Here is a 70,493-nt window from a genome sequence, read left to right as displayed (position 1 = left end):
AACATTTTCGTATTAAAACACAGTATATATTGTAAAAAATGAATAAATTGTTATGTGAGCTGATTAAAGTCCCCCTCCGATCATCTTTTGATCTATTTTCCAAGTGTTCCCGGTGGTCTTTTAACACTAGAAGTCCCAGGCTTTTCAGTGCCTATTTTTGATTAGTGGAAGCTAGGTGGCAAACTCTGGTGGCTAAAGTAGCATTACTTCACATGTAAACATGGTTGTTAACTGAGGAATGTGCTCGGGATGTAAAGATGTGCTACGGGGTTGTTGCTGTGGTTTGTTTGTTTTTGTGTGTGTGAGGAAGGGATAGCTGCTAACTCACTGTTGAGAAGATTTTTGGCAGACTTTTGGCAGTCTTCATCCTCTTGCCCAGTTTTAGTTATGTATATATTCAGACATGTATGAATTTCCTTGTCTGCATAAATGTAGATTGCTCAGCATAAATGGGTACACCCATTTAAAAATACACATTTTGTTTGTAGCTCAATGATATAAACAGTTCATCACGATTGTGTGTCACTACTGCTCTGGATTATGTCACGCATAGACGGTGTGGTGCTCCAGAAAAAGCTTAACCCGCTGCTCGGCGCGAGTGAACCGTGTCTGTGAGCAGAGCAGCCGGAGTTATAGCTTTGTGTTTGCGGACAGGCGGGTGGTGCTTTGTTATGTGTTTATTACGGGTTCTTTGTTAGGCTTCCGACCCGCCGCTCTTAGAAACCGTTCAAACGATCACATGGATTTGTGTTTCCAGACGTGTCCCGACTAAATAAAGGCCGATGTTATTCCCACATATTTACGTGCAGCCAAGATGCAGATTGTGACATTTCCCGCATGGATTTTGTGTTCATCAAACAAGGCTAATGTTGTTAGAGCGTGTTAGCTTCCTCCTAACTCTTCTTCCAGCACTGTTCTTCCACAAAAAAAATCACTGACCACACAGATTAAAAATAAAATGATGAGCGAACAGACGCTTCATAATATTAATAACAGTAATAAAAGCACATTTAGAAGATCGTCTCCTATATTACCGAGCTGCTGCATAAATGTATGTGGCATCTCGGTTTGTTTACAGAGGGACTCATTTCCTCTTCTGGTATTTTAAACACAACTGCGCATGCCACAATGATTTATTCTGACCAAAAGTGTAAACGTTTGTTATTATCGGAAAAGGTTTTTCTGGGCCCATGCACACGGTTGAATTCTAATCTGACCATTGATCCGATCAAGATATTTTGCCCATGTAACTGCGGCTATTGGTGCTGCAAGAAAAATGGTGAGCAACATGAGAGCTATCCAGTCGTACAGTTTAGAGCCAAGACCATGTTGAAAACACCAAAAAACACAATTTTCATGCGTGAGTCTATAATAAGCTCAAACTAAAAGGCTCAAATATTTTTACAGATAAAATTGTCATGTTTAGTTTCCTATATTTACATTTAGATGGAAGCTCATATGAAGATGATTCATTGACAGTTTTATTTGTCTGACTTGTTATTCCTGCTGCAGGAAATTATTATTAAATCCCAATTTTTCCCAAGTCTGGGAGTGAGCAGACAGTCTCACAAAGGCGACTCAGAGTGAAGCAGTCTTTGACGTTGAAGTGTCGCCGTTTGGAGTGAAGATGGTGAAACCTGGTGCTTTTTAGGCGCCAGCCTTGACTGACCTTTTTCACCTTTTTTCTAAGGAGGAGGGGGTGGCTTTAGGGAACAGAAAATCCTTTAATTGCAAACTTAAAAAGGAGCAGGTAAACACTTGGGGTTGGGATTTTGAATCCTAATAAATTGCGTTTTGGGGAATTTTTTTAAGCACATTGGAAGAGATTTTGTTCAGAAATAAACACAATATTGGAATATCACAGACTATAGAGTTCACTTACAATATCATGCTTCAATTTTGTACGAGTTCTTGCAAACTAAACTACTTTTATTAGTAAAGTGAAGCCTAAATCACAACTTTAAATAAAGCTTAATGCTCTGGTCTGGCAATCTTTATTCATATTTTCAACATAAAAGCCTGCTCCAACAACAAAGAATTTTAAGAAGGCAAAAAAATAACATATACATCTTTCCTACATGTTCAAAATAAAAAAATAATCTAAACTAAAACCCTTGAATTGCAGTTTATACCCGTTTATGTCAACACTCTGGCTTTGATGTGGCTTTTCAGCGTGCGTCATGCAGACAGGACTCAAAGCCGCCGTGCGCCACACGTTCCAAAGCTTTTCTAAAGGATCTGCTTTTTCCTCTGCGCAGCATTAAACCCGATCCCCTTGATGCGTGGGGAGCGCAAAGTAAATTAGAGATAGAGGAAGGAGGAGGTTGATCCGCTCCCCGTCACCTCCATCCTGCTCCGCTTCGAGCACAAAGTCGGGGCGCAAAGAAAAAAAAAAAAGAACAGAAATGGAGGCAGAGAAAAAAGATATTTGAAAAGCTGCCACGAGTTCCCTGTCACGCCGCCTCCTGTGTGGACTGAGCCACGCTCTTTGTTATCCACGGGCATGAATACTGAGTGGATGTAAGGAGAAAAAAGGCCCAGAAGAAAGGAGGAAGAGAAAACCTTGCGTCTGCATCTGCAACAAGCCAAACAGATTGACTCCTAATATGATGCTTAAGATCTCTTTTTGTCCACTTGGATGCAAATATTAAAAAAAAAAATGTGTCATTTAATAGGATCTTCGAGACATTAAATCAAAACAAAAGCTTATTTGTAACGTTTGCTTCAAAACTGCTTAATATTATAGTGACTCCACAAAATAAAATAAAAATTCATTTTATCCTTTTAGCATTTCTCCTTCTAAAATCCATGTTATCATTGTTTCAGTAAAGACATAAGTCACTTGAGACCATTTTTCACAAGAGGGACAGGTGTCTCCTCCAATCTGCGCCAAGGACACGTGACGCAGACAAAGAGGAGGCAAAAAAGAGACTTATCTTATATATCAATATATTATAACAATATTGAATATATACTTAATGATATGTAGTTGAAGAAAATGCATAAAAATGTGTCTAATTTTGATTCCATGACCGAAATGTGTGACCTGCATGGATGTGCCCCAGCCCTGGACAGTAATTAAAACATTTTCCTATCATTTGAGATAAATGGAGCAAAATACAAAAACCAGATGATTACTTTTTGAGGGTTGGGTTCGGTGTGTGTGTGTGGGGGGGGGGGGGGGGTCAGGGAGCTTTAACTCGGTGACAAAGGCTCATTTGCAGGTCAATGCGATGGCACACTCGGCTCTCCTCTCCATCCATTTCGTCTTTGTTCCCCGTCGCCTGCGCCGATGCCAGATGGTCATGGAAAATGCTAATTTTCACAAGCACCCCCCCCCCCCCCCCCCAGAGGCTGATTTTCCTGTTTTCTAAATTTAATTGCAGACTTCTTGTAGGCTGTCTCATTAATTGTGTGTTCAAAGTGGAGATTGTGTCGTCCTCAGTCATATTTTTGGTTGCTACTTTGGACAAACTTTCAAGCTTTTGCGTCTCAACATGTGCCTTATTTAAAGAGGAAGATATATATATATAACTATATGTATATATAGTTATATATATATATGTGTATATATATAACTATACAACTATATATATACATACATATATATTGTTTGTGTGTGTAGAGAGAGAGAGAATTTGAGACTTTGTCAAACGTTATAGTGTTATTCTAAAAAAAGAAAACATGTTTGCAGATCTTATTAAAACACAAAGTCCATTTTTCCTGACATACTTCTGAAAATATTAATAAACATTTTTGACCTTTTTATTTACCCTTTAATTTCTAGATGTTTTTGTCATAAAAGGAAAAGAAAACTACGCTTTTTGTTTCTGTAACCCTAAGAAATGATACAAAGAATGAAAAAAAAAACATGGAATTCTACAGGAAATCTTAGATCTTCTTGCTAATAGGAACTAATTTTTTGATGACTGAAACAAATGAAACTCTGGCTGTAAGAGTTAAAGGTCAGACGGGTTGTGAAGGGCCCATGAGACTGATTCTCTCTGTCAGCAGCTGCCCTGTTGAGTAATATTCTGTAAGGAGGCATATTAATGAGGTCTATATGCTCCCTGTCATCCTCCCTTTATGGCCGTCATATATCAAGGCTAAATGAAGTTATAATTGTCATCCAGGGTGTTGTATGATGCTGCATTAACGTGTTTGCTGTCTTGGAAGTGCTTTAAATGTCTGACATAAATTGAAATCATCTTCTATAGATCATAAAATTACGTTTTTGTTATTTCTCTTTTGAAGAAAAGTGGAATTTAGTTCCTTCACCTGAATGACCTCTTTTAAAGTGCCTCGAATTCAGGCCCTTTTTAGGAAAACAAATCCGAATTTAGGTTCTTTTAAGGGGGACACATTTTACATAGTTACACAGCTGCGGAGACAAATAGGGGAAGATGACCCTTTTAGCACTGTGGGGTACTGGAACCCCCTCCAATGTGTCCAGTGTCCAACATAGAGGAGACTTCATTAAAGTAACACATAAACAGCTGTTGTCTTTAACATGTGAACCATTGAGAGTTTAAAACGATGCTGGGCTCCCCCCTGTGCATATGGGCGTTAATTAGCTGGATATAGCCATAGATTAATTATAATATTTTTTTCACCCATTCCTATCAATGGAGCAGCGAGACAAAGTGCCCTTTGTTCTCTGATGCAGGACATTCTGTGGCTGACTGAATAGGTCTTGGCTATGTCTACATGGATTTGCCATATGGCAACAAAAAGGAAAGAATAGAGCCGGAGAGCGCTTTGTGTTAGAAATCCGAACAAGCTCCGTCACAGCTTATAGCCGCATAGAACCGACAAAGTCACTCTGGCAATCAAAAGTCTGCCTTCTTTTAATCTGAACACTCATGTGAGACAGTCAAGGCCACTCACAGGCCCGCAGAAACTTATGGAAAATGATCTGTCGGGTGTTTTTGTGTGCGCCCTGGTTGGCTGGCTGGCAGGCGGCACAGGCCCTGCGCGCATTCATGAGGCGCTGCGTTTGGCTTCTTTCAATTAAGGGTAAACTTGCAAGTATGACCTGTTGAATGGTTTGTTTCAATGGACGAGGACAATTACAAAGACTAGTAGTTCTCTTTTTCCAGCTCTGGCAGGTGGCCTCCACGCCCGGTGTATCCACGGAGGGGTAAACAGTGGATGTGAGTGGGTCTTTAGAGGGCTTGTTTGAGTGCGGGTGGATGTGGGGGAGTCTTACAAAGCCCGGATCCGAATGCAGCTGCCGCTTCTTTTAGAAGAGCCTTTAAATCCCGAGACTGGATCCTGCAGCTGCCATCAAGGTCGCGCAGAAGATGGAGCTGCGTCCACTTGAGCCCACGGACTCGGGCCTTCAAAACGCAACAGCTCAAGGCGTGTCCGGTTTCATAATGTGGCTCATCGGTCAATTTAGGAGAGAGAGAAAAAATGACGCATGGGATGTGGCAACGTAAAGGCGTCACTCAGCAGTTTGCGCAAAATTTCACTCAAAAAAAAAGAGAAGTGAGGAAAAACCCTCATAAAAGACTACAACTACAAACAAACAAGTAAAGTGAAAGACATTTTTTATTCTCATCTTTTACAGGACTCAATCAGTATGAAAGCACAAAAAACGGCTCAGACACACACAAAGAAACTAGTTTTCAAGTCAACTAAAGTTACATGATTGCAAAAAAAAATGTAAATAATAAAATATGCCGAAATCAACAAGGCTTTTAACAAATACAGAGAAACATAAATAACTTATAAGTTAGAATAAACTTAAAAAATATACATTTTACAGTAAAAACCCGGAACAGAAATAAAATACGCTTTTGTTTCTATAAAGCTGTACACTTTTGGCCAGTGTATTCTTTTAAAGAAATTTTTAGGATTGCACAGATGTTAAAACATTTAACACTGTCGAGTGGCTGCATGCAAAAGCAACAATGTCTGCTACATTTGTACTGGATATAAGTCATCTGGCGCAGTTTCCTCTTTTTTTTTTCCTCCTCCTCAAACTCCTACGTCTCCTCCGGTCCTGAGAGTGAAGCCGCGCTCCGCCGCAGGTCGCTCCAGGCGCGCCGGCTTCTCTTCGCGGCCCGTCCTTTCCTCCACCGCCGCGGCGTTAAGGATCCTTTGTTTTTTTATAATCATGCATTGTAAAATAAAACGGAGGAAATAGTGCAAAAATCCACCTGTAGAGAGGAAAAGAAAACCGACATGAGTCACTGGAGAGCCAGGATAGACGGCCGCTGAAGCTTCTCTGCTGAAACAAGAGACAGCAGGCGTCACCCTCTTGCCTTTTCCCGCCACATCGTGACGCAAATCCCCCTCCCCCAACCACTGGTGTTACTACAGCTACTACTATCACTACTGCATTTTCACCACCACCCCATCCCCCACACAAATAACACGCTGCACCCGTTTAAATCCCCGATTTGATGCGTAAAAACGCAAAGCTTCTATCCAATCCAGCAAGGAGCAAGATTTTGTCCTACTAGAAACAACACTGCTGAGAAAATGATTTACTGTAACCAGAGTCGATAATTGTGACAGCTCTTCATTACCTTCAGCGGATCCTTTTTCGGGGAGTCTGCTCCACCAGGATGGCTGACTTGGAGAGATGGCAAGCGCTGGTTTCATTCGTTTTTTTGTCAGCAGACCTCCTTCGTTTCACGAAAAATTCTGTACGAAAATGAAAAAAAGAAAGTTAGAAGAAGACATAAGACGAGTGGGTTTAAAACGTAACCGTGGGTAAGACGGATGGAGCCACGCAGGAGCTTTAAACGTACCTGTGATGCGTGCGTTGCCGTCCGCGGACGCCGACCTTTTGCGCCCCGTAAACGGGAGCTGTCTGCTCGTCCTCCCTGAGTAGACTTTCTGTGCGCGGTTCTCCTGGTTCACCTCCGCCGCGCACGGAGCGCCGCTGCCTTCGGGAACCGCTAAACGCTCCAGTACAATCGGGTTCTCCGGGAGAGCGCAGTCCGAGGAGGCTCTTTGCTTCACGGGCGTCGCAGGGGTCCGGCCGCTCTGCACGCAGTCCCGATAAAACGCCGGGCTCTTCTCCTCGGGAACCTCCTCCCACTTGTAATCTCCATCCAGAGGGGTGTCGGCCTCGAAATTAAAGTTCCATCTCTGTCGGTCGCGCTCGGAAATCTCCCGGAGCTTGGCTTTCACGTCCCGGCTCAGCTCTTCGTGGTCCACTGGTCCGAAGAGGCTGCGGCAGACGCCGGTGCGTCTGTGGAGAGGAAAGGTCCTGCGGGCCACCAGCCTCTCCAGCGCGCTGCTCGATAACTCGACGTTGGACATATCCGAAATCTTGGACACTCGGGGATGACAGAAGGAGGCGCGTTGTGGAGTCCAGACGAGGGGAACACCAAGTGTTTTTGTTGTTGTGTTGTGGGATCAGTGCGTGTCTTCTCTCCAGACAGACAACACCCTTCCTCTTCCACAGATCTGTTTAAATGTACCTTGACTCGGCAGTGCCCTGACTATATAAGCTCCCGACGCGTCAACACTCCAAACAGGCACCTCGGACGGCTTTCTGATTGGTGGCTTGCATAAGTCCAACCCTCACCAAACATACCCCCCCTCTCCCATGTGCCCACTTGGCTATGTGCCGACTGCAGAGAGTTTCTGTCCCGCTGATGTTACAAAATTTGTGCTTGATGTCCTGGAATCACAGAGAGGTCCCCGTTCATGGCTTTTTGGGAGTTTTCCGACCTGCTTCCATATCTTCTTCACTGTTTTTCTGCTACTTTTATAATGCGTCCGATTTACTGATGAGCATAGAGTTTTAAATTAAATGAATTTGCTCATTTTGAACTTAATTAATGCCAGCAAAGGGTTCAAGTCACCTAATTATTAAGTTCAGAAGAGTAGAAATCAGCGCAGGCATCATTAACTTTGACTTCTGTCCTCTGAGCTCCGAGGAGAGACCCCAGATTCCTGTCAGGGGAAAAAACAGCAAGACAGAAAAGGAGGACAACGCCTAAAGGAGCCAAGAGATGAGCGCACAGTGACCCCTAGCGGGCTATGAATGAAATTGCAGTTCATTAATGTGGGAACTCGGGGACAATTTCATGTCTATATATTACAGTTTTTCTCCATTGGTTTGGCTCATTTCTTGAAACAGAAATACATTCTCAAAACAACATGGACAAAATTCCAAACCACTCTGCATTTGTTCACAACAGAATGGCATTTCTCATTAGTTTCATCAAAATGCAAATGTCTTAGTACATGTCTCAATGTTTCAGTACGTCTTTCAAATGATTAAGTACAGGTAGCCTTCATTTAGCACAGATTCCAAGTGAATAGATCTTGTTGATCTAAACTGATTGTTGATTCTCACTCCAATGGTTGTTCGCTCCAAAATGAGTCAGCATTATTTCATTGTGTAAATCATCACATGCACAATAGTCTGTTCAATTGTCAAAATCAGTCAAGAACATAATAGCATGAATACGATATATGATCCCTTGGAACATTTGACAAATTTATTACAGCAATTGACAGTCAGGTGAAACTAGAACTTGACTAACGAAGGAGGATGTCCCAGGCCAGCGAGGGGGCAACATAACTATGTGTGCTGCCATATCTGAGAATGGTGTGGCTACTCACATCCCCAGTCTTGTCCCATACAATACACAGATGATCCTCATCTTCTTTGACCGCCTTCATTTTGATTTCATGACTGAAACTGAGAGAGATGTCGTAGGGCCTCACCTACCACTATTTGTTATTGTATGGGACAATGTGAATTTCCACCATGGCTCGCTCATCAGGGCCTGGTTCACTACTCATCCAAGGATGTTCATAGTGTTCCTACCACCTTACACTCCTTTTCTCAATCCGATTGAGGAGTTTTTCTCCGCTTGGAGGGGGAGAGTGTATGAGCATCAAGGTCAAGATCAGAGGTCCCTGCTCTATGCAATGGATGCTGCTTGTGAGGATGTTACAGGATATCAGTGTAGGGGATGGTTGCCACATGCACGCCGTTTTTTCCCTCGTTGTATCACAAGGGAGAAAATACGCTGTGATGTGGACAAGAATCTGTGGCCAGACAGACAGCAGAGTGTGGACGGCCAGCAGGGTGAGGACGATGGCCAGGAGAGGGAGGGTGAGGACAGCGACCAGTGAAAAACTGTAGGCTGCATATCATTGTCATTGTTTTTTGTTTGTGTTTAAATTATAAAGTATATTATGCTGTAAACATTTTCTTTTTATTCTGATGTATGAAAGTTACTTTATGTGTGTGAATGATAATGGTTAGAATTTCCTTGGCAGTATGAGTGCAACGTGTGCTGTTACTGTAAACCTAAGAGGCTACTCTTACCCTAAAATCCAATTTCTTTTTTTCAGTTTTGTACAAAATTTTATTCTGTTAGCTATACAAAAACAGTACAGTTACCATTGTCAATAAAGTACTGACCTACAACTGAAAGGTGGACATGAGGGTTATTTCAATGGTCCTCTGCTATAGTGACAAAACATCTAATCATTTTGTCTTGCAGTGCCTACACAATGCCAAAGGGACAAAGTATTTTGGAGGCACTGACTGTTTAAATGAGAAGGAAATTTAGTTTTGACACATGAGTGAATTGCTTTGGGAGAGATATGGCTTTTGCAGGTGAACCATGGTGTTGTGCCGACCCATCCACATTATTTTGAGAAAAGTACTAAGAGTGTTGAGAACGTCCAGTCTGATCAAGAAATGAGCCAAAGCAATTGAGAAGGATCTTTGCCTTTTTGGTGGCACTGACTCTTTACATGGGAAAAGAATTTAGTTTTGAAGCATGAGTGAACAGTTTTGGGAGATATATTATGTTTTGCAAGTGAGTTTTTGTGTTGTGCTAAACTGTAATACTGTTTTGCCAAATGATCTTAGAGTTTTGAGAATGTAATTTCTGTTTCAAGAAATGAGCCAAACCAATGGAGAAAAACTGTATTAAAAACATGGAAGTTCTTAGTGCAACGACATTCTTGCTTTGCCATCCAACCCACTAGATAAAAAAATACACAAACATACAGGTAATAAATGCAGTTAATAAAAAGAACACCATTTAAAAGCAGAAAACGCACTAAAATGTGACATTTGTCAAAATTAAAACGTGCTTCGCACTGAAAAAAGCCTGTTATTACTTATTATTATTGTTTTCAAGTGTGGATCCGTCACAGCCAATGGGGGTGCAGATGGTCGTGATGCAAAGGAGGAAGTTGTAGAGGATCAAAGTTTTTTCAAATTTGGCCTTTTTGACCAGCTGTGTAGTGTTGAAAGTCTAAGTGAAGGTTCCTGCTGATGTGAACTCCCATGTTTTGGGGCGAACAGAGGTTGTAGTAAAAGAAAAAAAGGGAAAAGAAAACTAATTTTACTAAGAAATTTGGGCTCTTGCATCACGGTGAGGAGGCGCTGGTTCCAATCCCAGCTGGGATCTCTGTGGAGTTTGTATATGTACATGTGTGGGTCAGATTTCCTCCCACAGTCCAAATAATAGGGTAGTCCATAGGGTAATTGGTGACTCTAAATTGTCTCTAGGTGTGAGGCTGCTGCAACAGACTGGCGACCTGTTTACTATTGCCCAACAGCAGCTGGGTTTTCTTCCAGCAACCTTGTGACCCCGTGAAGGATTCAGTGGGTTCTGGAAATACATGGATGAACGGATGTATTACTACATGCAGTCATCATCACAGAAGTAAACGAGATGAGTGAACAGGCAGAAGCACTCAGGTGTTCAGTGAACTTCTGCATTCTTTGTTTAGAAGACAGTGCCTTGGGCCTCTCGGGTGGCACTGAAAAGCATCATAAATAAGTCAGTAAGAGCATCTCACCTAACATGAAAGTGAGGATTGTCACATGTGCAGAAATGAAGGGAGGGATGGGACTGTATGCAGCTTCCTACTTGAACCACCCACATAGATGCCCCCCCATGTCCTTCCCTGTTGTCACTAAAGTTCTCACATGCGTTCCTTCAAACAACAATAGTTCACCAGCTATTTCTGCTCTTTTAAGTCATTCTATTTGAACTGTAAAAAGATAAAAATGTGTAGATTTCAAAGTTTGCTATGTTTGTTAGGGAGACAAGTAAAGATGTTTCTTTCTGTTGAAGTATGTTGTTAAAGAAAATGATTTACACAGGGAATTGTATCCACAAAGTCAACACAGGGGCATTTTCTTTTAGTTTCTCTCTCTTGGCTTCAATAAGTAAAATTTCAATTTTTTTCTGGTTGAGCTGCAGAAAATTTGCCATCGGTGATTTCACATCTAAAATAAATTTTAAAAAGGGCTTCTATTGGTCTTGTGTCATCAGGAGACATATAGCTGGGTATCATCAGCATAGCTATAAAGGTTACCTTATGGCTTCTGATGACATTCCTCAGAGGAAGCACATAAATGATAAAAAGCAAGGGGCCCAGTCTGGAACCTTGAGGCACACCACATTTACAGTTTTTCTCGGTCACTTTAGTACAATTCTCAGATCAGAATGAAATTCCCAAAACAATTTTCAATCTTCACATCATGATGTCACTTGTGCACATCATATGAGCAGTTTCTCACTTCTTTGAACAAATTGGTACATCCATGCAAATGATTATGTACAATTCTCTGCTCTTTGCTAAATTATCAATTGTTTATGTCATGTTGATCAAAATGTATTATATAGTTCCCTATGCAATAGTCTTACTCCTCAAAACACCTAGTCATTAGTTCATCGTATAAGTCATTAACTGCAAAATGGTTGACCAAGTTGTCATAATGTGACAAACATATTTCTATACATCTCCATTATATGTTTTTGTCTAAATCACACCAGACGCCTGCATAGGCTGGATAAGACACTCTAAAAGATTCTTTCCACGCTGCATTGCAAGAGAGGATATTTGCTTTGATGTGGTTGAGAATTTGTGGCCTAACATACAGGAACGACAAGAGGGTTTTTTTTCCCCTTTGTGTTACTGTTTGCAGTGGATTTTTTCTATGTTGGGATGACATGGTCTGTCAACAAATTACAATATGAACAATAAAAGTGTAAATGTGAATCTTGTCCAGTCTCTTGCAATCAAACAAAAAAGGTGTAACTTACATTTTACAATAATTGTCATCAAAACTTTAGCCATAGTTTACATCAGAACCTTCCTCTAAAGTACACAGTTACATTGACAACATGACTAAGTCATTTGACTGTCTTGTTCGTAGACAATGACACAAGGACTTGAGATTCTGATGGCACTGACATGTTCAATGACATAAAGACTTAGTTTTGAGAGATGAACTAAAGATTTTGAGCAAGTTACGGGCTTTTGCAAGAAATCCATAGTTTTTTGCTGTTTGTACAAATTGTTTTGAGAAATGCACACACAAATTTGCAAACTTCAATTCTGATCTGAGAATTGTACTAAAGCGACTGAGAAAAACTGTAAGAGCAGTACCTGAAATCCCAAGACTTTTAAGTCTGTTCACAAGGACCAGGTGATCAACACTATCAAAATTTGAACTTAGATCTAATAGAACTAATGCTAAGATCTATATCCAAGGCACACCTGACATCATTAACAATCCCTAACAAGTCTGTCTGTACTTTGGTTTGTTTTGAAACCAGACTGGTTTAACTCAAAGATGTTGTGTTAGGAGAAACTCATTCAGTCGTTTCTGAGTGTTCCTTTAAAACTGGCGCTCTGAGCACCAGCCCCTCCCAACCCACAAAAAAGAAAAATGCAGTTTTTATCTTAATTTTCTCTATATATGCCCTCCATTATCAGAAAAATGCCACAAGCACATGTTAAAAATAGTTTTAACATAATAATTTTCATTGGAGTGGGATAGAAACAGTATTTTTATGCTATTTAGCTCTTTCTAGTGGAGACTCTTGTTCACTGCAGCTATTGAAAACGTTCCAGCAGAAAATCCTTCCATCGTTTATGCTCTCATTTTCTTTTTGGGGGTCACAGACACTTTAAACAAAGGTTACTGCAGGATCACATGTAAATGAACAGTTGCACAGGCTAACTAGGTGCAATAGAAGAATAATCATTTATTTATGCAACACATATGGAGGACAGTTCACACAGGAAATCAATTAGTCAGCCTTTTCTTTTTGCTCTCAGGTGTTCAGTGTAAGCCACCCCTATCAGATCTTCTCTGTGGTGTGGCAAATTTTATCTGAGCATTAGCCAACACGAACCAGACATGTGAATTAGTAAATCTCAACAAAAAACAGCATATCTCTGAGGAAATCCCACAATGATGATAGATAGATAGATAGATAGATAGATAGATAGACAGACAGACAGACAGACAGACAGACAGACAGACAGACAGACAGACAGACAGACAGACAGACAGACAGACAGACAGACAGACAGACAGACAGACAGACAGACAGACAGACAGACAGACAGACAGACAGATAGATAGATAGATAGATAGATAGATAGATAGATAGATAGATAGATAGATAGATAGATAGATAGATAGATAGATAGATAGATAGATAGATAGATAGATAGATAGATAGATAGATAGATAGATAGATAGATATGGCTTTATTATTGTCACTGTCAACTTGGACAATGACACTGTAGTAGTCGCAATTCCAGTGCAAAAACGAAATCTAACAAAGTACCATATAAGACATGTCAATATGTCCAAAGGAAATGTGCAAATAAAAAAAGTCTGTAATACTATGGAGAGTGATATGTACAGACATAAACATGTCTGATGTGCAAAAACAGCATGTAGGTGGGGAAGTGTTGACAAGTTTACACAGCATAGTTACTCAAATAAGCAGATATACCCCTTGTGCTATCTTAGATGACCCCACCCTTACATTGACGTGTTCTCCCTACCATAACAAAGGTGGATAAAGGTGGAAAGATTTCATGTAATCCATGGACACCAGTGAGGATCACAAATCATTGAAGAAGAAAGGTTCAGCGCTCTGTCTAGTGGGCCTAGATGACCCAACTCCCAATGTTAAAGTGCGAATTAGTAAGTGAATTAGTAAGTCTCTCAGCAGCTAAAATCCAAGGAGAGTGTGTGAAATAAAGAGAACATTCTGGCAGCTTTTTAATCAGAGTAACAGGTTTGGTCAGTGGGCAAGTTCAGTGATCCCTGACCTGTTGGTGGGAAAAATGTTACTTTCATCTTTTAAGCACACACATGCTTCAGCTGGTTTAGTTCTCTCTTTGAAATCTTTGGAAACATCCAGAGGGGCTTAGCCCCAGTTAAGAACGCCCTGGGGACAAACCAGACTTCAGACAGAAGACTGATTGATGAGCATTCAGAGACCAGAAAAAGATTTTGATGCATTTGAAGAGGAGGCTCTTGTCAGACGATTGATGTGTACCCAAAAAGGTTTGAACTCAGTGAAAAATAACCCAAATAGAAGCTTTCATGAGTGGCACTTCAAGAAGTGGAACTTTTACATAAAATGTTTGTTTTGAACTAAAAACTCACATTTTAAATATGTAGTAAGAAGAAGTACAAACTGCAGTATGTTCTATTCAGATTTAACATTATTATATTACACAAACTTCCCATTTGCTCACTTAACTTGGTAAATCACACAAAAATCAATCACAATTGGCCATTGTTTTTGTAACTTTTCATTTCCTTTTTTTATTTATGCTTTTTCGATTGTTGTCAGCTGTAAATGTGTAACTTTTGTCGTTCTACATCGAAAGCTGTGCAGCCGCGCCTCAACCAAGATCAGTCACCTGAAAAATGGAGTCTTTTGATGTTTCAGAGGAGCTGCAGGCATGTCTCCTTAGAACAAAAGCCCTTTTGATCCCACCATCCCAAACATGCTTTTTATTGCATGTTTAGAACAAGCTTGAAAATCTGAACGAGATGAAAAAGCTTCTTTGCTTCTTTACAAATGAACTCTTCCACACAATAAAATGGAAATCTAGAAAGACACAAAGTGTTCTCCCAGCACACAAATCTGTCCTTGCTTGAGAAATGCTTGTGAATTGTTTTTATAATTCTTTGTTTTCAGAAGCGAGTTCGGTCACATGGCTAGCGTTAACCCTTGTGCTAACATTGGGAGTTGGGTCATCTGGACCCACTAAACAGTGCGCTGAATCTTTTTTCTTCAATGATTTGTGTCTTCACTGGTGTCCATGGATTACATGAAATCTTTCCACTTTTGTCATGGTAGGGAGAACACGTCAATGTAAGGGTGGGGTCATCTAAGATAGCACAAGGGTTAAGAAAAGCCCTCCTGTTGTAATGTCAGATCAAGCGTGGAAGTGGAATCTGTCAATCTGCATGTTATCCTGTGGTAATATTACATTTTTATTTTATTCCAATGGAAAACCTGTTTTGCACAATTGATCATATTCTGTTTTGAATTTATTTCAAGTTAAAATTGATGTTAACTGATAGAAAAACACATTTAGGGAGCATTTTTTTGTGACTCTGGCACCGAAAAGAACATTTGAGTTTAAATGAGTGTAACTATTTGGGTGTCAAATTACCATGTAAATCATGATTAATTCATTACAGACATTTCAGCACATTATCTTTTAAAATTCACATCAATTTCATTTTAAATGTATAACTACGGCATTTTCTTTTATGTAAGGGATAATGCCTGACGAGGTGTCGATTATCAGAAATTAAATGACGACACGTCAAACCGTTACCACCAAGTTCATTCATTTCGCATAATACACCCCCCCATCGGGCCTCATTATACCATGGTCACTGACCAAACAAATAAACATTAAATCAATTATTAGTACTTTAATCTTGTTTTGTCGTTTAGGTTTGAAAATTCTTTCACAAATTGCAAGTTATTTAAAACACAGTTTGACTCGTTGTCATGGTAACAGCTACCAAAGCGTCCCTCTGCAGCAGGACAGGAAAATGGTATATATGCTGAATAAGAAGCACGAGGCATCATTTCAGAGGGACAGTTTACCTCTTACCGCTTGTTTTTGTCCAGACTATGAAGCAAAAGTTTGTTTCAAAGAAACAAACTGTTCATTTCCTCTGGTGTCAACTCCTAGAGTTTCATCTCCTCCTCTCTCCTGCATCCTGGTCTTCAAAATGATCAAATTCACCAATCAGGTTAAAGCAGGGGTGTCAAACTCATTTTCACTGAGGGCCACATCTGCGTAGTGGTTGTCCTCAAAGGGCAGATATAACTTATACATGTAACTAAATGTAATGAAAAATAAATGTAACTACTCCTTAATGTGCTGCACGGTGGCGCAGTGGTTAGTGCTCTTGCCTCACAGCAAGAAGGCCCCCGGTTCAAGTCTCGGCTGGGGGACCTGAACCAGAACATCAATGGGGGACCTTTCTGTGTGGAGTTTGCATGTTCTCCCCGTGCATGCGTGGGTTTTCTCCGGGATCTCTGGCTTCCTCCCACTGTCCAAAAACATGCTTCATAGGTTGATTGGCAACTCTAAATTGACCATAGGTGTGAGTGTGAGAGTGAATGGACGTGTGATTGAGGATGTTCTACCCTGCGACAGACTGGCGACCAGTCCAGGGCATCCCTTGCCTACGCCCAAGTGGCCGGGATAGGCTCCGGCAACCCCGTGACCCCGAAAGGGAAAAACGGTCAAGAAGATGAATGAATGAATGAATACTCCTTAATGTTAAATAACTCAGTTTTTATTATAACCTTTTAAAGTGACAATTATAGTTGCATAGAAAACATATGTTTGCTTGTTACTCTAACATAAATTCTTTTAAATATTTTCCGCTTATTAAAACTTCATTAATGGAGTTCATTAATGAAGGATCAAACTGTCAAAGTGAATAAAGAGAAATATCAGAAAACTGAGCTGAAAGAACATGAATTATTGTGTATCATTTGACAAACAAAAGGCTGCACACAACAACAATTTGTCTGCATTCACACAGAAGACCTGCAAACATTGAATAATTACAACAGCAGCTACGTCTAAATAATATGTAATCAACTAGAAAATTGTATTTCATTTTAAGAAATGAAAAACCTTTTTGCTCTCACGGGCCACATACGACGACATGGCGGGCCGCATTTGGCCCGCGGGCCTTGAGTTTGACACATGTGGGTTAAAGGAAACTACAAAGCTTTTTCTAATGTCTTGCTGTTGTACTGCACTGTGGAAAAGGGTATAACGGTATATTTTATTGTATTAATAAGAGATTCATGGTCGCATATTTAGGATTGTTCTGAAAAGTGTTCCTATATTGTTTTATTTTATGTGTTAAATTAGAGCACTCTGACCTTAATGCTTTGTTGTTTTTTATTTTTTAGTAATCGTTCAAGATTGAAAAAAATTCCCCTTAGTGATGTAAAAGTAAATGTCGGAATGACGAACATAAAAAAAAATTTTTGTTTGTAATTTGATCTTTTACTGTGGCACATTGTCAATAAATGTAATGAAAATTCCTCAAAATTATTTTGTTCAGAGCAATTGTGGGGTTTAATTATAAAAAGATTAATTAGATTAAATAATTATAGAACATGATTAATGAATAGCTCAGAAGTTATAGAGTATATATTGTCTGTATTATCACTTATAAAGACATTGTTATTGCATGTTTTATAAATAGTTTGTTAAGGAATCTTATTCTTAAGTGTCTCTGTATTTTTTTAAGTGTATGCGTATTTATTGATTTCTCTGATTATTTTTTGTCTCTGTTCTAAGTTCCACTGGTGAAGAAAGTTCCTACCAAATCTTTATTTTAGGTTGGTTGATTTTAAAGTGTGCAATACTTTGTTTTTGATTCATTTATTACTGCACTATATGGGGTAAACACCACTGAAATGTAATTTTACTGTAGAATTTGGTTAAATTTTCATATAAAGTTGCTCTTCTGTTTAAATATTCGCATCTTGACATTTTCACTACATATTTTTTCATCTTCTAAAAGAAGAAAAGCAAAAAGCAGATTTGTGAAAGGAGAATTATATGACGCGACCAGAAGGAGGCACCATAATGTACTGCTAGGAGTCTGGGTGAATGCAGAGGGTTTTGCCAGGAAGGTCAAACGAATCACAAATAAATATTTTATACCGTGTACGTTTATTCATTTGTGGCCCAAGTTAACAACAACCACCACCAGTGCTGTTGACCTACAGGGCATCAGTGACAATTGGGCGACTGTTGATCAAATAAGGAGTTCAAACTAGAGAGTCATTTGATGGAAAGAGGAAAGTTGGAGCTCCCGAGTCTTCAAGAGACTTGATGGAAAAGCAGCAGGACTAATAAACTACAAGAAGGTTAAAACGGTTTATCATGGGGTGGATGGAAAGAAGAACAGAGGGATCATGAAGGAGGATTTTGATAAAAAAAAAAAAAGTTAAGGAGGTGAAGAAAGTGTCAGAAAGGGTGATGAGTCTGAACCACGAAGCTGAAGGTGTGATGGTGAATATTTTAGTGGTTATGAATGTGGGCGAGAGGAGAAGGAGAAATTCCAGAGGGAGATGGATGAGGTGATCCAGGGTATGTCTTCACAGGGAAGAGAGGGATTAAGAGACGTGTGGGTGAAGGAAACGAAGGCGATGAGGATGTTTGGTGTTCAAGACAGAAATGCAGACGGACACAAGAAGAGCAGAGGACTACTTCTTTTCAAGGAGGGGGGCAGAGGATTTGCTGTGACGACCCCTTAAAGGAAGCAGCTGAAAGAGAAAGAGCTTTCGTTGGAGCTTGGGCTTTCTGTACCCTTAGCAAAAAAGTAGTCAATTTAAGTGTACTCCAACGATATTTAGTCTATACTAAAAATTTTCTTTTTATATACTATCTATATATTGTAAACTCCAGTTTAGTCTAAATAAATATTCTGTTCGTACACTTCCTACACTACACGTCCACAATCTATACTATAATATACTTGCTATACTTATAATGAAGTAGTAAAATAAACTTTGAGTGTACTACTTTCTTTCTAAGGCTACTCTTCTCAAATTTTAACTGCAACCTCACTGATCATCATTTTTTTTAAATATTTTTTTTCTATAAACTGTATCTCACAGTAGATGTAGAAATAAACTGTACACTTTCTTTGTATTAATTTCTCATCTAAAATCACAGATTTAATGAATAGACTGTCCATTAATAGTGTTTCAATGGGGTTAGATTATAACAACAAGGTCTTCATGAATTAGTAGTTTATTGGCAGCTTTTTTAGCCTATAGATCCAATGCAATTAGAAACATAAATAATACACATGATAATGTGGTAACATACTACATATCATTAAAATCATACTAAGAATTTTGGAATCTATCCAGAATTATAGTTTTTTATAATTGTACAGTGAATGCATGATCCAGTAATTGGCTGGTTAAGGTGCAACAAGTGAAATGCTGTTAATTTTTACAGAAAGGGTTCATTGTGCACAGCTTAAGGTTTTGGGCTTTTTTGCAGGAGACCACAGAGTTCCAGGACGTTTTATGCAAATGTGAAAAACCACTCTGGCGAACTCCATCTCACAGACAATAGACTATGCTTCAACAAAAGAAAGGAAAATAACATCAGGATGCTGTTCAATAATCACAAAATTTTGAATTTCCAACATCTGACAGAAAAGCTGATAAACTGTTCTGAAGCTCTTTGTCAGAATCATAGGTTGGACGTGCATCATTTGCAGTTTGCTCATTGATTTTAAAGAACAAATCAGTAAATATAGGAAAGTCTCATTTTTCTAACCTGGTGGATCTGGTAAATCGTTCCAAAATTGATTCGTTTTCTAAAAATTGTAAATAACGGACCAAACTTTGTTATAATCAAAGGGGTTTTTTTTGTAAAGAAACAACATCCTCTTTAAGGTTTGGAGACATGACCAAGTTTTTAAAGTTGAGAGAACCATACAGTGTTTATCCATCTTCCTGGTGCCTCACAGTTGATCATCTATAATGATTGCTGTAGCTCTTTCACATAATGTACAACAGCCATTTGATGAATAAATAAGTAGATGAATAAAATTAAAAAAATGTTAAAATTACTATCAAAAATGACCATTCATAGATAAATTGAAAAATATATTATATATGTATATATATATATATATATATATATATATATATATATATATATATATATATATATATATATATATATATATATATATATATATATATATATATATATATATATATATATATATATGTTGTTGGGTTACTATAAGGCCCTCATAAAACTTATCTGGCAATTTAATGTTTTTTTAGCTTTTTATATATATATATATATATATATATAGTCAGACATCAACTGGGATTTGAATTTATTGATTTAAATTTCAAAAGGTATTATCAATAATATAGTAGTGTGAACAATTCTATACAGCGTTTTACAAAGATATTTACTAAATGACAAGTACAGGAAAGATCTCCTGAGGGGACTTGAGATATGCTCACCATTTAGGTCTTTGCACATGCCTGCATTAGTTCTCAAGCTGGCCCTGAAATGCTAGCGCATGTCTCTGGTTCTGAGACAAGAAAATCTGAGCATATTTATAGAGCTTTACAGACGGGTTGAACTGAAGAGACGACTCGGATTAGTTTTCAACACATTAATAGATGGAAAAATTATCCTCTCTCTTTTTCTTATGAAGTCATGTCGTTATAGAGGTTTCACTATGATACTTTCAAATTTGTAAATTTCTTCACAAACTAGGTAAATGATGCAGAATTAAAAATTGAAATCAATAGGATGCAGATGCCCCTTGGCAAAGAGTAGTACATTTGAAGTTTATTTTATCAAATATACTTGAGTGTAATTATAGTCTAGTATCCCTTGTGCTATCATAGGCACTTTAACATTGGGAGTTGGGTCATCTAGACCGCACTAGACAGTGCGCTGAACCTTTTTTCTTCAATGATTTGTGATCTTCACTGGTGTCCATGGATTACATGAAATCTTTCCACCTTTATCCACCTTTGTCATGGTAGGGAGAACACGTCAAAGTAAGGGTGGGGTCATCTAAGATAGCACAAGGGTTAAACTATAGAACATGTTTGTGTAGTGTAGAAAGTATCCCAACTGTATACTTCTTGGCTAAGTTTGAACATTTTAAGTTTGAAATGTATAGATAGTAAATAAAAAGTAAACTTTAAGTATACTACCTCACTTTTAACAGACAGTGAACTACTGTAATTGTAATACACTTAAATTAACTACTTTTCGCTAAGGGCCTTCTAATGATAAGAATGTGAGAATAACTGCCATAATTGACTATTACGGTATTTTAGTAAAACACCTTACTCAGGTTTTTTATGCTTTCTACATTCGCACTCCCATGTTTATTCTTTTTAAATTTCTGTTTACAAAGAAAACGGATGTGACGTCATACAAGCCACCCAATTGTACCTCCCTAGTGAACATCTCTTGCCAGAAATCGGGTTTATTGCTCGTTTCTGTGGTCAACAACCTTAGCTAAATCAATGCATAACTTGATTAAATATCGGTAATGAGTTTTTGCTAAACAATTTTAAAACACGACATTAAACTACGCACGAATGAGCCAAACCCGCCAGAAAGGTCAGACTGTCAAGTTAAATAAAATTAACAAGGACAAGTGAAAGGATGACTTCCGTGTCAAATATTTTGATTTCAAAATAAAACCCCGTGACTCGGAAAAGGTTGATAATATTTTAAACTTTAAGATCTCAGTCCGGATGATGTATTTCTGAATGACAGTTTTACCAATTGTACATGTGTGTCACTTGGTTATAGCCGAAAAGAGTCCGTCTGCTTGTCTGAATGTGTAACTGGCGGTTTATGGCCGTATGATTACGGTATCGTTCAAATTACCCTCTCTCTTTACAGCAAAGCGGATTTGAAGCGCACGTGCTAATGTAACTATAGCAGCGTCTTAAGCCAAGCGGATCCGGACTGCGGCTTCTAATTCGGTAAATGCAGCTGGTAAGTGATGTTAGCCACATTTAAACACAACAAAAGCCACGCTGAAAACAGTAACGGTAACGCTCTCACTCTAACTGAGATTTCACGCCGGTCAGTGATTTATAAACAGCCTTATCACTTATTATTTAATAGCCTCTTTCGCGATGTCAGCCCATAAAAAAGTAGTCCGTTGAGAAAAATAGCTAACGCAGTGAAAAATTCTTGTAGATTTACGGGTACACTACCTTTACTGTGATTTATTTACGGGTTGAATATTTTAAAATAGTTTATCTTATAGGTGGTAAAAGACATTTAGAAATATCCCGGTGGTGTTTGTTACTTTTATTTGGTCGTATAAAACATGTAAGTGTTAGGTCGTCATCCGCCTGTCTTAGCAGTGAGCTGGTCAGCCACTAACAGAAAATGTAGGACGTGACTTTTCAGGTCCCCCCTCCTTAGCTGTTATGCTCTAGTAACGTTGCTTTCCTTCGCCCCCACCCCCTCTAAGGATGCTTGGGAGGGGCTGACGCAGATGACAGAGGACGGGAGTGGAGCCCTTCGGATAAGCCCAGCCGTACTGGGTCATATTTAAAGCGCTCGCGGGCTGTCCATGGGCACAGCCATGACCAAGCCCGAGACGAAGAAGAGTGGCGTCGGCGGCAAGAGTTCCTCCGCCCCCGCTGTCAAGCAGGACGACAACGGCTCCCTGGAGGTCGGCTGTCCGGATCCGAGCCCGTGCTGCAAAGCCAAGGTGATGAGGCAGACGTCCAAGGAGAGCCTGCTGCACCGGAGGCACGCGGAGTGCGAGGTGTACGACGACGGGACCAACACCTTCTTCTGGTCAGTGTTTGGTGATGAACTGCTGTCTGTCAGCGCGCTGTGTTGTAACTGTCAAGGTTATCTGAAAGGCAGACCACAATGACCCCGTAAACAAACCAAACGTTATGACACAGTTCTTAGAAATCCCGAGGTGGGAATGAGTGTCAGGCTGATTCGATCAAGACTGATCCATTTAGTTTCCAAATGGGGAAGTCTTGTAGCAAAATTCCAAACTTGGATCTATTTTTTTATTGATACACCACAAGTCTCCCATGATAAATTGGTGGCAGAAACACATTTGAAATGTGTGTTGGTGAACATGTGCGTCTTCATGGGAACACAGGCAGCTGATCCAGAAAAGTAACATTCTCCTACACATGCCTTTGTTTTAAAGCTGTCTTGACTCATCGACCCGTTGCTCCAGTATTGTCTGAGCTTAAACGCCCACTCTTAAAAGTATTGTATTTTTTTTTTGGTCTTCGTAACATGTTCTTGTGGCATCTTTCTAAAGATTTATATAGAAAATTCAACTTAAAATTGCATGTCCAATTTATTTACATTCAAATTTGTGTGAATCCAAAGCAGACGCAAAAATGCAGTTTGGAAAAAGATCATGTTTTTTATGCAGAAAATAAAATCGGCGGGCCACAAACTCCTTGCTCCTCTCCATTCCGATGTCTTCCTTTGTTGACAAATGGAATCATGTACGTCTTCCAAGCTGGCATCTCGATCAAAACAATAGCCCTGATATTGCTCGCAATTTTTGTTTCACCGCTAACATTAGGTTGGGGGTGTGAGGGTGTGAGGGGCTGTAAGCTAGTGGGAAACGTGTAAACCGATGAGGGACGGGAAGTTTGGTAGGGCTTACTCCACATTATCAGTCCCGCTGTAGGTACCATAACCGTTCGGCCTGGAACTTCTGTTCGGGGTCACACTACGGTAACCCCACTTGGACAAACTACGTAGCATCGAGATCTGCTCAGGCAAATTTTCATTTCACGTTCCCTTTTGTAACCTTAAATTATTTTCCCTCATAAATTGTGTCTGACAATATTCTTTGTAATTTTTGTAAAGACATGTTGCCACAATCCGATTGTTATTCCAGTTTAAGTTCAGCCGTGCCTGAAAATGTTGTTAGTACGGCTTAATGTTGTTCTTCCTGGACCGTTCTGCCAATAATAAAGCACTGGGTGCACGGATTACAAAAAACTATAAGCGAACATGCATTCAATAATAATGATAACAATAATAAAAGCACGTTTAGAAGACAATCTCGCTCTATGTCCGAGTTTGTTTACAACAGATTCATAAAATCTTCTTCTATGGTAGTATCGTAATTTGTCCAGACCAATCATTATCTGATACGTCATCGGACCAACGTACAGCCAATCACCTAATGTGACGTCAGCATTGGTCTGAGGAACGGAAGTTCCAGGCCGAACGGTTATGGTATCTACACCGCCCACAATTCAGAGGCAAATTTCTAATGAACTCCTGCCGCCCTGCAGAAACTATGTTCTAGAAAACAACACAGGTTTTTTGATTTTTGCAAAAATAAACGGTATAATTCTAAATAAAAGGGCACTGGGAAAGCTTTTATAATACATTAAAAAATGATCGGACTGGGTCTTTAAGTGCATGTTCATGAGTTGTGTGTGACCTGTGTATAAACTCAGGATTTAGTGGCCTAGTGAGTGAAACACCTTTTAAGCTTCTATTCAGGTTAGATTTTTGTAAATAAAGGGTCACATTATTACACCATAAACATTTTATATTCAGAAGAGGTAAAAATCTCCTTTAATACCTGTCATTCCTTAGCTTTTTGTAGATAAAAATGCGACGATATAGAACTAGTTCAAGCTGCATCTTTGTTAAAATACTGTGCATCAAACTCAACACAAAGTCTTTCTGACGGCTTAGTTTATTTTCTAGAGATAACATGTTTTTGATTTGTCCAAACCTTTGGTCTGTACTGTATGTGGATTTTTTTTTGTACTGTTTTGTATAAGTGTACGCCATTTTACTGTGATGATGGATTGACAGATGAGACCTTGTGGTTTAGTGAAAGCAAGGAGTAGGTGGAGGGACATCTAGAGAGGTGGAGGTTTGCTCTGGAAAAGAAAGGGCAGGTTGGAGCAGGAGGTGAAGAATGTGGAGGACTTGGGGTCAACAGTCCAGATGGATGGAGAGTGTGGAAGGGAGATGAAGAGCCGTGTACGTGAACAGGTTGGAGCAGGTGGAGGAAGGTTCCTGGTGTGATGTGTGACAAGGAAGTGTCAGCGAAAAGGAAAGAAAAGGTGAGGAAGACTGTGGTGAGAGCTGGTCTTAGATGAGCAGGAGGTATGAGCTGAAGATGATGAGGTTTTCTTTGAGGATGGATAGGATAAGGAATGTTTCGGAGATAAATGCTGGGAAGCAGATTGAGATGGTCATAAGATGGCTTTCAGAGGAGGAACAATGATTAAAAGTGACCTTGAGGTAAAGCAAAGCGGAGGTTCATGGATGTAGTGAAGGAAGAAAGCTAAGGACATGGTAGTGGTTTGGTGTGTGAACAAGGAGGATGCAGAGTAGAGCCGATCAGGTTTAAATAGGCCGGATTTTTTGTTTTTCTGCGGAAGTAAGTGATATTTTCCAATATATTTAGGTTTATTTAGGTTTTTGTTGTTGTTGTGTTTGTTTTTATTTTTGTAGTCAAAGTTGAATTGGTATAAGGTAGGGCTGCACGATATAAGGAAAACTTGCGATTTGCGATATTACTGGTCAATATTGCAACGATGATATAACTTGTGATACATGAAAAATAGCATAACAACCAATAACAACATTTCCATGTCAACACAGCAGTTTTATTTAAATAAGACTCATAAACTTAAATTAGAATTCAAATGACCCTCGTCTACATAGGAGGCAAACATCTAACATAAAAGGGTTCTATCAGAATGTCAATGATGGAGTCCATCCACTTGGACAAAGGCATAAAGGCATTTATTTGATTAGTTAAATACTTTTGCCAACTTTTGCGATGATCGTATTGCACAGCTTGATATCGCGATAACGATAAATTTGTGATTTATTGTGCAGGCCTAGTATAAGGGAGTAGGCTTAAATAAGTTACAGCTTCTACCTAACTCTGTGTATTGTTCTTCAGTTTTGTCAAATAGAGACTGACTATAGTTATCATCGAGTGTATACATTTATCTATTGTAGTTTTTATAATAAATGAACTAAACTACTGTAACTACCTTCAGTAAATGATTCGTAAGTTGTTGACTATTTACTTCTCAGAATGAAACTGTTTAGACTGGAAACAGATTCTCTATCAGCCGCATCTATTCATCTGTGGTTTGTTGTGCGGTTGTTAGGCAGGAGTGAAGGGAGGCTCTCCCTGGCGTATACTATGAACTGTTAAAACCGGTTGGATGAAAATGTGGACCAGGGAGAAAAGGCTGACACCCTGCATGCTGTCGGGATTGGAACACTGAGCTAAATGGTTTGAAGAAAGGCTGACGATACGATCCGAACTCCTTAAACACTGCAGCTTCCAAGTTTTGGAAAAGTCAAAGCAACAGATTGTGGTCTGTGCTTGAACCACAGTGCCTCCTCTGCTCTTTTAAAGTTGTGAAAACAACAGAAACAAAGTGAAACTTTGCTAAATAATGGTAAATCTAAAACCTGTTATTATCCTAAACAAGTTTTTAACTGCAACTGAACTGGTTCCTGCTTAACAAGCTGAAAACAACCCTTTAATTAGTTAGAAACATTTGACAAATAGCAACACGTTCATATTATCTACTCTTGTGCTCAAGGAACCTTTTAGTGTGTTAGGATTATTGTTCTTTATTTTTTTTTAAGTCAATAAAAATTGTGTTATCTCAATCGGAGACAGCTAAGAACTTGTTTGGCAATGGTTTCTTGGCCTATGTATGTGTGTAAACATTTAAGGTAACCTTCTATCACAGTTGGCACCATTTATTTGTGATATTGCACAAGCTGATATTGCAATGTCGATACATTTTCGATTTATCATGCAAGCCTAGATGCAACAAATCACTTTCTCCACGATTTGGTTCCATGGTGTTTTAAATTAAGATTTGTGGCATCCCTAGTCGTAACAGGAAAGGTTACAACTCACCTGGTACATCCCAGGTCTCACCAACCATTGTCCTTGTTAACACTGAACAAGTTCTTTTACCTCCTTGGTCTCTGGATTTTTCTGCTTTACGTTGCTTTCCAGGCTTTTTCAGGGTTTAATCATGCAGAAAGACTCTAAATTCATTTGATTTAGTTCCAGTTACTTGGGCCACAATCTTGAGAACACATGAACCAAAAAAGGTACATGCTCAATCTTTTCACTGTGATGTCACCACTAACATGAAATATGTGATCATCCAATGATTTGGTGGGATTTCCTTTTTAAGTTTTTTTTTTTTTCCAGAACCACAGCATATTCATTTTTAATCCTGCCAGATGAAAAGCTATATTTACTTTGCAAAGGCCGTACATGTCATTGGACCTTGGAACTATGATTGAGAATATAATCCACACAGAATTGACCCACAGAGGGTCAAAGAAAAACCTTTAACCATGAACAGCTGATATAAATGTCATAGGTGTTCATGTTTTCTGGTCCCTTCAGATCATTTGCTAGCCAGCAGCCAAAGCCGTGGCCTTCAAAGTCACCTATGTTCCGTTCCAAATCACGAGAACGTATCAGAGCAGATGGAAGATCCATCAGAGAGTTGATGCAAGAGCCTTTTTTTTTTTAGACGTGTTTGCATAATGTTTACATATTAAGGTCGATGCACTCTATCTGCATCTATTTTTAGACCCTACAGTAGTTTCCTGACACAAACCGAAACAAAGATAAGGATTTTTTTATTACCAGTTGAGGCTAAGATAGTTAACAATCTTTGATTCACTGAAAATTGGATTTTTTGAATTGACATTTATTAAAATAGGCTCCAACTATTGTCGTCTTCCCTCTCACAGGCGGGCTCACACTCTAACGGTGCTCTTCATCCTGACCTGCGCTCTGGTCTACATCACGCTGTTGGAGGAGACTCCTCGTGACACAGCGTACAACACTAAGAGGTCAGTAGGTCATGTCCGTCCCATCCTCTGTGTGAAGCACCAGCAGGCCCGCATCCAAGAACATGGTATTCACTCTGGACAAGCAGGGAGAAGCTTCTTCTTCTTCTTTATCTACTGTTTACTAGCAAATGGACCTACAGTTAGAAAAGGCTTTGCGTGAAATGTCAAAGCGGTGCAAATCTTGCTCCAGGCTTTTTCTTTCACAGCTCTTTTGAAAGTCTGGGAACAAACCAAAATGATTAACTTCTCTTCCATGAGCAATTTCCAAATGGGTTGACACTTCCATGAATTAATAGGAATGCCCTCCATACGTCCTTACCAAACCATGTTCCTAAAAGGTCAAAGTTCAAACTGGTTTAACTTGCAGCAGACGTTAAACGGCCATGCGTTTGGTACGTGGAGCATAAAAACGGCCGTAGAAACTTACGTAGCTTCGTGTGAATGCAAGTTTAGAAGCCCCGAAAAGCGCATATACACACGTTTACATAGACTTCATTGAAAGTGGTTACTTGAACACACATTGCCCAGGACGGTGTGAATGTGACTTTAGAGTTCAGAGCCTCAAAGAACAGGCCATAAAAAACGGATAGACTCATTTTTGTGTTAGTTCTTGGTTTTATTTTAATCTCTGGATGGGAACGAAAAGGAGAGAGACGGTGTTCTATTATGCGGCCGAACACTGGCCACATGGATGTGTGCAGAACATTTCAACCCCATAATCAGAACTAGAGTCATCAGCAGAGCTGAAATGCCAGTTTAGGTGGCAGTTTCTTTCTGTCACGAATTCAGAAAAACAGTTTTTGATTTTGCAGCCTCCCATTCTGCCTCTATCTAGAAACTTAGAGTTTTAACTTTTCTTTCACTATTGTTATTAGAGCTGTCACTAACGATTATCTCATTAGTCGATTATTTTTTTGATTAGTCAGCGATTATTGTTAACGTAAAATTATGGGCAATTTTTTTTTCTACAGAAGGTGATAGTGCTGGTACTCAGTCCGTGGAGGTTCGCGTCATGTATGGTACTGCTAATGTTTGGCGTGTGGTGCGTTCACAGAAGGGGAAATTTTACATGTGTAGTTCATGGATTTCAATTTCAAACACAAAGTTTAAGGTCCCAGGTGAGCCATACGCTAACACAAAAAAATGACATAGTTGGCTCGCAAGCTATAGGGTTCCTGATCCCTGCACTGAATCATTGTCTAAACTTCCCATTGGAACAGTTAGCAAAAACATATTTTCAAGATCATGGGCTTTACTTTATTGCATTTAGTGAACAGTAAAATATTCTACAATCATTTTTCCTCCATTAGTTTGTGGGGGTGACTTAGATTGACCCAGATTTGCAGGATTTGCACCTCTTTGACTTTGTGCACCGAACCTCTACCTATTTTAGATGACAGAAGTGAGCGAATAAACAGTAAATGCACAAAAGAAGAAGAATCTTTTCTCTGTCGCTACCTGCGTGTCTGGCGGCGGTCCAGTGTGTACATGACCGGCTGGAGGCGCATTCGTAAAATCAAAATGGGAAAAGAACAAAATACCAAATTAGCGTCGACCATTTGTAATAGTTAATTTGTAACCAGGGACTGCACAGGGAAAAAAGTCTGACTCCCAGCTACCTGATTTACTGATTACATCAATAATCCTGGAAATCCGCCAATTCCAGTCACCAGACCAGCAGCTGGTTTGTTCCTGCCACTAATCTGAGCTGATAACAGAGCGTTGAGGTTTATGTTGTGGATAAGAGCTCCACTGATAAAGACAGTTCTCAGCGTGTGACCGATTTGATTAGATAGAGAAAGAAAAAATCCAAAGATGAGATTCACAAACCAGCTGGGAAAACGTTTCCAAACAGCGTTTGCATAATGTTTTTGCAGTTTTGGTGTGGTCTTTGTCTCTTTAGTGTTGAGGACAAAGATTCGAGTTCCCCAAACTTTCTGAGCCAAAGTTCAGACCCCTAATAATCTTCTGCATTTTTAGCTCCATCAATCAAAGGCTGCAAAAGAAGCAGTTTTGTTTACCGGTATATTAAACAGCTAAGCGGTAGAAACAACTTTTATTCACTCATCCAATAAGAAGAAGAAGCCCTTTCCTTTACTTTCTGGGAAAAGAATGATTGAAATAAGTATTTTTATGTGCATTTCTGAAAGTTGATTTCTCTGCTGTTATGTAAGCTGAGGAGACTGACTGGGAAAGTCAGGAATGAACGCCTCCATCAGGCTCTGTTGGTGATGTGAGTTTTTGTGTGTTGCTCTCTGAGAGATTGCGGAAAGGTTCTTAACGGGATTTGCTGAAGTCAGCGGAGTCCGGCTTGCTGGGATAAAGACCTGAGAGCTTCTTCCTGGCAGCGGCGGGCGTTCGCACAGACGCACTGGCTTTTTAATCCCCTCCCACGCGCTCACTTTTACTGTTTGGAGTCCCACGCAGCACCATGTGCTTTCAAGTCCACTCACCACTTCACAAGAATCCCTGAACTGATTTATTCCCCTTTGCGCTTGTGGATCACAACACGCTGTAATCTCAGTGTGTGTTCAGTTTTTTAAAGCCTGTGCTGGTGGCCCTCAGATTTACCTGCTTCGTTGTCAGATCTGAACTGCTTTGATAAGCTTGCTCCTCAAAATAAATCAAAAGTGAGCAGCTGAGGCCTGCACTCAGACTAAAATTAAACCATTTATACTCGGTCTGTCCAGCTTCAGGTAAAAAAACTACAATGTGCTAAAGGCTAAGAAGTGATTTTAGATGCTATATTGATTCATGAAATGCACCAATTGGTTTTCTTTGATTCCATTTCTTTTATTATTTTTTTAAGAAATAAAAGGCTTCCCTCTTTATTTTCCTCATACATGCCATCAGTTAAAAGAAATAGCAAATTTATTCATAGTTCACCTTAAAAAAATCATTTTCTTTTTTAATACAATTTGTTTTTAATGAAAATATTTTAAAAATTGTGTTTGTGTCGAACATAATGAAGAATGTGTCTGTGATCTGGACAGCTGCTGCAGTCTGAATTAAGGTTTTTGTGTGCGTTTGTTGTGTGTCTGCTCTGCCTGGTGTAGGGGCATCGTGGCCAGCATCTTGGTCTTCCTCTGTTTTGGAGTGACGCAGGCCAAAGATGGACCTTTCACCAGACCCCACCCAGGTACCAAAACTCCCCAACCCACCTAAAAGTGCAAGCCAATGTTAAAAAACAGACTTTTTTTCCCCTTGACTTTTTACTCACACATTACTCTGGAGAATGAACTGATTGGCTCAAAGTTCATCCCGTTGCCTCTTCTGCTCTGAACTTTGACCAAAGTCTGTTATGAAAACCTTAAAAATAGACCATGGAGCAATAAAAGCAGAGCCTTTCACCGATTCCGTCACATTTTCCCACAAAACTGGCCGATAATTGCGTTAACTTAACAGTAGTGCTTAGGCTTAGACGACATTACCAGCCCAACCAAACGCATTAGAGCGGCTTAAAACTGCTCTACTAAACGGCATAATCTTTTTTATGCAGTATAGAAACCCCATGTTGTTCATTTAATGGGTGTTTTAAGACTCGTTTCAGGCTTAAAATGTAACAAAGATCACCTGAAATCTTGAGCTTTGACCTCATAATGGTCAGTAACTGTTATTTATTAGCATAAGTTTGATGATGCAAGTAGAAAAAAGGCTTTCTTGACAGTAAAGCTTTCAGCACACACTAAAATATGAAGTTTCTGGACTAATAATGGGATTTTTGGACACCTTCATTCACCGTAATGTATAGGGGAAATAGAATTAGATGCAGAAAGAATGCGCAGACTCTTATAGACTTAAAGACTGCAAGATTTGTGCAAACCGTCAAAGCTACACTCCCTGACTTGTTGAGCCAGTCGAGCCGTTCCTGATGTTGCTCAACGCGCCACTTTTCGGTTGAATCAGTTCAAATCCGATTTGTAGTCAGGGAAGGAAGCTCAGAAGGATTTGCAGACCTACAACCTGCAGTTCCTGCTGGATCCCAGCCTGGGAGTGCCACACAAACTGGTTCGTACATATGAATGTGTATGCATGAATCACCTCTGCAGTGACAGTTGGAACAGAGAAACACTTCACCCACGATGGAATAAAAATCCCTTCTAAAATAAAACCAAAGCCAAGATTTTCCAGTTTTGTGGTCAAATGTTACATAAACCTGAGTGAAAGGCACAGAGGAGAAAAAATACTATAACTGGTTATCTAGGAGCAATTCTTGAACATCTGGCAGGATGTATTTATAGAATCAGATTGGTGAAAACTACTAACTAAAACCAGGGCAAAAGTATTTCATTACATAACACTTCTGAAGGATAAATATTTCTAAATTAAGCACAGATTAGCGCTGTCATGTATGGACGTGTTTATACAATGAGTGCACTTGTTGGGGATTTGAAATGGACTTATTTGTTAAAACCTGCCGTCTTTCTGCAGCTTACTGGCGGTTCTGGCTCTGTGTCTCAGTCGTCTACGAACTGTTCCTCATCTTTATCCTGTTTCAGGTGCGAGCATTTTCAAATCATGGAAGATGTTTTGTTTATTTTTTACACACCAAGCCCCTGTTTTTACTTTCCATTCTGTCAGTCTGTACTGTAGTTCTGGTTCCACCTCTATTCTACATTGAGTTTTTTTTTTAAATGTGTCTGAAGATCAGCAGATGGAAGCAGAAATAGGTTGCTGGAACGCTGGCTCTGATGTGGGACTTCTTAAATTAGATTTTTCCACTAGTTCCACTGGAGGCTCTTTTTTCCTTCTCTCTGGTCTGATTCAAATTCAAACGCCACGGAGCCAGACCTTGTATACTTTCAGAGGTTTAATTACCTCAAGCATCTGAAGTCGTGAGAATAAAGCCGTGATAGCAGTCATTGTTGTTTGCTCCTACGTACCCTTTTGACCCAGTGGGCGTGGCTACAAGCAGCACTGATGTTCAGCAGGTTTGCTGTGAGAGTCGGGCCTATGTGACACAGCAGATACAGCACACAAAAAAGCAAATAATTCAACTTTATTTGGGCCAAATTTCACATTTAATGTATTGTGTCATGTACTATATGTAACTATACGGCTATTGATGATTAAAAGTAGTTAAAATTGCATCATTTACACATGGATGTCTTCTTTTACTTTTCATTTAGTATTTTTTCCAAGTAGGTCACAATAAATCATCCAAAGTGTGATATATTTATGTATAGATCTGTTCTTTTTTTGTGTGTCTTCCTAAGTATTTTTTGTTTTTGATTGCTTGAAATAAAAATAAACTAATTCCAATATTTATCTTTTTTTTTTTAACCTTATAACTACAACACTGATCAAAGAAGATTTGAAATATGACAATAAATGTCAGAAATGGACTTAATCACATTTGAATGCATGGAGATCTTCAGTATAGTGAACCAGTGGTTTGTTGAAGTTACTGACAAAAGCTGTATGTCGATGAAAATCTTTCAAACCTGTGTGGGGAAAGATATCCCCCTCATATTATGCTTTGATTCTCACTTTAATCTGCAGACAGTTCACGATGGCCGACAGTTCATGAAGTACATCGATCCCAAATTAGGGGTACCCCTCCCCGAGCGCGACTATGGAGGAAACTGCCTGATCTATGACCCGGGGAACACCTCCGACCCCTTCCACAACGTCTGGGTGAGACGAAGGTTTCACTGTGACGACTCTCATCTACGCAGAATCTCATTAAAGTTCACCTCAGATTCCGTTTTGTAATAGTAGGCTACGTTTCTGGATGGGCTTTAGTTTGAGGTTCCATCGTGTCAGGCCGTCTCATTTTCCTGCATGTGCCGCTGCTTTTAGGAGGACCTGTTTTTTAAAGTAATATTTGTATTTGATTGTGTTTGCTTTTCTTGGTTTGAATGAATTCAACATTGCAGCATGACGAAAAGCTGAATACACAAATGCTTGGACATCTGCAGAAACTTGAATGTGGAACTTTATTACAAAGCTAACCATTCAATTATAAATATCATATTTATAGTGCCAGTTCCGAGTAAATTAAAGTAGGTATGTAGGTACTCTGATGCTGCTACTTCAAAATAAAAGCATGTGTTTTCTTGGCATGTCTGGTCAGCTGGGTTTCTTAAACTTTGGGGGAAACTTTTCAGAGAAAAAGCTTAAATGGGGCGGCAGGGGTGTTGTTGGTTAGGACTGTAATGTAAACAGCTTAGGCAGTGCATCATGGGATTTTTTCTATCGTTACAGGACAAAATGGATGGCTTTGTTCCAGCGCACTTCTTGGGCTGGTACATCAAAGTAGGTTTGGAACAGAAGAAAACACAAAATGTTGTGTAAATGTGTGCAAAAGAAATATTCATGGATTTGAAGCAACTCCATCAACAATATTATTATTAAATTATAAATGAACATTTACTCTTTCTGCTCCATCGCAGACTTGACCTTGTTTCCATTTTCTTTTGCTCCCTCCAGACTCTGATGATCCGCGACTGGTGGATGTGTATGATCATCAGTGTCATGTTTGAGTTCCTGGAATACAGCCTGGAGCACCAGTTGCCCAACTTCTCCGAGTGCTGGTGGGACCATGTGCGTACAATGACCTCTGCGGCGGCCGCACACAAGCTGTCAATGTTTACAAGAAGAGTTTAGTACTCTGAGCCGCAGCTCTCCTCCTGTCAACTGTGGGATCAGAAATATGAGGCAGATTCCTGAAACGAGGAGGGAAAACTCTCCCTGTTACTTTTTGGTTGCAGCAAATTGTTGTCAACCCTACTGATGTTTGAAAGTGTCATCTAATACTGAGTTGTGAGGCTTGCAGCCTTTTTCCTGTTGAAATAGGAGTCAGTTTAGCATGAGAACAGCCTGTTGTGGGAAAGGAGAATCCTACCCATCACTAGAAGGACTAAGGAAGAATTGCAGCTCATTGAAATAACTGGAATGTATGTAAACAGACAGAAAGTGTCTTGCTGAAGCTGATATTGTAAAAGCATAACTTTCTCACACACTCAGGCCCATTTTAATGCTAAAATAACTGAAAAAAAGTTTTGGAATTGTCGTTTTTTTTCATTTGTTCTTAAAGATCCACTCCAATGAAAATTGTGTTGTTTTTTGTGTTTTTAACCCTTTAACAACCCAACCAAGACATGATGATTAAAACAAATGTGTTTTTTTTTTTCTCTACTCGTTGACTTGGTGGAGTAATACCCACAATCCATTTTAATTGGTTTTTAGATGTGCTCTGCAGTTTGGTTGAGCAGGCAGTTGATTGGATGATCAGAGTGGAAGTTTAATGAATTTGAACTTTTTTTTCCCCCTCTAGTGGATCATGGATGTGTTGCTGTGCAACAGTTTTGGAATCTACTGTGGCATGAAGACGCTGGGTTGGTTGTCCATGAAGCCGTACCAGTGGCAGGGCCTCTGGAACATTCCTACTTATAAGTACGACATTACCGAAGCTTCTGAGCAGAAAGAAAAAACACAAACCTGTTTTTCTCTGTTTCTATGTTACATGTGAACATTTGAACTTGCTTCCTTTCGCCTGCAGAGATAAAATAAAGCGAATAGCATTCCAGTTCACGCCGTACAGCTGGGTGAAGTTCGAGTGGAGGCCGGCGTCAAGCCTTCGCCGCTGGCTCGCTGTACTCGGCATCATCTTCATGGTGAGAATCACCAATAGATTGTGTGTTTCCTAGCTGTGACAAAGTGTTTGGTTACTTTCACCTCTCCATCACACTACAAATGTCTTTGTGTGAAACTCAACGTTGACGGAATTCAAAGTTGTAGGGTATAATTAGCTGTTTTTGTCTAGTTTTATTCCATGTACTTTTTCAAATTAAAGCTGTTTTGCTTTGGTGAGCACCATTTGTTAGCACAGCCTCATTTGTTATGACCTAGTGCTGAAAGATATGAGGAAAACTCGCGATTTGCGATATTAGTGATCAATATTGCGATGATGATATAACTGGCGGTATATGAACAAATAGCAAATCAACCAAAAACATCATTTCCATTTCACTGAAACAGTTAAAAATTACATTCTAAATGATCCTCGTCTACATAGGAGACGAGGATCTAACAGAAAGGGCTCCATCCGATTGGTCAAATGCTTAAATGGATTTATTTAATTTGCAGGCCTACCCTTTTTCTTGTCACACAGTAAAAAGACAGAGGACATCAAATCACACCAAAGGAGTTGGATTTTCCCTTTTCTTTTCGGCCAATCATTTTTCTAAATGCCCTGTAATCTGACAGAAGTTTAAGAAGAAGATGCTCCTCTTGGGTTGTGGATTTCAGGTTCATTAATATGGAAGCGATTCTGTAGCATAATTAAAAAAGTTAAACCAGAAATGCTTTTTCATTTTCAAAATGAAGGTGCATATTTTGACTCAAAATTAAAATGAAAAAGCAATCCACCAAAATGCTTTTTCATTTTCTTCCTCAACGCTGCTTATTCTGTCACTTATTTAAAATGATAATGAAAATGGTATTTGACATTTCATTTTCAAAATGTTCTCTGGTAAATGTGGAGCAAAATTCATTTAGAAATGTCTAATTTGACATTTAAATGGATTAACAGAAATGCTTTTTCATTTTCTAAATGAAGCTGCATCAAATGACTTAAAATTAAAATTCCTCATATTAGCATAATGATAACCCGTCTTTCGGGTTCTCCTTGCAGCGAAGAAAAGAGCACTGACCGCATGCTTCGCGCTGAGTGAGTGTTGGACCAACCAGCAAACGTTTAGCATGGTGAAATCTGCTGGAGCTGTTGATGCGGCTCCAACTGTCATGGAACAGCAAAATCAGCAGAAAGGCTGCAGGAGACTATCTTCTAAATGTGCTTTATTACTGTCATGATTACGCCCCTAACACAAAGCCACACTGCTCCTAGCATGTCTGTGTCTGTTAGCAGCCGGACACACGGAGATGGCACTGACATCATCACCCCACCTCCACTCTGGAAATGCTAAGTCGAATTGAATAATGCGACAATGTTCACAGGGTGGATGTTAAAATGAAAATGCAATCCCCTCTTTGCATTTTCTTTTAAATTATGACACAGAATAAGAGTTTTTTTAAGTAGAAAATAAAAAAGCATTTTGAAGTATTGAGCTTCATTTAGAAAATGAAAAAGCATTTCTGGTTTTGACTTTTATTTTTAATTATGCTACACAATCACTTCCATACATTAGTGTGTATTTGGCTGTGTGTTTGATTGTTTCCAGCTCTTTTCTTCGTGCTGTTCTTGTGCTCTTGGTTTAGTAAAAACGCTGTCACTGTTTTTCTTTAAATTGTTTATTTTCTTTTGTTTCTGTTCAGTTCCTCCTGGCTGAGCTGAACACCTTCTACTTGAAGTTTGTGCTGTGGATGCCTCCTGAACACTACCTGGTGCTGCTCCGTCTCGTCTATTTTGTCAACGTGGGAGGCGTGGCCATGAGGGAGATTTACGACTTCATGGACGACCCGTGAGTGACTGCTGTGACCCTTTCTAGTCGGCCACCACATCCCTCTATACTCATGTCTTTAGATTCCTTCAATCGGGAGAAAAAAAGTACATCCGGTTGACTTTGTTTCCTAAACTATAACTCCTCAATATTTTCCCAACAGGAAGTTCCACAAAAAGCTGGGCCAGCAGGCGTGGCTGGTGTCAGCAATCACAGTCACAGAGTTCCTCATAGTGGTCAAGTATGACCCCAAAACCATCATGCTGCCCATCCCCTTCTTCGTCATGCAGTGCTGGTTTTTAGGAATCTTCCTCATATTCATCTGGACTCTGTGGCGGTTCTTCATCCGGTAAGAAGTGGGATGTGAAGGGGGGGTAAATATTGACAGATTAAAACAATCAAAGTGTTTGAAAACATAGTGCTGGAAATCAGGAAAAAGTCACAGGAAATCACCTGCATCACTATTATTAGTTTTTTGGAAACAGATTTTAAACTGTGGCCACTTGAAGCACATTAATATGATGTCAGCATTTTTTTAAGTTCAGATCTTATTTCATCTTATTCATATTCTGATTCAAACACGACTGTGACAATGCACTTATTTGATCATCCTTAGATCATATTTAGGAAATGTTCAAAGATTCCAGCTGGTTCATATCCTCCTGAATACCAGATAAAAATATAAAGTTGAAATATTAAAAGAAATCCAACAAAAACTACAATTCCCAGAGTTGGTATCATTGAGAATCCCCAGATGTCCTCTGGAGACTCCAAAAGGAGTTTATTCAGTAGTATGCACCTGTTGGGACATATTCATATTTAGAAATGTCCTCCACAGAGGAAACACGTTCACAGATGGTAACAGGAGCTTAAAATGATCCGTCAGCTGACAGTTTTCTAGATAAAGTTTTTACTTTTGAACTACAAATTTTGTGCGAACACTCAATCGAATCAATCAAAGGCTGACAGATTTATTGCTTTTAGGAATGGGCGATATATCTGTGCCAGTATCGGTATCAACCCATATTTGCATAATTTAACTTCATCTGTAACGGTCCGATATTAAAAAAATGTATCGATATTTTTCTGACTGTTTTCAGAAACACTTTATTTATATGCATACTTGTTCTTAACAGATTGGGAAGCTTATGTTTACAGTCATAGTCAGTAATTGACTGTTTCCAGGTAGATTTTATTTTTGATAGGGAGACAATGGGGAGCTTATGGTTTACAGTTATGTCCAATATTCAATAAATGGTTTGAATATTTTCAGATATATTTATATGAAAGCTTTAAAGTGATACTTGTTCCTATGAAATCCCTTGCAGTTTGTTAAAAAGGTCAAGTACAATATATTTGTCCAGTAAAAGTTGTGCATTTCTAGTAAAGACACAAAAATAAAATCTAAACTAAATATTGGTTGTCTGCCACAGCTGCAGGGAAAATATCAGTTATGGTATTGACCGGAAAAAATTAAATCAGCCCATCCCTAACTACTTTATGTAAAATAACTAAAAAAAATCTGTTTTACAATATAGTATCGTGTGAATGACCTCAATATCCTTTTTTTTTTATCTTTATTTGCTGTGTCATGAGGTCATAAAACGCAGATAGTTGTTATCACTAATGTACAATAAACAGCAACCATCTTGTTGCTGTGTCAGAATAATAATAAAATCTTGTTTGGATTAGGAATGAATCCAGATTGTGGATGTAAACTCAAACAGGCGCTTTAAAAACTGTTCAGACTCCTTCGGTTTTTTTGTAAGTTTAAGTGTCACAGTCACATTGTAATGGTCTGCCAAGTGATATTAACAGTCATTCCCCCTTAAATCTGGATAACTTTAGTCCTCTTTAGGCCTGCACAATAAATCGCAAATTTATCGTGATATCAAGCTGTGCAATGTGCGTATCGCAAAAGACGGCGAAAATCGCAATAAATGGTTATCTTAAATGTGCTAAAACAATCTCATGGCAGCTTGAAGTATTTAACCGATCAATTAAATCCATTTATGCATTTGAACAATCAGATGGAACCCTTTCATGTCAGATGCTCGCCTCCTATGTAGACGAGGCTCATTTGGCGTCTAATTTAAGGTATAGAACATACCAAAAGTCATTCAAAAGTCATTCAAATGAATGGGAAGGTGTGTCCAAACTTTGGGTCTGTACTGGATGTTGACTCTTATTTAAACTAAACTGCAGTGAAATAGAAATGATGGTTTTGGTTGTTTCGCCATTTGTTCATGTATCGCTAGTTATATCATCGTTGCAATATTGATCACTAATATCGCAAATTTTCCTCATATCGTGAGCCCTAGTCTTCACTGACTGGTTGCTGCGTTTTGTCAGTTCTTTGTGCGTTCCCCAAAGGAATTTGTTTTAGCCAGCAATGGAGCCTAAACCTCAGGCCCTGCTGCCAGTTTGCTGTAATTAGATTGTTTGTTTTCGCCTCGCTCAGCGCCTGAGCCAGCATGTCTGCCTCTTGTTTGTTTTCTTCCCTGCACTCTTAACCCTCGCTCTTTACCAGGTCATTGCTGCTCATGCTCAGCAGCAACGTACCCATGAAGGGACGCCAGGGGACACCGTCCTCTCCTTTCCACTTTCTCCTGTCCCCTATTTTTTAAATGGTTTTACCCACCTCCTCCTGCTGTCACAGAGCACAAGTGGACTCCCCCTGTGATGCATATGGAAGCATTTCTGTATCGTAATTCACATTAAAATGCTTTATCATTTTCACAATAAAGCTGCGTTCGTTAACTCAAAAACAAAGTGAAAAATCAATCCGCCAAACGGCTGTCCAGCTGACGGATTTGAGTCCGATTCCAGCTCAGACGGGTAAAACAAAGACGTTGATGAATCTAATCATCTACAATCATCAGAAAGGAGCAGAGCTGGGAGCTTTTGGCCCCGCCCAGCGTATTTTCTACGTCACAAGTAAAAAAAAAAAAAAGTTCAATCGGCATCTTTCATCTGCTCCTGACTCACGGCTATTTGAATAAAGAAATATTCAGAAATGCTAATTTTAGATGAATTTTCTTGCCTTCTGTCCTCTATCATCAGAAAATTGCCACAAGAACAAGTTTAAAAAACAACCTAAACACCATTTTCCTCTTAGTGGGTGTTTAAAATGTGACACTGCAATGTGTGAAATGTTGCAGATCCTTGTCCTAAATTATGAATTTATTTTACATAACTGGGCTTCAAATGTCTGCCTCCATGGTTTTAGTATTTTTTTAATACAAAGAATTTCTCAAACACCAACATTTCTTTACGTTTTGACTCCTCCTCCTCCTATGACTCAGTCATTTTTGATCCATTGTAGCGATCATTTGATCTGTTGGATCTTTATTGAAAGCAAAAATTAAATGATTTGTTTTTTCTCCACCCCGCCCCCACAGTGACATCACACTCCGCTATAAAGAGACCCGCCGGCGCAGGCAGGAAGTCCGCGCCGATTTGGACCGGCCTGTGGGTGACGGCAGCACAGCCGCCCCGTCTGGACGGAGCAAGCTGAACGGCAGCTCTGAGACGCTGCGGCAGAGGAAATCCTGAGAGCGGAAAGGGGGCGGGGTCGCTGGGCATCACGCCGCCACAGACGGCCAGGGAAGGACGGTTTTTACAGAAGGAGATGTGTTACTTAGAGGCCAGCAGGTGGACACACGGTGCCGTTTAGGTTTGTTCTTGTGCCTACATGAACCAAGTAGTGGTTAAGCCCAGGCAGAGTGGTCTGTTGTGTAGTTAGTTTAACCCGAGCATGGACCTCGTTCTGCTACTTCTTCTTTCTAGACAAACATTCGTGAAGTTGTGCACAGGAGATGAAGCATTTTTGAGGGGTGGGGACGGGGGCGGTGTTATGGAAGGGTTGTGGAATCTACACTTTTGACTAAAACTCAATAATTTCCTTTTTCTCAGCGGCACTTTATCTAAAGAAGGGGACAGGGGCTTCAGAGTCCACGCCTGAAATAATGTTTGTGGTGCAAGTGAGAAAAGGAGTGTTTTAAAGCTCATTTCTACTGATTGAAGTGACTGATCTGGATTCTGTTGGTACACTGCTGTGCATTTGTTCCTGGGGGGGAAATCTGTTACGTTTGTGGAGCCGCAATGACACGTTTCTGTTGCTGCACATTTGCAGTAGTAGGTACATGAAATGTTTATTTTGTTTACATGAGGAAAACGATTGGTTTGTGAGTCTGGGGGTGTTTCTTATTTCTTATTTTTTTGTCTGACATTGAAAGCAGCACTGACCAAAAGCCATTCTCTCCTCTCAGGCTTTGCTTTAAAAAAAAAAAAAAAAAAGATTTTGAGAGGTGAGAAACAAAAATCAGACGGCTTTACTGACTTTTTTTTAAGCTGAAGTAAGCTTTAGAAATGGGATGTTTCTTCTTTTTTTTGTGTAGATTTTACAGTTTATTTAAAACGAACAAATGTCAGACTTGTGAGAAACACTAGATCGTGTTGGTGTCAGACTCCGGACGCTCTCACTGACAGTTGCAGCTCGTTCAGCCATTTCTCAGTAGGAAATGTGCTTTTGTCCCCCCAAAAAATATATGGAGATGAAAATGGTTTAACCGGAAGCCTCCTTTATTTTGTGAGGAGGTAAAAAATGGGGTTAAAGCTCACAAACACATCAATAAAAAAGTGCTGTTCAGCAGACCCAATGTAGTTTTCCTTTAGAATGGAGCTGCTCCTTCATTCTCAGCAGCTAAGATCCAATGTAGGTTTCTTTTTCTCGTTGTGACCAAAATGAATCTGTTCGCCTCTTTAGATGTGGAGTCAGGCTGATGTCATTGATTTTTCCAATCAAAATGTGACATAATCTGCTGTTCTAATGAAAAAGCTTTTATTTTATGGTAAACTGACCTTTTTGTTCTTGCTATGTCGTCATTTTTCCAAAATATGATTCTTGTTCGCATTTTAAAATCCTTGGAATATTTTGTTGTCAAAATAAGTATTTATTATTCTCTGCCGTCTTAAATCACTTGACTTTTATTCCTGTATTTGCCTCTTAATTGAAAGCAGATCGGGGGGTTGCTCTGCAAATGTGGGCTTGTCTGTTGAAAAGCTTAAATCAATGGAAAAAATGCAATTTACCGCGAAATTGAAACAAAATTGAGCCATGAAGGAACTATTTTAGTGGGGTAGTTTCCCCTTTTAGCCACATGGTGGCAGTATATGTTTGGATGGTTCGGCCTTGTCAGGTCTCAATGATTGACATCTCGCTGTAAATGCCATGGTGGGAGAATTCACTTTCAGGACTTAAAAAAATTCACATCTGCTGCTGCTCAGTGTAATTTTTTTAAAAACATTTTCAATAAAATCTATGGGAAGTTTGTTGGTTTACTTATTTAGTCTCTAGCTTGATCTTTTTTTTATTTTTTTTTACATTTCTTAACTCAAGTTATTAATACGCATACACCATGCATTGATCATTTCTTACCTCGACTTTACATGTATTCTGGTTTGGTAGGAAGTATCGTTATCACCATGGCAACTAATGATCCACTGATAAAACAATTTGGACGAGCTCAACAATGTTTGAGAATTCCAGAAAACACTGAACGTAACGAAGAGTATGAAACTCCTGAGTGACGACTTTGAAGGAAACTTGATTTAATAAATCCTATTTAGTTTTATAATTTTGTTTTTAACCTGTAAAGCTTTTTGTGTTGCTGCTGCATGAAACTGCTTGATAAAGAGCGTTTCAATTTGAATCACATTTGTCCAAACAAGTTCATCGGTGTCGACTTGATACAAATTTAGGAAAAGAAGACATTAAAAAAGACAAACTTAAGATGTACGGAGTCAAACTGGTTTAGAACAAGTTTAAACCAGTAAAACTACCCGATGGCCGCCAGAATGAGACAACTCAAATGTTATCGAACATCAACAGCACTTTGAGGTGAAATGGAGCACAAGATCCACAGGTTTACACTTCAGTATTCAGTTTTTATTGCATAGTTTCATTAATCTGTTACCTGTTCTTCCTGAAATCACTGTTCCCCTTATTAAAGTCATCAGAACAAAATTGCATAGTCCTATAAATGTAAAAAATCCCATGAAAAACAGTGAACTCGTCAGTTTCTGTGGAGCCACAAGCAGCTGGAGTGAATAGAAAATGTTTTTTTCTGCATCAGAGAACAAAGCAAGTTTATGTAAGAAGATAAAAGTATTATATAAAAGAAACATTTAAAACAATTATAGCTCCATCCAGAGAGACAGAGGCAAAAAATAAAGCTATGGAATTCACAGGCTCTCAAAAAAAGAAAAAGAAAAAAAGCTTCTTTGGTTTGAGAGCAAAAATTCACAAAATAAGGTGGTTTGGTTCAATTACAGTACAAGGCAGTGAATACTCAATCTCAGGCTGAAAATGGGATCAGTCAAGAGCTAGAACCCCTTAATGCCAGAATTTATTTTCAGCAATGAATAGAAAAATTCACCTCCATTGGTTTTCAAGTATGAGCTAAATGTAGTTAGTTTGGGGGCTGAAATGCTCCTTTTTTCCATATCAGTAGGCATCAAGGGGTTAAATGTGTAAGGTGCTGCTTTCAATGTTCTCATTAGAAAATACACTCTTTCAAAATAAAACTGCTACATTAAGAAAATATTATTCAATACATTAAAATTGTATTTAAAAAATGTCATCAGTAACTGGTTCATATTTAAAGTTGGAGTTGTGTTTTTTTTTTTTGGCTATTTCAGTTTAAAAGCGACTTTTTTTCTTCTTTAAGGGTTAAAGACAAACGTTGTCTTTCAAACGGCTACGATCTCACTAGTTTGAAGCCTTGCCCGGTGTCCAGTATGGCAGGTGGGCACCAGTTCAGCTTCCATCTTTTCAGACATTTCAGACAAAAACTCCAAATCCACAGCAAGTCCAGGCTGCCGCACCACAGAGCCAGCTGAACCACAGGAAAGGAGAACCGGGGGAAGGACCCGCTCAGGTGGTTGCTCACGTCGCTCCCCGTGGGAAGGTGCAGGGTGTAGTCGCTCCAGTGCTTGGAGAGGCCGTACGCGGCGGAGACGGGCCTGCCCCGCTCCGACCACTGGATGTTGCTGCTGGGGTTGCAGTTGTACTCCACCCACTGAGCGGTGAAGTCGCCGAGCTGCGGCGGGTCCTGCAGCTCTACGTCCGTCGCCCTGGAGAGCGTGGCCCCCTGCACCGCCGCGTACGCGCCCTCCACCTTCTGAACCTCTTTGACCCACGGCAGCGAGTTCTCACAGTCGAGCACCAGCACCAGGCGGGAGCAGAAGCTGCCGTTCTTCTCCCTCCACCAGTCCAGAATCTGATGCAGGTGCAGAGTGTCCCCACCTGAAGATAAACACGGTTAAGAACCCCCGTCAGAGCAGGACTCCACCGCTGAAGCGCAGCGCCGCTCACCTGCCAGCGCCCACTCTCCGGAGCGGTGCGTGTGACCACTGTAAAAGATCATGTACGTGTCGTGGCGAGGTCCGTCCGGGGTGCGCAACTCAAAAAAGGCTTTGATCTTGGCCTGCAGGGCCTCGAGGGTCAACCCGCTGGTCGAATAGTCGCAGCCAAAGTTCTCGATCAGGTGGTGGGCGAAAAACCGCTGCACGTTGTTCAGCATGCCAGTGGAGCGCTTGTTCAGCTCCTGCACTTGACCCGGGGGCAGGAGAAGGGGCTGGCCGTCGGGACTGCAGAGGAACGAGTGTTTTAACGCGTGAAGGGCACTCCAGTCAGAGATCTGTTGGGTCGTTTCTAATACCTGCAGTAGTTGGTGGGGATGACCACGGCGTAGCCCACACAGGTCCCCCCCAGAGTATTCCCCAGCTCGTAGAAGAGGCCATGGAACAGAGACTCCAGGGGCAGGATCAGGAGAAACATCCCTGTGAACAAGGCGCTGCCAGCCTGCAGAGACAACGGAAACTGCTGCAGACAAATCGAACCACATGTTGGAAATCTCTCGAAATGTTCGATTCCTCTCACCTGCAAACAGAAAATGGCGATCACAATGCTGGAGACCAGAGTGAAGACCGCCAGCCGCCCTGAGATGAGGCAGAAATGTCTCAATCCCTTGGAGGCCATGACCTTGTCCAGACTGGTGTCCTGGTAGTGGAAGAGGTGCTGGCAGTCGCTGAGTTTGGAGTGGAAGCCCCACAGGGTGATCAGGAACAGCACGTGGCAGGTGGCCCAGAAGAGCAGAAAGACCAGGAAGCCCGGCAGGAGCATGTACCACTGCGGCTGGTCTGCCATTATCCAGCCGGTCAGGCTGATGAAGAGCACCTCCACCCCCAGGAGCGGCAGCAGAGCCAGCCGGCGCCACAGACCCCTCCACAGCAGGAAGGACCGCCAGCGCTCCGTCACGGAGAGCCCGCAGAAGTAACAGTCCAGCAGGGGGTCGCAGATCAGCCGGCCGAAGAAGCAGGTCAGGGCGAACGGGTTCGGGGAGATCCCCAGGTTTTTGAAAAACATTTCACCTGATAAGACTCCGAAGAAAATCAGGTTGTATAAAGCCGCAGGGGCCCTCATTCGAAGCACGGCCATGACGGCGGCGAGCGCCGCCACGAGCGCGAACACGCTGGCGCACGCGCGCAGCGGCATCAGCGTGCTGGCCACGGCGAAGCCCCCCAGCTCCATCCGCTCCGCAGAGGTCAGGAAGGCGGGACGGTACCTGGTGCTTCCGAGGAGGCGCTCCAGCAGCGCCCACAGGCACCTCAGAACCACGCTGGCCAGCAGCAGGTAGTTGGTCGCCTGCTCCTTGCTGGTAAACTTTAGGTTGGGCGCGCTCGCCAAGGAGAGCAGACCCAGTAAAAAGCCATACCACAGGTGCAGGAGGCCGAGGCTGAACCGGTCCAAGTTGAAGAAGTAGTACAGAACTCCGGCTACTACCAGGACAAACACCCCCAGGACCAGAATCACCAGGTAAATGCTCTCGGAGGTAGCGTCCCACCGCGAGTACAAACCCCAACAGAGGGCGATGAGCAGGTTCAGACCGGACAGGTAGCCGAGCCACCGAACCGACGACCGCATGCTCACTTCCCCGTTGACCTCCTCCAGCCGGGTCATTGCTGCGTTGAGACAATGGCTGGTACAGTACCGAAGAAAACGACACATTTTCACGGGGAACGGGAAATGTAAAGAATGTTTCAAAGTAAAAAAGAAAAAGTTAATTGGTCTGAGTTTTGACAGAAACTTTAGCTAATCGCCCTGCTGATGACGGCGGTTAGCTTAACTTAACCGCCGGCTCTGCATCCTGAAGTCGGACTCGTTCGCATCGCGAGGACCGCAGTTGGACTCCTATCTGATGTCAGAGGCGGTTCGGAAAGACTGCGAACCGAACGGTGTCCGAACAGCCGCTGCGGATGTCGGAGACATGGTTACTCCAAAAGTTTGTTCCGTCAAAACTTGGAAGTCAGATCGAGTCAGACGCCATAACTATTGTGACTGTACGGCGTGCGCGAAGGGTCAAAAAGTCTTGGGTTGTGTACGAAAGCGAAAGAGCCAGCGGTAGAAACAGATTACGTCGTTAAAATAGTTTACCTTTTGAATATTGGTAGGTAAAATAGTAAAACTCTAAGAGGAATACTTTCTGCAAATTAATGTGTAATTTTAATGATTCAGATTGTAAAATAAAGGGAAAAGAGTTCATCTGTATGCTCTAAAACGTTTTATGATTTATCTGTTGTATTATGCATAAAGGATATAATGAAGTTGTATATATTGTTGGGTTACGAAAATGTTATATGATTAACAAATATGATAGCTTTTGTCTTATTTATCACAACCCATTAGATCAAATAATAGGTAAAAAGTTTTTTTAGAATAAAAATGTTAGAATTTTTTATTCTTAGAAGAAATCCACGATTAATTTAGCAAAATCGTGATATAGATAGTATCAATTATAGTAGTTTAACTGGGAAAACATCTGGAGGGCCTGGTTAACTGTACAAATGACACTTGGTCATTACAGTTATCCCTTGTGCTATCTTAGATGACCCCACCCTTACTTTGACGTGTTCTCCCTACCATGACAAAGGTGGACAAAGGTGGATGAAGGTGGAAAGATTTCTTGTAATCCATGGACACCAGTGAAGATCACAAATCATTGAAGAAAAAAGGTTCAGAGCACTGTCTAGTGGGTCTAGATGACCCAACTCCCAATGTTAAAGTGCCTAGGATAGCACAAGGGTTACAAAGTTCACAACAATAGTAGTTTAGGATGAAAATATGACATGTGTTCAGAGGAAAAAACAGCTTTTTGTGTCAAATTTGATCCACACATTTATAACATGGTATAACTGTACTATTTGAAGAATCAAACATATAGACCTTTAGAATACGCAGTCCCTTTAAAAGACAACATAACATTAGATGAGCCTTTTTCATATTTAAGCTTTAAAATTAGCAAACTTTTCCCGCTAAGTGTTTTTGAGATTTTGAGAAAGCAGCCAGTTTGAAAAGAGCTGGAAAAGCACTTCTACTGCCCTCTAGTGGAGTGACGATGAACTACAGGGCAGAAAACTGTAACCCTTGTGCTATCCTAGGCACTTTAACATTGGGAGTTGGGTCATCTAGACCCACTAGACAGTGCGCTGAACCTTTTTTCTTCAATGATTCATGGATTACATGAAATTTTTCCACCTTTATCCACCTTTGTCATGGTAGGGAGAACACATCAATGTAAGGGTGGGGTCATAGGATACAAAAGTTTGGGTCATGCTAATGAGATAAGAGTCTCAGAAATGCCTGTATTAGATATAATAGGAATGGTTCCATAGGGTAAAATCAACATTAGTCACCATTATTTGATTTTATGTAAAGATGTGAATATCTTAAGTTTTATTGCACATAACATACAAGATGGAATTTTCAATTGAAAGAATGAACAAATGAATGAATACAACAAATAAAGAAAATGAAGGTTAAACGTTTAAGGGCTTTTTTTGTTTGTTTTTTAGGAAACAGACCTGTGAGGAAGTTGATGGGTGTCATAGTTCAAAAAGAGAGGATTCAACATTTCACTTCATGTCAAACTTTATTACCTAAATGTAACCCAGCCGTGTTGGGTTCAGAAATGTTTTGGTTTCTTTTCAGATACAAAGAAAACTTTGGGGAACTTCTACAGCTTGATGAGCAGGTCTGATGTCCTAACTCTACACTTTCCAGTCTGAAGGAGGCTATGCAACGATTAGAATCATGTTGACTTTTTATTTATTGCAGCACTTTCAACTTTCCTTTTCCAGTTCCATACTTTTCTTTTTCGTTGACGTTTTTCAGGATACAGAAATGCTGAGATCATGATGGAAAATATGCCAAAGCAACAATCAAACTCTCTATAATAAAGACAAAACACTGTTTACTCATTTGATGATTTTTGTTCTACTACAACCAGCAATTTCCCACAATACTTAATAAAACTTTAAAAAGTAACATTGCCTTATGGGTAAAAGTAATTGAATGTATTTTAACCACCGTCAGGCCTTCAAACCTTTTTGGTTTCTAGCTGATTTCAAGAAAATAAGCAGCTTTCTTAACTGCTGCTTCTTTCTTGACTTGAAACCCTTTAGTACACATCTGCAGCACTGGATAGTCAACACAAAAACAACACAACTTATACATCACATTCATTTATCACAGAGAAATACAACCGTCTGATGTGCACACCTTGTTCTGCATGGATGAAACGGTGATAATGAAGAAAAATAAATCATGCAAATGGGCCAAAAGACTGGAAGACAACAAAAAAGAAAAAAAAATAGAACTCATGTAGTCTCAAAATGATATAGAGAGCACAAACTTTGTACACCTACACTGTCTTGTTCCCTTAACACAACAGAGGAAGATCCTGTCAAACCACTCATTTTGTCCAAAACTGACATAAAAATACAAGGCACCTTCGTCTGAATGGGATTGTTTTATTGGCCAGTCATCGACTATTATTAAGAGCTAAAAGGACACATTTGCTGGGGCCCCCCCTGGATTAGGCAATAAAGTGCAGGCCACAAAAACAGAGTCCACTCCTTCATTCAGACCCACAAACACACTTTCACTTCACCTGGTAGTGTCCTCAGCTGAAACCGTAGCAGTTTTGTCAACTCCACGCCAGCCTTTTCTTCTGAATGACTCCCTATTAGAAAACTACCACTTAGTGCAAAAATTGGTTCGATTTTTTTAAATGAAAGGACACAGGTGAGGGGAAAATGCCACCCACTCCCACTGGTGTTTTTCTCTTAAAATAAAAGAAATGTCTATAATCTAACAAAATTTTGTCAGAATAATGAGTGAAGCCCCCCCAAAAAAGTACCTATTTAACATTTGTACCTTTTTACACATGAAGTAAACAGTTACATTTTCACAAAAGTAAACCAGGGTAACACTTCTTCTACTGTAGGATTCTAAAATTGCTACAAATACTAATTTTTTTTTTGTAAAATCTACAGAAGTCATTCAGTTCAAACAGCATCATCACAGATTTCACAGGTTAACATCTGACTAAAAGTATGGAGTATATTTTCCATTTAAAAATGATTTTTTTTGTCTAAGTAAACTAAAAGCACATCAATAGTCTGCTGCATGACAGTGACAGAAGCGAGTGCAGCCGTCCTTCCAGCCTTCGTGGCCTCTCAGCTTGTTGTTTTTGATCAGCACTACCTTATTCCAATCTAGACAGAATGTTGACGAGCCCATTTGGACTTTTCGAGAACGGTTTGGGAAATTTGCATTACAAAGGGGGGTCAATTTCCAAATATTAAAAATAAAAAGGAGAAAAACCTAGTTATATATGAAAATAGATCCATCTTAGTGTCAGCATGTGCAATTTTTACTCTTTAATGGAGTGTGGATATGAGAAAATAATCTGTAAACTTTTCTCGGTCACACTGTGCAAATTGCATTTTCTCGGGAGAAAAAGGGGGGAGAAGGATGCAGCAGGTTTGAATTTGGCAGCGCAGCAGCAGAAGGGGGGGTGCTGGTTCCGTCTAGCTCTGGAGCAGTATGGGGTCGTCCAGCTCTTGAAAGCAAGGTACAGAGCTGCTCTGGCTCTCCCCGGAATCCGAATCGTACGGCGTGTCCGGCAGCTCGTTGAAGCTCCACGCCAGCTGGTCGTCCTCGAACTCGGAGCGTGACTGCGCCGGCACGTCGGCGCAGTCCTCCTCCTCGTTGGAGTTAAAGTCCTGGGGGATGTAGAGCATCTCGGGGTAGTTGCGCGACACCAGATCACTGCTTGTAGCCAGGGACACCTTCCGGAATGCGATGAGGTGCATGTGGGAGTACTTGACGTATTTGTAGCGCTTGAAGCCCAGGGACTCCACCGCCACCCGCCAGCTGCGCATCATGAGGGCGTGGCGGTTCTGGTGGGAGGAGTCAGGCGTGATGATGAGCAGGAGGCCGTGCAGCTCCAGCAACTCGTGGGCTTTCTTGCAGCAGATCCAGCGCTGGTACGGCGAGGGGAAGTAGGAGAGGAGCAGGGAGAAGACCACGACGTGGAACAGCTGAGCGGGCAGGGCGTCGATGGGGTTGTGCAGCTGGCGGAGGAAGGCTTCCACTGCATCCCCCGCCAGCTGCAGAGGCTGCTGGAGCTGAAGGTTGAGGAAGTCACACTTGTAAACACTCTGAAAAGACACAACAAACAAATAAGACACACAATGCAAATGATTCGTAATTCATAAGCTTTAACCACGCACTAACACGCACATACGAGTCATCTCTGCTGGTTTCTAGCCTTGTGTCCTACAGGCCGTTAGTTAGCACACAGGCAGGACGCCTCACACCATGGGCGGCCATGGTGCAGCGCTAGGACTGTCGACCCATGATCGTGATATTGCAGGTTCGATTCCCGCCTTGTACACCCATGTGTCGAAGTGTCCTTGGGCAAGAGCTGCCACCGGTGTGTGAATGTGACTATGACTGTAAAGCGCTTTGGGCCTTCGAAAGAAGGTAGAAAAGCACTATACAAGTATACCCTATTTACCATTTTTATGTGATAAGAAAAGCGTAAAATAAAAATAAAAAACATACATAAAAAAGACCCAAGAGTTCTCACCTCTACTGCAGGCACGATGTCGATTCCAACGGTGAGGAATTCATCAAACTTCAGGAACGGGTTGAAGCAGCTTCCAACATCCAGAAGGCGCATTTTGCCCAGCTGGGAGATGGAACTGAAACGTGGGAGAGGCATCCGTGGGCAGACAGTCGCATGTAAAGCATATCACATAGAAGTACAGCATTTCCTCGTTTATCGCAGGAGTTCTGTTGCAAAATGAATCGTCTTTGTTTTTTACGATCACTATAGATGGTTTAAGGCTGTAACCCCCCCCCCCCCCCCACTACACACTTCACCCACTTTTCTCATACAAACATTTTCACACTTTTCTCTCTTGTATGAGGTTCCACTTGGATGATCTCTTTCACAAGCGTTTCCGGTGGTCTTTCAATTATGAGGCTTTTAAGCAAAATCAGAAAACCTGTGTTGTTTTCTGGGACTTAGTTTCTGCAGAGCAGCAGGAGCTCATTAGAAATTTAACTCTGAGCTGTGGGCAGCTCTCCTGCTGGCTTACAGCCCCTCACAACCCCAACGTAACAAACAAAAATGGCGATCAGAGCTATCCCATCAGTTTTGAGCCAGAGGCAAAGACGTCCATAGATCTAGTAGTCTGTAAGTGAAAGCGGAGCCAGGAGCTCGTGGCCTGCCCAGCACATTTTTTACAGTCAGGACCATAAATATTTGGACAGAGCACATTCTTTTTAATTTTGTGTCTTTAAATTACCACAGTGAATTTTAAATCAAACAACTCAGATGCCATTGAAGTGCAGACTTTCAGCTTTTATTCCACGGGTTGAACAAAAAGATTGCATACAAATGTGAAAAACTAAAGCATTTTTTAAACCCAATCCCTTCATTTCATGGGCTTATAAGTAATTGGACAAATAAAATAACTGAAAACAAAATGGTCATTACAAATATTTGAAGAAAACCCTTTGTTGGCAATGACAGCCTGAAGTCTTGAACTCATGGACATCACCAGATGCTGGGTTTTCTCCTTCTGAATGCTCTGCCAGGCCTTTACTGCAGCGGCTTTCAGTTGCTGTTTGTTTGTGGGCCTTTCTGTCTAAAGTTTAGTCTTCAACAAGTGAAATGCTGCTCAATTGGGTTAAGATCAGGTGACTGACTTCAAGAATATTCCACTTCTTTGCTTTAATAAACTCCTGAGTTGCTTTGGCTGTATGTTTGGGGTCGTTGTCCATCTGTATTCTGAAACGCCGCCCAATCAGTTTGGCTGCATTCACCTGGATCTGTGCAGACAGTATGTTTCTGAACACCTCAGAATTCATTGGGCTGCTTCTGTCCTGTGTCACGTCATCATTAAACACTAGTGTCACAGTGCCACTAGCAGCTATGCACGCCCAGACCATCACACTGCCTCCACAGTGTTTTACTGATGATGTAGTGTGCTTTGGATCATGAGCTTCTCCACGCCTTCTCCATACTTTTCTCTTGGTAGAGGTTGATTTTGGTTTCATCTGTCCAAAGAATGTTTCTCCAGAACTGTGCTGGCTTTTTTAGATGCTTTTTAGTAAAGTCCAATCTAGCCTTCCTATTCTTGAGGCTTATGAGTGGCTGTTGATTTTGCCACTCCTAATACTTTAGCAATTTCTGGCATGGTTTTTTTTCCTGTTTTCTCAGCTTAATGATGGCTCCTTTCACCTGCATGGAGAGCTCCTTTGACCGCATGTTGTCTGTTCACAGCAAAATCTTCAAAATGCAGCACGAGTCCTCTAATCAACTCCAGGCCTTTTATCTGCTTCACTCATAATGACATAACAAGGGAATTGACCACACCCGCCCATGGAACAGCATGGACGTCAATTGTCCAATTGCTAACAGGCCCATGAAATGAAGGGATTGAGTTTAAAAAATGCTTTAGTTTTTCACATTTTTATGCAAACCTTTTTGTTCAACTCATGGAATAAAAGCTGAAAGTCTGCACTTCAGTGGGATCTGAGTTGTTTTATTTAAAGTTCACTGTGGTAATGTACAGAAACTAAATTAGAAAGAATGTGTCTCTGTCCAAATATTTATGGTCCTGACTGTACGTCACAAAAAAGCTGCTGGTCCAACAACATTTCTTAATCTGCTCCTGATTCACAACAGTTTAAATAAAGAAATACCCAAAAATTAAAATTTGAAATGATGTTTTTTATGTGTATCTTCCATCATCAGAAAATGTCACAAGAACAAGAAGATGTTAAACACAAAAAACACGATTTTCATCAGAGTGCATCTTTAAACCCTCTTAAAGTTCAGACCTTGGCGGAAAAATAAGTGCAGTATTAATAAATTATTATGAAATAATGTACAGGAGACACAGCACTGATCGGGTTGATTGATTAATTATACAGCCAATCAGGACACAGAACAAAATCCACGGTTATAGAGAAAAAAATGTAAAAAAAAGCAAAAAAAATTGAAAACCCAGCATGATTCTAAAATGTGAGACTGACTGGTAAAGGGTGATCTAGCTAGGGACCATGAAAAAAATCATATTAATATAATATTGTAAATGATGTTAAAGCCAAAATCCCTTGGGGTTAAATGTTCGTATCTGGCTGCAGGATTGCTGTTCTTGTTTTGATTTGAACCTTTTAACACCAGAGCTTAGCTCCAGTGTTGGCATACTTTAACTGTTTACGCTATGAACGCAACTCCAGCAGCTTCTGATGTGGAAAAAAAAATATGCGCCGATATGCAACACTGTACGGTAGGTGAGCGCTGACACAGTCTTCGTACATCAGCGGATTCTGACGTGAAGACAAGCGGCTTAGCGCTGTTGTGTTGCAGCGAAGCCGATGTGAAAAGACGCTTTTCTCTGCATCAGAATCTGCTGATTGGCGTTGATCAAAGAGTGACGGCGTGTCAAAGGGCGTGTGGGTTTTGAGGCGTTACCGGCAACATCTCAGGTGTTGAAGAGTTAAAGCACCAATTCAAAACCAGGGCTGATTTTAAAAAGCTTGACAAAAATCCAAAAAGAAATGTGAAAATATAAAATTATAAAAGAATATTTCAATCCTTTTCTGCTCAACCTATTGCACCAGCTAATGGTCTGTGTGAGTGACGAGCAGACTATATAATATTCCTCTGGGTGTTAGCCACTGTATTCTGTATCTTTAAGTTTCCTAACATTTCATTTATACAAAGGCTGTTTTGACTTCAACCTACCTGGGGATGGCGCTGTGTGCTTGAGCATTCACAGATGCTGCAGGCGGGTTTGCGCCCACCTTGGCACTCTTCTCATCCTTTTCTAAGACTCTCTTCACCCCACCCTGCAGGAAATACTCCTGACAGACGCTGAACGAGATGAGAGCAAACCCGTTCAGACGCGCAAAAAAACCTGGATCAAAAACCTAAAGCGTGTTCGGTCACCTGCGACACCACTCGATGCGGTTCTCTCCTTCACAGTTTTTGGTCCAGTGGTTATCAGCGAGATTTTTCATGGCCAGCGCGTACTCGCTCAGCATCTGCTCGTCCTCGCAGTGCTCACGCCAGATCTTTTCGAAGTCGCCCACTGAGGAGAGGAAAAGCACAACAAGATTAGAAGAATTTGCATTCAAGGCTGTACAAATTGGCTGATGTAGCAGAATAGCCAAATCGTATGGTGCTTTTGATTAGTCATCAAAAAATGAACCCACTTGCCAGCTTTGGTCATCAGTTTAGAGCTCAAAACATGATTTCACTTCCTAGAAAAGCTGCTGATAAGCTTCGCCACAGCTCCGAGTACTTTGATGCTTCAACACAGCGCACATTGCTGCATGAAAGCACAAAGGTAGCACTGTTCTTCAAAAAATTTAAATAAAATCCACCTCAGAGCAACAATGATATCCCACAAAAACTTCTCATCCAAGCAGCTCAGAAGCAGACAGCCAGTGGCATAAGCAAACGCGTTGATTAGAGAGAAATCCCATGACCAGAAGGGAAAAACAAAACTCATCTGATTTGTAGAAACGAGAAGCCAACGAGTCGATTGGTGGTAAACAGCGGTGCTGTGGAAGCATGACCACGCGATTCAATGCCAAGCCCTCCAGATCATGCTTTACTTATTAACCAATCATGAGGTCTGTGGGGATTCCTGTAGTCTTCAAAACAACCAGTTTCTCCTTCCCAGAATGTTTTAATTGACACATTTGACTTTGTGATTCATTTTAACAATCTGATAAAGGAGCATAGAAAAACCTGACCTCTTTGGTTTAGCTCCACACTGGAATTATAGGAGTATTGTTGCCTTGTTTACCTGTTTCTATGCTGTTGAAACATTCTTTCTGATTCTTGCTTTGCAATTTAATGATAAACAATCAGGAATGTATGCTGAAACCGTCTTAATTCATTACATTTATAGTTTTTGAACCAGAAAACTGAATAAAAAAACCAACATGGTGAAAATAAGCCCCTATTAATATTAAAAAGGGAGGGGGGGTTTAAAAATTTCATTTTTTTTTTAAGTTTCTTTCCTTTTTATCACAATTCCCTTAGGAAGATGCATCCTTTGTTTGTAAAGATGGAAAATGAATAAAAGCACAAAGGACCACGGTACATTTTGAAGACTAGATTTAAAAATAAAAACATCATATTGCTCTCAGAAGTCATGCACAGAATGAAGTTCTGCACCAGTGCTGTAAAGTTTATCTGATGTCTTTGACTGCTGATGATGGTGAGCTTATGTAAGTCAGTGCTGCCATGCTGCAAGAGGGGGTTTTCCAAACTTCCCATCTAGCACAAACCCAACTAGAAAATAAGACACTTAGCGGCAGACAAACATGCACAAAGGAAACCAAAGTCTTAGGCTGATATCTTCTTGATGTGGGGGTTTCAATCACTTTTGTGTACGTATGTGCACCCACAGCCACACACACACACACACACACACACAACATTGAGTTTGGTGTTTACGTTTAGAAGGATTATTCCAATCCTTTCCTTTCCTGACAAGCTGATCATTATTGTTGTTCCTGCTATACATTTTCTTTATGTTTATCATATGTGACACACATACATCAGTCTATATGTGTTACTGTTAAACCACATAAACAAACCACCGAGATCATTTCTCTAAAGAGTAAAAATCAAGAACCAAAACTTACATCTCCCATTTAGCACAGAGGGTGCAGAGGTAACCTACTAAAAGTAAAAGCTCAACATAATATGTCATTTAATTAAATTAATTTAAAAAAAAAACAAAAGGGAAAATTACATCACGTAGCATTAGCTAAATGCTGATTAAAACTGAATAAGCAATAATAATACAATCATTGCAAACCTTGTAATTACGTCACTTACCTTCCATAATTGATCAAATGGGAGATTCTGTCTGGATTTTAAACAGTCTGTTGTCTACCTCAGCTCCCATAATGCATTGCTCATATAAATCCCTGTCATTCAAAGATATTTTAATTTTAAATCAGTCTACAGTCGCTTTGGATAATTATTATTTTTTAAAATTAAAATATATTCAGAGTTAAATTAAAATTGATAAATCAGATGTCAAAATATTACTGTATTGCAGGCTTTAATAAGACAGAAAATACTCTATGAACATGATCCGATTATTTTATTGACTAGACCAGAGAGGCGGTATAAGTTATTCATTTCCAACAGATAATGTTTGTAAGAGAGAATACACAAAGATTAAACACAGCCCAATGGCCAATCCAATGCCATTATCAAGACCTTTTTTGCTAAAGCCTCTTTCAAAGCACTCGCTAGCTAAACATTGGCTAATAGACAGTTAGCTAAGAAACGATGCCCCAACGTGCTATGCATTTGATTAAAAATGTTTTGAATGTTAAAACGGTGTGCATACGTGAGAAGATTCGGTGTTGTTAGCCACAGGGCTGCAGTGCCACAGAAGGGCCCAACAAGAACAAGCTGCTTACCCTCTTTGTATTTTCTGCGCAGTTTCCTGTGGACGTTTTTGACGAGCCCCGACAGCTTCTCCTGCTCCTGCTTGCACGGTGCTTCATGCGGAATCAGCACGTAGGATCCCTCCGGGTGGCAGTCCGTCTCCCCTGTCTCTACATTATCCCTGGGATTCATCGCTCCGTTCCGCCGACGACGCCTCCGCTGACCGCTTCTCTTTTTCCAAACTGCAATCCGACCGGCCAGACACCACCAGGCAACAACGCGCAAGACGATTGGTCAATTTTGACACACATTCTGGGGAACTGACAGCCTGTCGTCCAATCACAGCTAGAGAAAGGCCTCCTCCCTCGACTGCGTGCTGCCATGAGGCATTTAGGTGAACTCGTAAATTTTACAACTTTTAATGTAGTTATATTAAATCGAAAATGACAAAACTTACTGAAGATATAAAATTGAGTTTTAAATAGACATTTTTTCTTTAGTTTTAACCGATTTAAGTGCTTTTGTGCTCATTTTGGAGACAATGAAGATACATTTCATTTTGGATTGAAAATCCAAAACGAGAAGGTTAATTCTTGATGACAATTGAGCCGCAGAATGCATCCCAGACATCAAATCAAATCAAATCAAATCAAACTTTATTTATAAAGCACTTTTCATATAAAAATATAACACAAAGTGCTTTACATTAAAACAACAAAATATAAAAACAAGCAAGCATTAATAAATAAATAAATAAATAATAGGGCCCCCCTCCCCGTACCTAGCCCCCCACGCCTTTCACACCTCCCACTCTCTAACTGATGGAAAATGACAATGAAAAATAGGCTGTAAAACATATGCTGAGCACAAAAACATGATGCGGGAAACGCTAATAATTGGAACCTCCCCCCCTGTGAACAGCCGCATAGACGGCCAAATGCAACATCACAGGCGGGGACCGCTCCACCACAGCTAAGCGGTGATGCAGGTCCCCACCCAGAGCCGCAGCGGCTGAACAGCAGCCGTCCAAGAGGGAGAGGTTCCAGCTGAGGAAGCACCGGAAATAAAAATGAATAAAAATTGAGAATCAAAAAGTAAACATATTGATAAAAACGATAAAACATTGAAATAAGGTAAATTAAAATAACACGTTAAAAATCAGGTTCAAGTTCATAAAACAAGATAAAATGGATAAAGAAATAAAATAAAAATAGAAAATACATATAGATAAATAACAATAAATAAATAAAAGTAGTAAAATAAATAAATAATAAATAAAAATTAGATAAAAGCCAGGTTAAAAAGATGGGTCTTGAGCCTTTTCTTAAAAGTATCAATGCTCTCTGCGGCTCTCAGGCCCTCTGGCAGACTGTTCCATAAGCGGGGACCATAGTGCTGAAATGCAGCTTCTCCATAGGTTTTAGTTTTTACAGTTGGAATGGTTAACAGACCAGTGCGAGAGGATCTCAGGGTCCGCGAGGGTTCATATCTTACTAAAAGATCTGATAAATAAGAAGGCGCAAGACCGTTAAGACATTTAAAAACTGTTAAAAGTATCTTAAATGTAGAGACATATCTATCTAACAATACATCTGCAATCAATCATTCATAACAATACCTTACTGCTATGTGGGGTCATCGGAGGCCCATGCATGAAAACATTTTTTAAAAAGGTGACTGGATGGGAATATGATTCTCTAGATTTTTATAATAAAACTTTTGATTTACAAATAGTATTACAACTTTGTTTTAAGAAATGGAGAGCTTTAACAGCAACAATTCAGTGACTCACTAATACACAAAAGTGAACAAATACACAAAATGAGAAAAAAAAGATTGAATCCTAGACTAGTCATCTAGTCATTTTGTACATCACTTTAGCTAAATCCTTAGCAAAAAGTATTCTATTTAAGTAAACAGTACTTAGTCCATACTAAAAGTGAGGAAGGATACTTGAAGTTTGCTTTTTATATATTATCTATATATTTTAAACTTAAAATGTTCCAATTTAGTGGAAAGAAGTATTCAGTTAGTGTACTTCCTACACTACACAAACATGGCCTGTAGTAGCTATACTTATACTTAAGTGCACTACTTTTTCTAAGGAAAAAGCGTTATTTTAATAGTGCATTTGTGTACATAGCGCCACCCTATGATCTGGTAGCCAACTTTAATAGGTTCGGTCTCATTGCAAAAGTGTTGGCTAATGTACATCAAATAAAGACAGTTTAATCACAGGTATTGTTCTTGATTTGAAGTGTATGTTTTCTGAAACAAAGAGAAATAGTTTTCAGTCACCCATTTAGAGTGTAGGTATGCTTTCCTGTAAACCTCTGACATTTTGAGAGCACTCCTCTCTCCCAGAATATCTCACAGCATGTGACGACTGCAGTGCTGTTTATGCAACTGCAGTAATCCATTGTAAATGAACTGTCATGCTGCCTGGCAAAAAGTAATCTTCACATCAGGATAAGGTTATCCTCACTTCAAAGCAAACAAACAAAAAAATATTAACCCTAAAATAATCCCCTTGTTTTAATTTATTTTTCATCAATTCCAAATTCTTTTTCATTTTCGCTTAGAATTCTTAAGATGTAGCTATGTGGGACTAAGAGTAAACTGTTTTTTAGTCAAATACCTATTAAAATCTACAATAAAACTGAGTATGCCTGATTTATTACTGCACTCAGCCAGTAATATACTCATAACTTGGATGTCTGTCACTGTTTCTGTGAAGACAGTTTGATGGCTGTGTTTCAAGGAAGTGTTAAACACTGGAATAATGACAAGGTGTGCAAGATTCCGCCAAAGTGCCAAGAAAGACAACCAAAAAAAAATGTCAATCATACAGTTAACAATGATGAATTGTCTATTACAAATGTGGCCCCACCTACTACAAGTTAGGTGACAGTAAAGTTATAAAAGCTGGCTAAACACACTGAAAAATTCCCGATTTATAAAAAAAAAACACTTAAAGTTTACAGTGATGCAATTAGAGCCATTGATTTCATTTTAATGTAATGGAGTGGATCATTGTTCATTCATTCATTTTCTGAGCCTGTTTTCGTCCCTTTTGGGGCTGCTGGAGCCAAACCCAGTCACTTGTGGGAAAGTATTTGGATGGTGGGAGAAGCTGAAGTCCCTGGAGAAAACATGTAACACATGGAAACTCCACACAGACAGGTCTCCTGTTGGAGATTCTGTTTCAGGCCCCCCAGCTGGGACTTGAACTGGGGCCTTCTTGCTGTGAGGAAAGAGTGCTAACCACTGTCCCACCGTGCAGCCCAACTAGTTAAAAATTAGTTTAACTTTGAGAATTTATTGATAAATGACTAATGTGACAGCTTTACTGCTTTGATTGTTCTTAAAGCACAAAGGAAATAAGCTCTCAACAACATACAATTTTACCAGCTGCAGTTTAGAAATGATAAAAACAATTATTAAAGAGACAAATCTGGCATTTAGAGCCATGAGAGGCAGACATTTGTATTCACTTTTAAATGTTTTTTTTTTTACTTTTTTTATTTTATTAAGAACTTGTCTTTGTACCTAAACAGCACACATACTGGTTTGGCAGTTTGATAGGATAGGTCAGCTGGATGTTAAGCATATTTTAAAACGGATAGTTCTTTAAAAAAGGATTTTTTTGTGAAGACTAAAATGCAGCTGTAGATTTAAAAAAAAAAGAAAAAAACGCACAAATCCAAACAGTAGGTAACTTTTTCTGAATTTTGGCTTTTTAACAACAGATCCTTCACCCACAACATTCTTTTACTCCATTTAAAGACGTATTGTGCAGAAACATGCCTCAACATCAGTCTTTGATATAACTTAGTATTTAAACCTAAAAGTCTAATTGGAGGTGAACAATTATAATATGAAATTCATATTTCCTAAATATACTTTAGAAATACAGTGCGTAACTGTAAAGCTTAATTGGTGATAAAAGCTATACAAATAAAATGTTAAAACTTTGCATTTAAATGTATTTGCCAGATGAAAAAATACTTTTTCATCTAAAACTTCCTTTAATTAAAAGCTCTAAACATAGAACTCCAAGCTCTAAAAGTCACTTTGCCACATGTTATTTATTCTAATTGAAGTGTGTGAATATGTGAACAATATGAACTGAAATTTGTTGTAAAGTAAGGAAAGGTACTGTAGCGTTCACGGTTTATCAAGTAGGTTTGGGTTTTTTCCTTTGTCTGAATTTGTTTTGTTCCTCTCGATCTTGGCCTGTTTTACACTTGTTTGGTTTTCTGATTCACTAGGGATTCCCTGATGTCTTTTGATTCATCTGGGGAAAAAATTAAATCATGAACAATAATAGAACAAAATTTAAATAATTGGAACATGGAACAATTCCCAGATGACGAGAGACAGGTTGTGTATCCATAAAAATGGTATTCAAGTAAAAGTAAATGGCGTATACTTGTATAGTGTTTTCTACCTTCTTACGAAGGCCCAAAGCACTTTACAGTCACAGTCCCATTCACCCATGCACACACACATTCACACACTGATGGTGGCTCCGCTGCCGAACACTGGCGCCAACCTCCCACCGGAGGCAAGGTGGGGTTCAGTGTCTTGCCCAAGGACACTACGACACATGGGCGTGCAAGGCGGGAATCGAACCTGCAATCTCACAATCATGGGTCGACCGCCCTACCACTGCTCCACGGACGCCCCAGTAGCAGGGGCGGAGCTACAGATGACGAGACCTTAAGCCCTGACCCCCCAATTGCCCCTGAATTTGGATTCAATATTAGTACAAGTATTGACAAATAAGAAATCATCAATATAAGCTTCTAAAGGCTCTGCACAAAAACCAAAAGCAGTATTTAAAAACAAAATCTTAAACCCCTCAAATTATTATTTTAAAATAATAACAGTTAATTAATAGCAGTTCATTTTTTGAATTAATTGAAAAAAGACTTCCTCTTGTTTCCAGTTTTTTATCAACAGTTATTATTCACCTTTTAACATATCCCATCACCACAGCGAATCAGCTTTCACTGATTTGCACAGGTGGTTTGGCAAAGATTTCTGCGTCAGATGCCCTTCCTGACGCAACCTTGTTTTTATTACCCGGGCTGGGGACAGGCACAGGGAGACCCAGACTTGGTCCCCTCGTGGCTACATGGTTAGGCCGTGGCGTGAAGGGTCTTGCCCAAGGACCCGCACTGGATTGAGCTCATTGCACCCCGTGTGAATCGAACCTTGTTTTTTCTGCACACCAGTCCAAACTTAAGGGTATTAATTGAAAAAATAAAACTTTTGCTTTCCTACTGTAGCTTTAGAAACATTACAAGCAAGATTGTTGACTCTCTCTGAGAATTCCACATCCTAACTATGGGCGCCAGTGTAAAGGATCTGGGTGCTCTACATCCAGCACCCGGATCCTTAACGCTGGCGCCCCCCAGGGGTGTGTTCTCTCCCCTCTGCTTTTCTCCTTCTACACAAACGACTGCACATCAGGAGCCCCTTCTGTGAAACTCTTGAAGTTTGCAGACGACACCACAGTCATTGGGCTCATCCGGAATGGTGATGAGAATGCATACAGAGGAGAAGAGGAGCGGCTAGTCCTCTGGTGCAGCCAGAACCACCTGGAGTTGAACCCACTTAAAACGGTGGAGATGACAGTGGACTTCAGGAGGAACCCCCTACCACACACCCCCACTCACAATTCTGAACACCACTGTCCCCTCAACAGACTTACACAGGTTCCAGGGTCCACCATCTCATGGAACCTTAAGTGGACCTTAAGTCCCATTGACTTAGTCCGGAAAAAGGCTCAGCAGAGGTTATACTTCCTGCAACAACTCAAGAAGTTCAACCTGCCTCAGGAGGTGCTGCTCATCTTCTACAAGGCAATAATCCAATCTGTCCTGACCACATCTATCACGGTCTGGTTTGGATCAGCTACCAGACACGACAGGAACAGACTGCGGAGAATCATCAGATCTGCTGAGAGGATTATTGGTTCCAGCCTTCCCTCTATTCAGGACCTGTACCGATCCAGAGTCAGGAAGCGGGCTGGCAGATTCGTAAAAGACACCTCTCATCCCGGAAACTGCCTTTTCAGCCTCCTCCCGCCAGGGCGGCGCTTTAGAACAATGCGCACCAAAACCACTCGCCACAAGGACAGCTTCTTCCCCCGAGCTGTCACTTTAATGAACTCCTGACTCCTGACCACTCAAGAACACGGAACAAAACCACAGAAACCGTAACAGCAGAACTACTGCTGCAGTTTTACTTAGTCATTTTTCTTATTTAGTTATGTTTATTTATTCCTGTATCTACCTTATATTATATTACATTACCTATAATATGTCTGCAATTGAATTTTGGTTGATTTTATTCAAAGATAATGTAAATATTAGAACAAGTTTTTTTAAGTGTTTTGTTAGACATATTTTTTCACATCGTACACAGAATGCATCTTTTTCTTTGGATGTTGGTGAGGTTTGAGGCTCAAGAGAACACAATCGCAGAGACCCTCTGACAACAAATGACGGACGCTTCATATTGAGAATATATAGTGTTTATTTCATAATGTGTCACAAACAATATGTAATGCCCATTTTCATTTGCGTAAAGTGCACAATCTCTGAACAGCCATGACATAAACAAGTCTTGTTTCCCTCGTCGTCGTAAGATTTCGGTTGTAATTATATTTTTCTCTTTTCCTTCTTCATGTTCTTTCTGGTGTAAACACATATCCCTGCAGTCGTGGGGCAACAAAGGTCAAACATCTGGTGACTTAGATTCAACCCAACATAGGAGACAGTAAAGTAGCTAAAACTTTAAAAGCCCACCCCAGTTCAAATTGTGTGTTTTTGGTGTTTTTAACATGTTCTTGTGGCATTTCCTCATGATGGAAGAAAAAAATTGAAAATTTATCTTAAAATAACATTTCTGAGAAATGGTTTATTCAAATTGTTGTAAATCAGGAACAGATAAAAAAAAATTCTGTTCAAAAAAGAGCTCATGTGTTACGTGGAAAATACCCTGGGCGGGCCAAAAGTTCTCTGCTCCGTCTGAGCTGGTGTCTGGCTCTGTACAATTGGATAGCTCCAATATTGTTCGCCATTTTTGTTGCACTGCAAATGTTGGGTTGGGGGTGTGAGGGGCTGTAAGCTAGCAGGATTGTGTGAACAGGTAGCTCTAAACCAGGGGTTCTCAAAGTTTGGCCCGGGGGCCAATGGTGGCCTGCGGGAAGATTTTTTGTGGCCCTCAATGAAAGAGAGCCATAGCAGGTTCTTTAAGGAAAAACATTGTGTTGGCGAGGAGAAAAGGCGCTTTCAAGCTAAGTGGACAAATACTTACTTTGTTGTACTTCATGGGTGTAGATAAAGTCCTGTGCCTTATTTGCAAGCAGGTAAAGAATTCAATAAACATTGTCACTATGTTACAAATCATAAAAGCTATGACAAATTTGCCAGCGAGGAGCGCAACAATAAGCTCCAACAACTACAACGACACTACGCTACACATTAGTCAAAAATGACTAAATTCAGTGAAGCTGTGACAAAAGCTAGATACGTTGCAGCTTTGGAAAAAAGAATGTCTGCTGATGGTAGCTGACATTTTTTGTCCAGTTTGTTCCAAAAGAAGGTCTGTCACATGATACAATTCCTGAACGAGTTAAAGATCTGGGCAGCAACCTCTGACCGCAACTGGGAAAACATCTGGAGGGCCTGGTTAACTGTACAAATGACACTTGGTCATTACAGTTATCCCTTGTGCTATCTTAGATGACCCCACCCTTACATTGACGTGTTCTCCTCTGACAAAGGTGGATGAAGGTGGAAAGATTTCATGTAATCCATGGACACCAGTGAAGATCACAAATCATCGAAGAAAAAAGGTTCAGACCACTGTCTAGTGGGTCTAGATGACCCAACTCCCAATGTTAAAGTGCCTAGGATAGCACAAGGGATACTAAAAACAACCTTTTCTGTTTATCCATTTTTTTCACCGAAATTGGCCCCCAGTCTAATGTCGAGGTCCTAATTTGGGTCTCCGTAACAAAAACTTTGAGAACCCCTACTCTAAGCAATGGGGAGGCGAAGGGGGGCTGGGGTTTCCAACAGTCCCGCCCATAACTCAGAGGTGAATTTCTCCTGACGCTCTGTGGAAACTATGTCCAAGAATATTACACTTTTTTTTTTTGCTAAAAACTGCACGATCGTAATTAAAAGACCACTGGTAATGCTTTTTAAAATAGCTCAAAAGATGACCGGAGTGAGTCCTCAAAGCCATGATGCTAACCAGTATGTCTTAAAAATTTGCTTCAGCTAAAATGTGGCAGTTTTGTTGGTCTTGAGCTGCTTTCTTGTTGTTTTGAACTGCTTGTTTCTCCCCTTGACACCACAGCCAAACCACAGATATCAAATAGAGTCCAAAACAGGCCAGGAAATCATATTGGTTTGCCACAGCCAGGAACACCACCAGCAAAGTGACGTATAACAGTGATTTTGAAACATTGCTCCAGGATATGCACCATAAAACATTTTGGCAGTGGTCTTGTGATGGACCCGCTGCATACGGATTCTCCTGAGTGTCACTGTTGTGGTGCTCTTCATCCACAGATTCGCAGATGGGGGGTAAGACTGGGGATGGGGGTCTGGCCCTGCTTGCAGAGGCTCTTTTGCTAGCCGGGAATCCTGCTTCTTTGACTTTGTCTTTACCTGCCTGTGCTGTTGTTCCCACAGCCCTCAGACGAAACATGTACAACTCCACCTCGTCGTCTGAGTCGGACTCTGCTGAGCTGCTGTTCTGACTTGTTAGGTCACTGTTGCGTTCATATGATAAAGTGGGCATTTCTTCACTCAGATGCCTCCCTATGACTTCTTTAACACACTGAGAACCATCTTTATTGTGTAGAATGTAGTCAGCTTGAGTGCAATCATCTGTCCTCTTATCTTCTCTGTCATCTTTATTACTACCTGGAACAGATACAACCTCTTCCTCCTCGTCTCGTGTAAGACCTGGGCCCTTAAAATTTCTGTTGTCCGCACACATGTCTGCCTGCACCTTCTCTTTTTCTCCACAACTTTCAGCCAAACTCTCTGGTGTACAATTTGAATTCTGCTTGTCATTGTTAATGTTTTTCAACTTTTCCTCACCCTCCCACTCCAAAACTCCCTCAAACTCGCAGTTTTGTTCTGTTTTTGCTTCCTTTGTTTCCTCCTCACCTTGGCAAGCCGCCATTGCCTTAAAATCTTTTTCTTCTGCACTTTTTTCCCCGAAAAAATGTTCTTTTATTACAACCTGAACTCTCTCTGAGTCATTGCATTTTTCGACCCCTGTTGCCCCCTGTTTTTTGACCCTTTGGCGTTCCAAAGCAGCTGCATTATTCTCCTTCTGTGCTTTCATTTCTGCAGCCATCCGTTTTTCCTCTACTTTATCTATTTTATTTGTCTGAATTCCTCTGCATTCCTCTGCATTTAAACCTATTAGCTCATTGTCTTTGTCATTCGTTGATGTGTTATTTTCCTCCTCCTCAACCATCATTTCCCAGTTTTTCACCACATTAATTTCTGCTAAATAGAAATCTCCATCTTGTTTTGAGGAATCTGTCATCCCATTTTGTTCATTTTCTTCCAGAGTTTCTTCAAATGCATCCATGTTTATGGATTTTTTATTTTCCATGGACTCTGCTACTTCATAAAGGATATTTATTACTGCAGAGTGTTTGGTTTCATCTTCAAGTGGACTGAACGTCTCAGTTTCTATTGTGTTGACATTTTTAAAATCGGTTTCTGGCTTTGAAACGAGACTATTTGAACTGATTTCAATGACGACTAAATCAGAGTTTTCAGAATTGGAGTCATTTTCTTCTTCTACCAAGTCTTCCTTTGTTGAAGATTTGTTTTTATTTTTCTCTATTTCTGCTAAGTCATCGTTCTGCGTCACCTCAACCAAGTCACAGCTGCTCTGTTGGTCTGCATCGTCACCAGAGCGTCCCGACTCCCTTTGAAGGGATTTCGGATCAGCTCGTGTTTCAATCTTTGCATTTCTGTCAGCAGCATTGACTGCAACGTGCAAACAAGCTCGCTCTGCTGGCAGAGCTCCATCAATGGCTTTGAAGCGGTCATGGGTAAGATCATCTTCTTGCGCCTCTCCCTGGAGACCGTCACTATCTTTATCCCTTATCTTTGTCTGGGAACTCAACAAGTCTGTGTCTAAAGAACCGTTTACTCCGTCAAGACCGTCTACCAAGTCTGCTGAATGGGGCTGTGGACTCTGACGGGTCTTTGTCCATCTCTGTTCTGACTGGGCTGGACTCTGCACTGCATCTTCCCAATCCAATTTTCCACCGTCTACGGTTTGTTTGCATTCAGTCTGTCTCCTCTCAGAGGGATCCATTCTTGCTTTGGTTTGTTTTCCCACACCAGCTGCACTAGGAACGTCAGCATCTAACCTGCCAAACACCTGCTGATACAGAGGAGCCACCACGGTTGTGAACGTGAAGCTTTCTCTGCTCTCAGTTATTGTATTGTCTTGATCCTGACAGCTTCTTTCAGTGACAGACTCCTTGAGGATTTGCTTCTCTGTAAGATGAGCAGGATCATTGAGTGGATCCACATGGCTCTTTGGTGTGTCTTCAACCCTCTCCCCTCCTGCTGATGGGAGTTTGGACAACTCAACCTCCTTGTTAGCTGCAAAGCCTTGTTCTCCGTTAAGAACAGGTTCACACAGTTTTTCAGAAGCTTCAAAGACAAACTCTGAGCCCTCAGAGACTGAGTTTCCTTCTTGAGATGCCTGCTTTGTTTCTAAAGGTGTTTCATGTCTATCAGTGTCATCAGCATCCCTTTGAGCAAAGTAGTTCCTCACCCTGTCCATTCGTTCAGCCGTCCTGTGCCTCCGTTGGGTTCTGTTTTGTCTGTCCTCCATCTGTCCATCAACAGGGAAACAGTCATTTCAGTGGGCTCACACGCTAGTCATGTTCCAACAGGAAAAAGGAATGAGGGGATATTTAAAGCAGCTCATCACATAGTAACATGCCTGAAGCTTATAGTGCAGACGTGACAAAATACAAGGCACCTAGGAAGGGCTAACAGCCTGCAGGCTGTCGGTACATTGTCCTACACAGCTGGCACTTGTGCTTCAGTCACATGATAGAGTTACACAAAGTGAATGGACACGTTGAGTTTCTGTTGCAGGTATTGACACATTTAGCTCGTACAAAAAGGTCAGAAGAGCGTTTCAAAGTGTTTTAGGTCACTCACCAGTAATTTCTGTTTCTCTTCTGCTGATGGACCCGCTTGGCCGTCAGATTTGTTGCTAGTTTTCCTTCTTTCCAGTTTAAGGGAAGAGTTTTCTGGACAAATAAGACAAAAGTTGCTATTTTAGTGCAGATGTTGTCTTTCAAATGGACAAAAAATAGGGCACCTTCTTTGATAGAAATTCTGCAAAACAAACATTCACCTGATGTCATCATGTCCTGCAATGGAGGTTGCTTTGATGAAACGTTTTCCACCGTGGAGAGACTGTAAAATGGTTCAAATCCACATCAGTCAGTCTCTATCCATAGGTGTGTTTTTTTTAAATCTTTATGTATAATTCCATAGGCATGCCACAATTCTGGTTTGATAACTATGTTGCACCATTGAACTGAATCATGGGGAAAGTGACGAGGTGCATCCCTACTGCATACCAGCATGTTTATATTGAAAGTGTCAAACACGCGTTGTACTAAATTTAAGACAAATTGATTGTTTTACTACATTACACCAGGCTTGGTATGAGCCAAAAGTAAAAAAAAAATTTGTCATTGTCACTTGCTTTATAGCAAGTTAAAAGAAGACTTTTTCAGAATTTTACATTTTTTATTGTTTTTTTGTAATAAGCAAATGTCAAAAAACCAAGGTTTGACCGAACAGGAAAGTGAATGGTTGCATCCCTGGAATCCCCACATAAGGTAGTACTGCAGAGGAATAGTGCAAAGACAGATGCACTGTCACTCAAAAATGATCAAGCTTCACTGTAAATTAGCTTTATTGGCAAAATGAAACCATTTTAACCACTCAGAAAAACAAAAAAGCTGTTCTATAACATTCATTTCCACATTCTAGGACCAATTGAACCTTAGGATTTTTGTTCTACAGAAGAAAACATTCAGCATTTATTGCATCATAAAGAATTGATCCGATGTTTAGGAAAGGATGTGCAGAGTTTGTGAATTCAAAGTAAAACAACAGTGGCAGAAAGAGGAAGTCAGATTGGCTGCCAATGGATTCCTGAGGAGGCCGGTGGCCGAAAAGGCTCAACTGAAAGCATAGGAAGAACACATGAGCCTCAGTGGCTAATGGACTAAAAAAATGATGAATAAAAAAGTGGAGTTTTAAGATTCTGCTCTGTAAAGTCATTAAAAGTAAAATGAAGCTTGTGGTATCAGTGGTTTGCCTAACCCTTGTGCTATCTTAGATGACCCCACCCTTACATTGACGTGTTCTCCCTACCATGACAAAGGTGGATAAAGGTGGAAAGATTTCATGTAATCCATGGACACCAGTGAAGATCACAAATCATTGAAGAAAAAAGGTTCAGCGCACTGTCTAGTGGGTCTAGATGACCCCAACTCCCAATATTAAAGTGCCTAGGATAGCACAAGGATTAAAGGGGGAGCACTTGGCTCAAGAGAGTATTCTGCCTATAAAACCTGGTTGGTGATTCTATGGAGATGTTCAGCTTTCTATACAATCAATATCTATACTGTAGAAGGTGAGATTAATTTGATGACAAGTTAAGAAAATCCTAGCAGAATAGGTTGTGCTGTCTGTGAAGACGATGAAGCTTATGCGTCAGTGGACCTTCCAACAGGGCAGGAACACCTGAAAATCCACCAGAGCTTGGTTTCAGAAGAAGATTGAAGAGTGACTACAGTCAGTTGCCTGACTTGGCTCATAAAAAATGTGTCAAGAAGGTTAAAGGAAGCTGAAAAATGAATTTCCATTAGAGATAAACATTTCTCAGGAGAGACGCCAGATTCTACTGTCTGGCAATACGTCACGTATGGAGGTTACAACTTAAAAAGGGTGCTATTCTGAATACTAAAGATAGTTTTGAAACGTCACTAAATCATTTTTGATTGTTTAGAATGAGCCATTATGACGTGATTTCATTGTAATTTTGACAACTAAAAGTTCCATTTTGCCAGTAAAACCAACAAACAAACTCAGTTTAGATTTTTAAATGCACAAAAGCTTATTAGAAACCAGCCAGTCTTGTCTTTTACTAGAAGTCCCCTCCATGAGTATAAAAAAGGTGCACCTCACCTGATGTTCTTCAAGCAGCTTTTCACATTCAAATTTTCTTTCTGCTGCGTGTTTGCATCCTCTCTGATCCTTCTGTGACAGAGCAGTACGTAGTTTCTGGCATTATTGTTAGCCCAGAATGTTCCCTCAGGAGTTTCATATCGCAGGCAAAACTCTACTCTGGCTCCCTGTTCCCTGAACCAAGGCACTACGGTGAGCCTAAAGGAGAAGCAGTCCGTCACACCATC

The 70,493-nt window shown here is 40.3% G+C and overlaps 5 protein-coding genes across 7 annotated transcripts in view; 1 reads left to right on the top strand and 4 right to left on the bottom strand.

The window, feature by feature from the left end:
- Positions 1 to 5,535: 5,535 nt before the first annotated feature.
- Positions 5,536 to 7,459, bottom strand: LOC101173627 (uncharacterized). Its single transcript, XM_004069487.5, has 3 exons — positions 6,762 to 7,459; positions 6,537 to 6,654; positions 5,536 to 6,164 (listed from the first exon to the last, which is right to left on the bottom strand). Exons 1-2 carry the CDS (start codon positions 7,276 to 7,278, stop codon positions 6,539 to 6,541), a joined length of 633 nt encoding a protein of 210 aa, XP_004069535.1. The 5' UTR covers positions 7,279 to 7,459; the 3' UTR covers positions 5,536 to 6,164; positions 6,537 to 6,538.
- Positions 7,460 to 21,542: 14,083 nt separating this feature from the next.
- On the top strand, positions 21,543 to 42,477 carry ptdss2 (phosphatidylserine synthase 2). Its single transcript, XM_004069883.5, has 13 exons — positions 21,543 to 21,837; positions 22,325 to 22,656; positions 27,625 to 27,726; positions 30,783 to 30,865; positions 32,158 to 32,225; positions 33,229 to 33,363; positions 33,934 to 33,984; positions 34,159 to 34,272; positions 35,006 to 35,124; positions 35,231 to 35,345; positions 37,006 to 37,151; positions 37,294 to 37,479; positions 40,532 to 42,477. The coding sequence occupies exons 2-13, from the start codon at positions 22,427 to 22,429 to the stop codon at positions 40,683 to 40,685; spliced, it is 1,503 nt and encodes a 500-aa protein (XP_004069931.1). The 5' UTR covers positions 21,543 to 21,837; positions 22,325 to 22,426; the 3' UTR covers positions 40,686 to 42,477.
- A 581-nt stretch (positions 42,478 to 43,058) lies between these two features.
- tmem168b (transmembrane protein 168b) lies at positions 43,059 to 47,999 on the bottom strand. The gene is made up of 4 exons (XM_023955645.2): positions 45,076 to 47,999; positions 44,855 to 44,997; positions 44,509 to 44,783; positions 43,059 to 44,439 (listed from the first exon to the last, which is right to left on the bottom strand). The coding sequence occupies exons 1-4, from the start codon at positions 46,201 to 46,203 to the stop codon at positions 43,892 to 43,894; spliced, it is 2,094 nt and encodes a 697-aa protein (XP_023811413.1). The 5' UTR covers positions 46,204 to 47,999; the 3' UTR covers positions 43,059 to 43,891.
- A 106-nt stretch (positions 48,000 to 48,105) lies between these two features.
- Positions 48,106 to 57,298, bottom strand: samtor (S-adenosylmethionine sensor upstream of mTORC1). 2 transcript variants are annotated; one of them, XM_004069486.5, is made up of 5 exons: positions 57,013 to 57,298; positions 54,509 to 54,650; positions 54,305 to 54,433; positions 51,131 to 51,245; positions 48,106 to 50,699 (listed from the first exon to the last, which is right to left on the bottom strand). In XM_004069486.5, the coding sequence occupies exons 1-5, from the start codon at positions 57,170 to 57,172 to the stop codon at positions 50,067 to 50,069; spliced, it is 1,179 nt and encodes a 392-aa protein (XP_004069534.1). In that variant the 5' UTR covers positions 57,173 to 57,298; the 3' UTR covers positions 48,106 to 50,066. The 2 variants fall into 2 exon arrangements, with proteins under 2 accessions (XP_004069534.1, XP_011474186.1); XM_011475884.4 differs by lacking the exon at positions 57,013 to 57,298 and adding an exon at positions 54,775 to 54,985.
- A 6,210-nt stretch (positions 57,299 to 63,508) lies between these two features.
- Positions 63,509 to 70,493, bottom strand: part of LOC105354194 (protein phosphatase 1 regulatory subunit 3A) — a 7,631-nt gene continuing 646 nt past the window's right edge. Inside the window, exons 1-4 of one of the 2 annotated variants that reach the window (XM_020703838.3) lie at positions 70,267 to 70,493; positions 68,417 to 68,478; positions 68,218 to 68,309; positions 63,509 to 67,882 (exon numbers count right to left, since the gene is read on the bottom strand). The exon at positions 70,267 to 70,493 is cut by the window's right edge and continues 633 nt beyond it. In XM_020703838.3, the coding sequence (XP_020559497.1) occupies positions 65,264 to 67,882; positions 68,218 to 68,309; positions 68,417 to 68,478; positions 70,267 to 70,493 (3,000 nt within the window). In that variant the 3' untranslated portion in view covers positions 63,509 to 65,263. Of the gene's footprint in view, positions 67,883 to 68,217; positions 68,310 to 68,416; positions 68,479 to 68,796; positions 69,823 to 70,266 lie in introns of those variants that run through there. The other variant, XM_078949280.1, reaches the window with a different exon arrangement.

The sequence above is a fragment of the Oryzias latipes genome, chromosome 6 (genome assembly GCF_053564925.1).
Source record: "Oryzias latipes strain Hd-rR chromosome 6, Olatipes_Hd-rR_3.1".
Classification (NCBI taxonomy): domain Eukaryota; kingdom Metazoa; phylum Chordata; class Actinopteri; order Beloniformes; family Adrianichthyidae; genus Oryzias; species Oryzias latipes.
This window is presented reverse-complemented; position numbering and strand designations above follow the sequence as displayed.

What these genes read in the sequence shown, in the direction of transcription:
- LOC101173627 (XM_004069487.5), bottom strand. Translation starts at nt 7,278, where the DNA reads ATGTCCAACGTCGAGTTATCGAGCAGCGCGCTGGAGAGGCTGGTGGCC. An exon ending in CGGCAACGCACGCATCACAG is followed by an intron (nt 6,655 to 6,761) that starts GTACGTTTAAAG and finishes ATTTTCGTACAG; the next exon opens with AATTTTTCGTGAAACGAAGG.
- ptdss2 (XM_004069883.5), top strand. Translation starts at nt 22,427, where the DNA reads ATGGGCACAGCCATGACCAAGCCCGAGACGAAGAAGAGTGGCGTCGGC. An exon ending in ACAGCGTACAACACTAAGAG is followed by an intron (nt 27,727 to 30,782) that starts GTCAGTAGGTCA and finishes TGCCTGGTGTAG; the next exon opens with GGGCATCGTGGCCAGCATCT. An exon ending in TACGACTTCATGGACGACCC is followed by an intron (nt 37,152 to 37,293) that starts GTGAGTGACTGC and finishes TTTTCCCAACAG; the next exon opens with GAAGTTCCACAAAAAGCTGG.
- tmem168b (XM_023955645.2), bottom strand. Translation starts at nt 46,203, where the DNA reads ATGTGTCGTTTTCTTCGGTACTGTACCAGCCATTGTCTCAACGCAGCA. An exon ending in TCGCCATTTTCTGTTTGCAG is followed by an intron (nt 44,998 to 45,075) that starts GTGAGAGGAATC and finishes TTGTCTCTGCAG; the next exon opens with GCTGGCAGCGCCTTGTTCAC. An exon ending in CGGAGAGTGGGCGCTGGCAG is followed by an intron (nt 44,440 to 44,508) that starts GTGAGCGGCGCT and finishes GTTTATCTTCAG; the next exon opens with GTGGGGACACTCTGCACCTG.
- samtor (XM_004069486.5), bottom strand. Translation starts at nt 57,172, where the DNA reads ATGAATCCCAGGGATAATGTAGAGACAGGGGAGACGGACTGCCACCCG. An exon ending in GCGCAGAAAATACAAAGAGG is followed by an intron (nt 54,651 to 57,012) that starts GTAAGCAGCTTG and finishes TCCTCTCCTCAG; the next exon opens with TGGGCGACTTCGAAAAGATC. An exon ending in CGCATCGAGTGGTGTCGCAG is followed by an intron (nt 54,434 to 54,508) that starts GTGACCGAACAC and finishes CATCTCGTTCAG; the next exon opens with CGTCTGTCAGGAGTATTTCC.